This window comes from Cervus elaphus, chromosome 26, assembly GCF_910594005.1.
Source record: "Cervus elaphus chromosome 26, mCerEla1.1, whole genome shotgun sequence".
NCBI classification, from domain to species: Eukaryota; Metazoa; Chordata; class Mammalia; order Artiodactyla; family Cervidae; genus Cervus; species Cervus elaphus.
In genome coordinates, this window is record NC_057840.1 from 25,666,460 (window position 1) to 25,738,548 (window position 72,089).

Here is a 72,089-nt window from a genome sequence, read left to right on the forward strand (position 1 = left end):
GATAATCACTTAAAAACAATTTATTATTTTCCATTGGATTAAAAAAAACAAGATCTTTGTGCTGCTACAAGCGACTCACTTTAGAACTAAAGATAGACACAGAAAATGAAGAAATGGTAAAAGATATTCAAATGAAAATAAAAAGCTATAGGTAGCAATAGTTATATCAGGCAAAGTAGGGTTTAAAATAAAGTTTATAATAAAAGAGAATAAATGGTATTATATAATGATAAAGAGATAAATACAAGAAGAGGATCTGACATTCATAAACACATATGGCCCTAATACTGGATATCTAAATACATAAAGTGAATATTAACAGACATAAAGAGGAAAAAATGACAACAATATAATAATAAAATGGAATTTTAAGACACATTTTTAACCCCATTTATATCAACAGACAGATCACCCAGACAGAAATCAATAAGGAAACAATAACCCTAAATGACACATTAGACTAGCTGGACTTAAATATCTACAAGATATTCCATCCATAAAGAGAAGAAAACACATTATTTTCAAGTACACATGGAACATTCCCAAGGATAGACCACATACTAGGCAACAAAACAAGTCTCACCAAAGTTAATAGAATAGAAATTATATCAAGATCTTTTTTGACCACTGAACTATGACACTAGAAATCTATTATAAGAACAAGATGGGAAAAACACAAAAATGTGGACTCTACAACAACGTGCTCCTAAAAGCCCAATGGGTCAAGGAGAAACCAAAGAAAAATTTGAAAATACCTTGAGATAAATGAAAACAAACATAAAACTTTTCAAAATCTCTGGGACATTACAAAAGCAGTTCTAAGAAGAAAGTTTATTGCAATAAGATCTATCTCAAGAAACAAGAAAAATTTCATGGAAACAACCTATTATCTAAAAGAATTAGAAAAATAAGAAAAAATGAAATCCAAAGTCAGCAGAGAGAAGAAAACAACAAAGATCAGAGCTAAAATAAATAAAATAGAGGCCCCCAAACAATAGAAATGATCAATGAAACCAAGAAATATATCTTTCCCCACAAAGAGAAACAAAATTGATAAGATTTTACTCAGACTCATTAAGAAAAAAAGAGAAGGGACCCAAATAAAGAAAACAAGTAATGAAAGAGGAGAAGTCACAATCCAATAAAGAAAGACACACAAACACAAAAATAAGAGAATAAGATGAACATTTATAATTTCACAACACAGAATAGATGAATTTCCAGAAATAAGCAATCTTCAACAATCAAATCAGGAAGAAATTGAACAGACCCACTACTAGCATTGAAATTGAATCAGTAAAATAAAAAAGAGTTATTGCCAGTTCTTCTCAAATTATTCCAAAAAACTGAAGAGGAGGGAACACTACCAAATTCATTCAATGACATCACCATTATTATGATATCTGAACAAGACAAAAGCACTTTAACATAAGTATAAGCAATATTTTTTTTCTTTTAGATCTGACTCCTCAGGCATAGGAAACAAAAGCTAAAATAAAGAAATAGTATCTAATTAAACTTAAAAGCTTTTGCACACCAAAGGGAACCAATGATAAAAACAAAAGACAACCTACTGAATGAGCTAAAATATTTGCAAATCATATGTCTGATAAGGGATTAATATCCAAAATATATAAACAGCTCACACAATTCAAAATCAAAATTATAAACAACCCAAATAAAAATGGGCAGAAAACCTGGATACACATGTTTCAAAAGAAGACATATAGATGGTCAACAAGCACATGAAAAGATGCTCAACATTATTAATCATGAGGGAAATGCAAACCAAACCACAATGAGATGTCACTCACAACTATCAGAATGGCTAATGTTAAGCAGACAAAAAATAATAAATGTTCACAAGGATATTCAGAAAAGGGAACCCTAGTACATTGTTTTTGAGAATGTAAATTGGTACAGCCACTTTGGAAAACAGTATGGGTATTTATCAAAAAACTAAAAATAAAACTACCATGACATAACTTTTGAGTACCTTTAGTCAGACACGACTGAAGTGACTTAGTGTGTATGCACACATGAGCATTAAGTCACACTTAATTTGTACATAGATTTTATACACACACACACACACACACACACACACATGAATAAATACACTCATAGATTTCCTTGTTCTGTCACTTTAGATGTCCTAAAAGAAACAACGTGGTAACAAGCACACCTACTACCCAGATCTTGGTTTCTAATACCATTCTCTGACAAAGAATTGTGGACTCCTTGGAAAACTAGATGATTCTGAAGCTTGGCAGGGCTACCCAGAATGAGGCTGTTATATGACACAGTGCCAGAAAGTAAGAAAAGGTTAAACACACACGTAGACACACACAGTAGGGATGGGAGTTTGTCAAAGGCAATCAGGATCAACTAAAGAACTGCCAGTGGCCACATCTGTAATAATTTGAGCAACACAATAAATCAACTAGTATTGATCATATCCCCTAATATAAAATAAATAATATTGATTTCATATATAAGTACATGATGGAATAAACATATCGTTGGGGAGAACAAGCAAACTTCCCGTGTAGAAGAATTCCATATCATTTATGTAGATCCTCCCACCTGGACAAGGTGAAACACAATTCTTCCTTCTTTGTGTATTGTACATAGTGACTTTCTTTCAAAGAATATGGAATGGAATAGTGGATAGAGAGTAACTTTACAACAGAGAAAACCAACAAATATTACCTTAGCCGGATAAGCTTAACATTGTAATTGATAAATCATATTGGTAGCAAGAATCACTGACTTGTGGTGAGAGTTATACTGTCTTCCCCCAAATCCTTAAGTCCTGTTCAGAAATGAGAAAAACATCGGGGGGAAAAAAAGAAATTAAGGGACATTCTGCAAAACACTTTACTAGTATTCTTCAAAACTACAAGATTATAAAATAAGAAAAGTCTAAGAAATTGTCACAACAGAGAAGCATAAGGAACCATAATGACTTAATATAATATAGCATGCTAGATGATATCAGAGAAACTACATTAAGAAGAAACTTAGGAAATATAAGGAAAGGATGCACTTAGATAATAATAGATTGGTTCACCAGCTATGGGAAATGCACAAAGGGACTATAAGATGTTAACAGCAGGGGAAATGGATGTGGAACATTTATGAAACGTCTGAAATCTCTGTTCTTTGTAATTTCTATAAATCTAAACTACTCTAAAAAAGTTTATAAAAAATAAAACTACTTTCTTTTCATTTAACTTATTTTAGAGTATTCAGTATATCACTATATATGGTTGTGGTTTAGTTGCTAAGTTGTATCTGACTCTTTGCGACCCTGGACTGTAGCCTGCCAGGCTTCTCTGTCCATGGAATTCTCTAGGCAAGAATATTGGCATGGGTTGCCATCTCCTTCTCCAGGGGATCTTTCCAACACAGGAATTGTACCTGGATCTCCTGCACTGCAGGCAGATTCTTTACCAACCAAGCCACCAGGGAAGTCCTATCACTATATATATATAAATATATACATATATTTATTTATTTATTATATGTTTACCTGTCCTTATTCATGTACATAGGACATTTTTAATTATTTCCTTTTTAGTTCAATGCTGTCATATCCTTGTCTCAGTATGTATTTGGGTAACCTTGTGTGTGTGTTAGATTTTTTAAAAGTGCTCTGGTTTTGTACCTTAGCTAAAAAATCATCCCCATTTCAAACATGGAAAATAGATATCCAATACTGGAATTCTAGTAATTTAGTGATTTCATTGTTTTTACATTGAACTCATCCTGCCTAGAACTTACTTTTAATAGTAAAACAGGGGGAAAAGTCATTTTTTTTCCTGGTTGACTATCCAGAGCTTGAAAAACCATCTGTTGAGTAAAAATTCTTTTCATTCTTGATTGAAAGGTCTTACTTATAATATACCAGATTGTGATGTATGTATGTGTCTGTCTCTCAGTCATGTCCAAATCTTTGTAACCTCCTTGGGACCATAGCCCACCACGCTCCTCTGTCCATAGGTTTTCCAGGTAAGAACGCTAGAGTGGATACCCACTCCCTTCTCCAGGGAATCTTTCCAACCCAGGGATTGAAACTATGCCTCCTGTATTGTAAGAAGATTCTTTACCATCTGAGCCACCAGGGAAGCCCACTAAATTGTGATATTCTTTACTAACTCTGAATTTCATTTGTCTTTAAACTGCACCTGCTCTGCTTCTAGCAAGGAGCCAAGTATGTAATTAACTTTATGAAACAGATGAGGCATTTTTTTTAAAGAGTGAATGGAGTTGCTATCTGCAGAGACATTAAAACTTAAAAAAAAAAATCCAAAAAAGATTGAAAAAAGTCTTAGGGAAAACAACTTTTAAAGGGACGCACTTGCAGGCTGAGTAACAGACACTTAAGCTTCTGAATTTTGATAGTATTGGCCTTTTCTTTGCTCCCTCCTACAAATCGGTACTTTCATAATTGCAGCTTATCTCCCATGCCAACACATGATCTTTACGTTAAATAATACAAAGTCCCAAACGCTAGGAAAGGGGGTAAACATTTGATTGCTATTGTTGCTCAGTTGCTCAGTCACCTCCAACTCTGTAATCACATGGACTGCACCATGCCAGGCTTCCCTGTTGTTCACTATCCCCCAGAGTTTGCTCAAACTCAGGTCCATTGAGTTGATTTGATATATATACACAGAGATAGACAGATAGATAGATGTATCTGTATGTGTATACATATGTTGTGCTTAGTCGATCAGTTGTGTCCGACTCCCGACCCTTTGGTACCCCGTGGACTGTACCCTTCCAGGCTCCTCTGTCCTGAGGGATTCTCCAGGCAAGAATACTGGAGTGGGTTGCAACACCCTCCTCATGTGTATACATGTATGTGTGTATACATATATATATATGTATATATATATGAAGTAGCTATGAGTTTGTGTGTGTGTATATATATATATATATGTATAAATTGAACCTGAAAGATATGCTCTGAGAACATATTTTAAGCCACCTTCATGCATTAATATTGACTTGGCCTAGTGAATAATCACAGTAATTAGCTTCTTTTCATCTATCATAATTTTAGTTTTATTTTTTAAATTTTTAACATGCATAATTTGAGCCTAAAACTTAACAGACTTGTGACTGTGATTAATAGCATTTTCATTTAGGTGTTAACAAACCTCTGCCACTACTTCTTAAAGAATTTCAAAGGTAACACCTGTTCAATTTCTTAAGCCAGAATTTATCTGTCCTTTTGTTCTAACATAATTCTTTCAAATTTATTTTAACAAAATACAGGATGACAGTACTAATACATACAAATATTCTTAAAGTACTACATTAATTATGCTTACCTATTTCATCCATCAATGCTGGGAAGTAATATACAAGAAAATATTTCTAAATATTTTTTCTTGTGAAACATAGCAGATTAGCCACATAGCTGGTAAACATGTCTTATAGATATGACAATATTACACAGGAATATGCAGCACTATGTATTTATCATCATAACAACTGCATCATTCAGGGCACTCCATGATTTTTATAAAATTTAAAGGTAGAACTAATAAGTATTTTCATATTTATTATTATACTGGATATGGCTTTTTAATGGACCAAGTCTTTCTATATTTATATACAAAACAGTTCTTCCTAAGGCAGGGAATAAAAGTAAACACATACATCATAAAAATATACCATATACTCAATTTCCTTTTAAGTTGGTTTCTTCACAGAACATCATTTTGAATAGCACTAAATTGAAAAAAAAAGATGAAGGAATGCATTTTCTCATGTATCACTAGGATCATATAAGATAGAAAAATAGTATAAAATTACTACATTCAGAAAAAAGTAGCAAATATGAAGTCCATAAAAATTAGCATCTCTCTTTACAAAATCTCTAATAGTGAATAAGAAGAGAAAAAAAAAATTTCTCAACTCTTTGTGAAATCAACTTCACCTTGATATCAAAACTTGACAAGTTCATGATAATAAAAGTACAAAACAATCCTATTCATGAACTTAGAAGCAAAAATCCTAAACAAATAGCCAATAAAACTCCTGATTTAAAGAGGCACTTACATCAAGAACAAAGGAAGCATAATTTTAGGAATTCCAGAATAACTTACTATTTGAAAATTTATCAATGCACTTCAGTAATGTTGACATAATAATAAAAAATAATAATAAAATGATATAATTCTTCAAAATATTCAGGAAAACAATCTTACAAAATCTAGTACCCATTCATGGGCAATTTTTGGAAACTAGGAGTAGAGAATAACTTTATTAAGATGATAACAAGACTTATAAAAGAGCCTCAAACTATATTACATATATATGTGAATTTTAAAATTCTGATTTATTCACATGCTATTACATCTCCTTCAAAGTTGATATATTTTTGTTGTTGGTAACCACATTACACAATTAATTTTGTATTTGTCTTTGGCACTCTACTGGGAAACATATATATATATATGTATGGTGGTAGTTTAATCACTAAATTGTGCCCAATCTTCAAGCCCATGGTTGTAGCCCACCAGGCTCCTCTATCCACAGGATTTTCCAGGCAAGAATACTGGAAAGAGTTGCCATTTTCTTCTCCATGTGATCTTCCCGACCAAGGATCGAACTCACATCTCCTGCATTGACAAGTGGACTCTTTACCAACTGAACCACCAGGGAAGCCCAGTATATATTTATATATATATGAAAATAAATACATTTTTTTTTCACTCAAAAATCAGCTTCTTAAACTCAGGTATATTTTCTAGAACCATTGCATTAAAATTTAATTGCATTAAAATTAAGACTGAATCTTCCGACTGATAATATATAAGTATCAACAATGTGGTATTTTTTAATATTAACTTGCTTGTCACAGGTTTCCCCCTCAATCCTCGCTCTTTATGAGAAACAGCAATATTTATTAAAAAAAAAAATAGATGCACTAAGAGAATAAATATTGAAAAAAAAATCAGTGAATCTTCCATCTTAATTAATTGGTAATGTTTGATCATGATGGGCTAAGTTATACTGCAGTAAGAAACAATCCACAAATCTCAATGGTTTAACAGAACAAAATTTTTCGTTTGTTCTACATGTCATGTGTGAGCTAAAAATGCATTCTGCTTACTCCAGTTACTCTGGAAAGAATGCTGAGGGAGGCTCCATACTGACACATGCATCTAGTGTGACTGGTCAAGATACAGGGAATATGCTGAATTGCACACTAGCTTTAAAAGGTCCAGCCAGAAGTGAGATAAATCACTTTTGCTCACTTTACATGGATCAAAAGACGATAAGTGATCGCAAAAAGTTTTAAGAAGACATGGAAGTGTAATCCCACCATACGCTTGAAAGTGGGAGAGCAAGAAATAGCCATAATGACCAGGGTCTGTATTTCTGCAACCAAGTATTTATTCTTTTTTTCCATGCTATACAAATCTCAAGCTCTGTCCAAACTCAGAAATAAGTTAAAGTCCATTAATCTTGAGTGATCTGTGATAATCAAAAAAGCAATATAAACATTCTCTTGATAAATTAAAACAAAGTGAGCATTCTCTTGATCACCTAAAATTAATTAACTAGGTAACAGGTAAATAAACACCTGCTTTCTCACAAAAGTCTTGCATCTTTAAGAGGAATAAGCACAGCAGACATTGATATGTAGCAATTCTGAAATCTACTAGGAAAATGCTTAGAATTCCTCTACCCAAAGTACAGGAGAAAATTCCTTGGCAATGGTCCAGCATTTTTTCCTTGGGATGAAATCTCTATTTCAGTTTTCCCTGAGGCTATTGTTTTAGTCACTGGAAGATTCCTTTTTCTATTATTTGTTACACTGAACATATTTAAGCCAGGTACTGGAGAACAAACTTTTATTGAGGAATGACCAATTTTTTAAGTCTTTTTCTACATAGAAGCTTAGGATTCCAGGGATCTTTGTATCAAAGAGTTAAAGGCTTCTTTATATCAGGGATACACTTTGTTTGACAGCACAACTTTCCTAAAAATCCACTGGATTCTTATTCATGGGATTCCAGCAATATCATAAGATAATAACTATAATCTCTTTCTAGACTTAATTCTCACATTCACCACATTTCTTGGGTTTTTTTCCCCCATGCCTGTTTTTCTCAATTTAATTGTGGGAATATTTCATGGGAGACTAACGCCTGAGGCTCTGTTTCTAAAACCAGGAGTCAAAATGAAAAAAAAAAAAAAAAAAAGACTGGAAACAATTTAAATCCATTCAGTAGTTTTAACTTGTCTTTGACACTGAGAATATTTTTATCTTTCAGTGTTCAGGATTGAAAAGCAGTTGCCTCGTCTAATCCTAAATCCTGGAATTCTGTATCTCTCTATGACTCTTTATAAATGCTAGCAAACTAGTCAGTTCTTTCTTGAATTTTTCTCTCATGTGTAATACTTTGTTTTGTGTAGCAAACACCAACAAATTCTCGCTAATTATTTTTTTTTCTTTTTTCTTTTTTTTATTATTATTTTTTTCCAGTGGGTTTTGTCATACATTGATATTTTATTTTACTTTTAATTAAGGAATTCAAGTTCATAATATACAAGAACAGCCTTCCAAGTGATCTTAAGCTACAGTTTTAGCAAATGTTTTGCCCACTGCAGAATAGTGATCACTGTTTATTCAGACTTAAATAATAGATGCTTCACCACTCACTACTCATTGTGTAAGCCAATGCTTCTACATCTTTCAGGGTTTGCTTCTGTTTTTGTTTTCTGTTTTCTGTGTCTGTTATAGAAGCAACTCACTCTTGGTACCAAATTCTAAATTAATCATATTAGCCAAAGTTGTGTTGTATTAATTAACAACTCCAAATCATAGTGGCATCACAAAATACAGTTTATTTTTCATCCTTGCCACATTCAGAAGGGGTGTCTGCTTATTATATCTACTTAGTTCAACCCTGTACACAACTGATAGAATTTCTAAGATGGCAAAAATATTAAATGGCCAGTCACCACCTGAGATCTCTTCTAAGCTCCAACATAGCCCGGGCACACATCCCTTTCAATTAAAATCCTGTGGCCAAAATAAGTCACATTTTAACCTAAATTAAAAATATGAAGAATGTATCATCTTATCACATGCACTGAGTGGAAAAAAACAGGAAATTTTTGAGGATAGTACTCCAGCTAAAAAATTTAATGCTCTCTATTTTCTTTCTCTAGTGAGTTTATGTATTTATATGTGCATATTCAAGTTATTTTGATTTTTAGTTCTGTAAGAAAAACAATTTTAGGAAGAGCATAGTAGCTACGGATCTATGGCCACTGGAAAATGTTCTCCCATCAATTTCAAAATGAGTCCAATCACAATAATCATGTGTAGGCACCTAATAAAATTATAGACCTCTAGTCCTCTCAAAATAGATTCTGACTTGGCAACCGATACCTTATCTTCATCAAATATACCAGGTGATATTCATGATCAGATAACTCTGAGAACATTTGTCTGCATACAACATGTGTAAAAATACTTAGCCTTCCAGAAAAGATTCTGTATTTTCACCTTGTGATTTATCTTACTGTTATTTTTGAAATTACTTTTATAATCTTATTTTCAATTATTAGACTTTATATGTTAAACAGGTTTAGATGTACAGAAAAAATGAGCAGAAAGTACAGAGTTCCCATGTACCTCTTATGCCCCATCATTTCCCCCTCATTATTAATATCTCACATTAGTGAAAAAATTTGTTACAATGAAAAAGCCAATACTGGTAAACAATTAACCCAATGTGTAGATTACAATACAGTTCAGTTTCTGTATTGTACCTTCTATGGGTTTGACACATATTTAATGACATGTATACAACGTTAGGATATCATACAGAATTGTTCCAGTGCTCGCAAATTTCCTTGTGCTCCACCTATTCATTTCCCTCTTTCCCCTTCCTAAACCCCTGGAAACTACTCATCTGTATACTGTCCCCATGGTTCTACCCTTTCTTGAATGACATGTAGTTGAAATAACACAGTTTGTAGCCATTTAAGATGGGCTTTCTTCCACTTGACAGTGTGCATTTAATGTTCCTCTATGACTTTTGTGGCTTGATGATGTACACCTTTTTATTGTTGAATAATATTCCATCACAGTTTTATCATAGTTTCTTTATTCACCCACCAATTGAAAGACCTCTTGGTTGCTTCCAAGGTTGGGCACTTTTGGACAAGGCTGCTATAAACATTCATTGCTGACCTTTTAAAAGCTAAGTTTTCAGCACATTTGTGCAAATTCTAAGGAATGTGATAGCTAGATCATAAGAGTATATTTAGCATTGTTCGAAAACTGCCAAGCTGTCTTAAAAAGTAGCTGCACCATTTGTATCTCTTATGATTATACATTGGAAGTGACAAATAGATTCAAGGTTTTAGATCTGATAGAGTGTCTGAAGAACTATAGACAGGGATTTGGAACATTGTACAGGAGGCCGTGACCAAAACCATCCCCCAAGAAAAAAGAAGTGCAATAAGACAAAATGGTTGTCTGAGGAGCCCTTAAAAATAGCTAAGAAAAGAAGAGAAGCAAAAGGCAAAGGAGAAAGGGAAAGATATACGATATGAATGCAGGGTTCCATGGAATAGCAAAGAGAGATAAGAAAGCCTTCTTAACAGTTTAAAGAAAAAGAGGAAAACACTATAAAGGGAAAGACTAAAGATTGCGCCAAGAAAATTAGAGATACCAAGGGAATATTTCATGAAAAGATGGGTACAATAAAGGACAGAAATGGTAGGAACCAACAGAAGCAGAAGAGATTAAGAAGAGGTGATAAGAATACATAGAAGAACTGTACAAAAAGTCTTAATTACCTAGATAACCATGATGGTGTGGTCACTCTCCTCGAGCCAGATATCCTTAAGTGTGAAGTCAAGTGGGCTTTAGGAAACATTATTATAAACAAAGCTAGTGTAGGCGATAGCATTCCAGTTGAGCTATTTCAAATCCTTAAAGATGATGCTGTTAAAGTGCTGTACTCAATATGCCAGCAAATTTGGAAAACCCATCCGTGGCCAAAAGACTGGAAAAGGTCAGTTTTCATTCCAATCCCAAAGAAAGACAATGCCAAAGAATACTGAAACTACCACACAATTGTGCTTACTTCACATCCTAGTAAGGTAATGCTTAAAATCCTTCAAACTAGGCTTCAAGAGTACATTAACCAAGAACTTCCAGATGTACAAGCTGGATTTAGAAAGGGTTGAGGAATCAGAGATCAAATTGCCAATGTCTGTTGGATCATAGAAAAAACAAAGAGAATTCCAGAAAAACATATACTTCTGCTTCAGTGACTATGCTAAAGCCTTTGTGTGGATCACAACAGATTGCAGAAAATTTTTAAAGAGATGGGAATGCCAGACCACCTTACTTGCCTCCTGAGAAACCTGTATGAAGGTCAAGTAGCAACAGTTATAACCAGACATGGAATAACTGGCTGTTTCAAAACTGAGAAAAGAGTACATCAAGGCTGTATCTTCTCACCCTGCTTATTTAACTTACATGCAGAGTACCTCAAGCAAAATGCGTAGCTGGCTGAATCACAAGCTGGGCTGAAGATTTCCAGGAGAAAAATTAAAAACTTTGATAATAAATGACACAACAGTAATGACAGAAAGTGAAGAGGAATTAAAGAGCTTCTTGATGAAGGCAAAAGAAAAGAGTGAAAAAGCTGGTTTAAATCTCAACATTCAAAAAATTAAAAGATTAAAATAAAAAGATCATGGCATCCAGTCCCATTACTTCATGGCAGGCAAACAGATGGGAAGAGAATGGAAACAGCGGCAGATTTTATTTTCTTCAGCTCCAAAATCACTGCAGACAAGGACTGCAGTCATGAAATTAAAAGACACTTGCTCCTTGGAAGGAAAGCTATGACAAGCCGAGACAGCATGTTAAAAACAGAGATGTCACTTTGCTGACAAATGTCCATATAGTCAAAACTATCACCTTTCCAATAGTCATGTATGGATGTGAGAGTTGGACCATAGAGAAGACTGAGAGCCAAGGAACTCATGCTTTCCACCTGTGGTGCTGGAGAAGACTCTTGAGAGTCTTTTGGACAGCAAGGAGATCGAACCAGTCAAGTCTAAAGAATCAACCTCAAATATTCATTGGAAGGACTGACACTGAAGCTGAAACTGGAACACTTTGACCACCTGATATGAAGAGCCAACTCATTGAAAAAGACCCTGATACTGGGAAAGATTGAAGGCAGGAGGAGAATCGGGTGACAGAAGATGAGATGGCTGGATGGCATCACTGAAACAATGGACATGAGTTTGAGCAAACTCCAGGAGACGGCGAAGGACCGGGAAGACTGTTGTGCTGCAGTCCATGGGGTAGCAAAGAGTCGGACAGGAATGAGCAACTGAACAACACTTCTAGAACAATGGAAAATATTAGTTTCAATATGGTACACTAATTTCTAAAAGAATAATGGTAATACTACAGCACTGAGCTTCTATTTTGTACTTAAGAGTTTCATCTCAATAATTATAATAATGTGGTTGTTGTCATCATTATCATTGTCGCTGCTCCTGTTGCTATTTTGATATGGGTGGGTTGCTCCTCTAGACTTCAATCACAATCATCTATCCTAAGGGCATTGTTCAAATACCAAATATTCTTCCATGAAACTGATGTGAATGAGGGCACACTTACTCTATCCAAACTTAATAGAAGCTATTTCAGTCTATGGTTGGGAACTGTTGAAGGTGATGCCTTACTGGATATAAACAACGATGCATCTTGTTCCAGTAGTTGTCAGGAATTGCACCATCATGAAAGACAGCCTACAACAAGGATGGCAAGTCATGAAAAACTCAGAGAAATGAAGCTTGAATATTAACTGAATCATGCAATTAACCTGCAACATCTGAGCTTCCAGTAATATAAAAAATTTCCATAATTTGTGCTGGCTTTTCTACTTGCATATGAAAGCAAGTTAGTTGATAAATATATGAAAGTAATATCCTTCTATTCTAAAACTACACAGATGTCATTCAGTAGAGTAATTAAATAAGTTTTGAAAAATAATGAGTCATTATTAAGGATAAGCAAAAATAATTAAGGTAGGGTCATATACTATTGCGGAAAAACTATGGACAGAAGAAAAAGACCTTTACTATTAAAATCTAAAAGATACTAATTCTTTTAGTAAATAATTGAATTTAGTTTTCAAATTTTATTTATGCTTTTCTTATTTGGTTAATAAAGTAAAATTGGTCTGTAAATATTTCTAGATATTTTTATTACTCAATCTGTCTTGTTTTGTTAATAGCTGTTTTGTTTACATAAAGTGAACAGACAATTGTATATCACTTTACCATATTTTGGAGGATGCTTAATTCTCACTTGAAACCAAATTGTAGTACACGTTCCTTTAGAATTTGAAAGAACTTTGACTAAAACCACAGTGCCCTGAAAGTTTTACCTGGAGGAAGAAATGGATAAAATTTGTTAATAAAATTTTCCCAAGTAATACTCCTCTAAAGCCTTATCCTTTGTGGTTGGTTGATTAAAATGTTTATTGAGCCTCATTTCACAGCATTGTAGATCTCAACAAAAACTGGCAATAACCTAAGAACCTATCAGCTTGATTTATTTCAATGTCTGACTTCTATAGGTTTATTATTTTAATTTTTTAATTGAATAAATTCAAGATATTTAATAATAAGAGTCATAAGTACTTACGTACAATTTTGGTGTCAAAATGCTTTCTTTTTTCCCATTTTAAAACATGCTAAAGTTTTTCATTGTGAATTCTCTGTGGGGAAAAAAAGTTCTTTGAGAGTTTTAAATGCTAATTTTATAAATATCTTAAGGAAATTATATGTTTCTTCTCTTATTTTAATTTTATTTAACATCATATGGGCAGTTAAGTTTAAATATAGATTGTGCATTTCCTCAATCGAATGGAAACATATTATTTACTGTTGTTTAATTAGAAAAAGCAATTAACGCCTGCCTAATGATGTTACACTGTTTATTTTATATTTAAACTTTTCAAAATAGAGGATGTTTATAAGGAATTCTACCTACTAAGGAACACAATCATTTTGAAAATTCTGTTAAGAATTGATTGAAATGCTATTGACCTAAGGAACCAGTCATCTATAAATAAATCAAAGAAAGGAAGACTTGCTATTTTCATGTCTGAAAATTAAGCTTTGGTCTACAACTAAATTAATATCCTCTGAGAACACCTTCTTTTAACTTTCTAAAAATTATTTCTGAGGAATAGATTGTAGCACCAAGGTTCATTATTTTTATAATGACAGAAAAAAAGAGTACTTTTTATTACTCTCATTGGATAATATTTTATCAAATATCATGTATGCCTGGATTCTAGAGATAATGTAAATTTTGTGCATATTTGTAGTTCAGGACTACAGCATAATATTTAAAATGTTCATCATTTTACTCAATTGAATTTGAATACAATAAAGTCAGAATAATGGAAGTAGCATGAGAACAGGAAGAGGAAAGGAAGGAACACTGGCACTTTGTACACAAAAGGTGGTCTTGGTAAGATGGAAGAGTCAAGACAGCAGATTAACAGGATGCTACCAAATATGCAATCTTCACTCATCTCCTTTCATTTATCTATTGATGCAACGCTTAATGAGCATGTACTATGTGGTGGTCATTGTAATGACTATCACGTATGTGATGATAAGCCAAAAAAAAAAGACAAAAAGACACAGTGCTTTCACGGAGATTATAATATTGGAAGTGTCCGAAAGTTAACAAAATTCTCCATATAAATGTGAGTAATGCAAGTGTTATATGTGTTACCAAGGAGCAATATTATGCTTTAAGAGCTTCTTTAATCTTGTTGGAAAAACAGAGAAGAATTCCTGAGGAATTAAATTATTAATTCCTAACATTATATGCAATGTTTATTATAGATCATAAATTCATCTAGCCATTAGGATGAATTATCAGTATCTTATGTTGCCCTTACAACAACTATAAGAGCTATATACTTTTTTATGTTTAATTTTTGATATACAATTTTAAATGCTGTCTTTGCCCTGAAGATAAATGGTTCATAAAGAAATTATATGTGGCCTTAAAGGGAGTGAAGGAGGCTAATACACACCGACACACAAAAAAGATCTTGCCCTACCACAAAATTTTCTGACTTAAAGCAATTGAGCTATATACTTTTACCATCTTTCTTTTATTAGTACCTGTGAAGACCTAAGGCTCAGGCAGATTAAATAACTTGCTGAAGGTTGCACAACTGGTGAATGATACAGCCGGGGGTAAGATCCATGAATACTAGAGCTAGAGCCTGCAACTGTAACCCCTGTAATGCCCTCCAGTGAGAACCTAAGCATAATATCAAGAGGTGGGGGTTATTAGCAAGCCTCATCATGCAGATCAAGCAGCAGTCATCATGAGAAGAGTAAAAATAATTCAGGAAAGAATAATAATTATAATAATTATAACTCAAATATGCAGCAACCTCATGAATTAGGAAAGGCAGCATATAAAGGATATATACATACATATAATTATCTAAAAAACTAGTCTTGAATCTACCTGATGAAAACAATCAATAGTTTTCTTATATCAGTTTGCATAGGAGTCAACATAAACTCAATTCACAGACTGAAGATCAATTGTATAATAGAAAGACACTACTCTATTACAGAACACTCTGTGTCTACTCCTAATGTTACCACATAAAACTGAAGGGCCTTAAGAAGTTCATTTTTCTTCATACTTTACCTTTTTTTAACGACTGTAACAGAAATTGAACCACCTTTTTTCAATTCATAGATACACAGTCTTTCCCCCCGCATAATTCTCAAATTGAATTTTTGAAGTTAACACACGCACTTATATTTGCTTCTGTTTTGTAAATATCTATTGTTAAATCTCAATCTTAAAAAGTAATTTTCCACTTATTTATTCAAAATAATTTGTAAACCCTTACTAAAGATGGTAGACAGAAGCAGTGAAAACATAGACAAGGGCACAATTTTGGAGTTTATTTTCTAGAGCAGGTGACAAAATTAGCAATTAAACAAATTGTGAAGTGAAAGTTGCTTAGTCGTGTCTGACTCTCTGCAACCCCATGAACTATACAATCTATGGGATTCTCTAGGCCAGAATACTGGAGTGGGTAACCTTTCCCTTCTCCAGGGGATCTTCCCAAGCCAGGTATTGAACCCAGGCATTGTAGGCAGATATTTTACTGCTGGGCCACAAGGGAAGCCCAAGATACTGTAGTGGGTAGCCTACCCGTTATCCAGCAGATCTTCCCACCAGGAATGCAACCAGGGTCTCCTGCATTTCAGGCGGATTCTTTACCAACTGAGCTATCAGGTAAGCCAAACAAAATTGTACACAAATATAATTTAACTTAATAATTGAATATGAAACTTACAGAAGCCATTATCAAATAACTCTGGTGCAGGTAAAAATCACTGTTGTTGTTGAATTGCTGTCGTGTCTGACTCTTTTGTGACTTCATGGATTCCTCTGTCCATGGGATTTTCCAGGCAAGAATACCAGAGTGGGTTGCCATTTCCTTCTCCAAGGGATCTTCCTGATTCACCCAGGGATCAAGCCTGAACCCATGTCTCCTGCATGTGTCTCCAACATTGCAGGCAGATTGTTTACCGCTAAGCCACCAGGGCATCCATCATGTCAGCTGCCTTCATCCAATTCCCCAACAGCTCTTTTAAATATATCGATGGGATGTCTGCATTTATAAAGGAATATATAAATATTCTTAATAGCAATATAAATTATGGGATAAAACTCTGCTAACAGGTTTCCTTTCTTTTTATTTTTTAATTTAACAGGTTTCACTTTCTGAAAGCCACACACTGAAGAAAAATTACATTTAAAAAATAAATTCCTATATTTTACACAATCTTCTGCTGTATATTTACCATATTTATATAATAAACATTCAATAAGCTACTCTGCTGTATTGGAGCTTCTACAGAAGGAAAGCTAATTGATATTATAAATCCTATTTAAAAGTTTGCTTTTCCTTAAGCAAAACAATTTCAATATCTTTTGTGCAAACTCATTTTTTTCAGTAAATATATTTGAGACAAATTTGTACTTCTAGTATTTTCTATTTCTTTTCTTCACTGAAAATGTATCACTTCATTCTATCAACAGGATCAAAATTAATTATTAAGTGAATTATTAAGTGAATGAAACATCCAGATACAGTATCTCAGTAATCTCGAGTAAATGCAACATTTTCTAGGGCTTATACATTATTTCTAGTAACCACTCATTACAAAATGATGTTTTACAAATTCTCTTTACTTCTCAAATTTTCCCTTTATTCATTTTTAGAAGTCCTTGCCCTGTTTTTCGCTGGAAAAGTCAACTATTTTTCAGGTGTTAAATATTAACTCTCAAGAATCCATGCAGATTTTTCTCTTTTATGGTATACCAATGCTTTCCTTTATCCATGAAACACAGTTTAAAGTATTGCTTGAGTTTTCAACTCTTCAGTATGCACTTTCTCTGCCAACTACATGCTTGTGATCTCAATGACCATGTGTGCCTTGTCCACCTTTATCTACCAAGGGCCTATTGCAGCGCCTTGTATGGATATAAAAGACGTTTTCTATAAATGGATGAGCACTGGGGGTCGAGATAATGGGAGAAGACCTACCCTTCACTTGTTGCTTTCTTTTGCATAGGAAATGCTCAGAACTATTTATCACTTACCTAGGTTCCAATTTACACCTATTTGTGCCAGTGCTCAGTTCTCCCACTTGGAAAAGACAAAGATGCCTGTGTTTGACAGAACAGTTTGTTATGACTCTGTTTCCTCCAGCAGTCTCATGGTGCAAATACAAAACACAGCAGAGATTGAAGACCAATTTTTATCTTCTTAATCTACAGTTTTTCCTGTCCTTGTGGATTAATTTTAGTGCCCAAAATTTAGATAAATATGTCTACTGAGATTTTCCTTCCTCCAATTTTATTTTATCTAATTTTATGAGCTCAAGAGACTTCACTGTGCTTAATTAATTTCAATGGTCAAATTTCTAATCTTTCCAGTTTCCCTAAGTAGGTCTTTAAGGGAATAATTTTAATAAGCAGCAGATAATTTTTTCTTAGCACCAGTATATCCTTCTATGCCTACAAAAAAGATGCAGTAAATGTTTGAAAAAAATAACATGATACTAATCAAGAATATTACTCATGTCTGATGAGTTCACATGCAATTTAATAATTATTCTATTTTACTGGGTCTAAGTTTGTATTACTGCCTCCATCACCCAGAAAACAAAAGCAAACAAACAAAAAGGCCTATAACAAGGGAACTGGAGTCAGAGAACTAAAAAGAGTGAGGTACATAGAAAAAAAGCCAATCCAAGAGTAATTTTTGAACTGGTTACCACTCTGATATACAAGGGGTTGATCCTTCTATAGACACATCATAGAATATACACTGTGATAGTATAGAATATGATAGAACAGAACAGAATAGAATACAGCGGATAGAATACACTTGAGAAATTTCTGCCTGAAACATGGAAGACAGGCGTTTCATGTCCATCATACCCTGACCCTTTATCAGTTAGGTGTGGGTTAGGCTGTGCACTGTGTCAGCACAGCCAAGCAAGCTTGGCAGGCTCCCCATCACAGTATAGAAGCCTTGAGAAAGAAAGTAAGGTCAAGTTGAGGTGCTGAGGGTACTGCTTATCCTTGCATGTCGCTGGATGCCATAGGAATAGCCAAAGATCAAAGAGGATCTCAGATATTGTGATATGTGATGTAAAACTCCAGTCCACATTATGACTACAAGAGTAACATATCTGTTCTTTAAATTTTCTTTCTTTCTTTATTGGCTGCGCTGGGTCTTCATTGCCGTGCAGGCTTCTGTCTAGTTGTGGCCAGCAGGGACCACTCTCTAGTTGCGGTGTGCAGTTTTTTCATTGTGGCGGCTTCTCTTGTTCCTGAGCACCGGCTCAGGGGCCTGCGTGCTTGAGTAGGTGCAGTGCAAGGTTCTCTATAGTTGTTTTCCTAGACTCTAGAGCACAGGCGCAATAGTTGTGGGGCAAGGGCTTAGTTGCTCCACAGCATGTGGGATTTTCCCAGACCAGGTATTGAACCCATGTTTCCTGAACTGGCAGGTGGATTGTTTACCACTTGGCCACCAAGGAAGACTGTAATATATTTTAATTGTAGTTCATTATTAAGCTATAAAAATAATTAAACGAGATAAGAAGGAAAATAAAAAGCACTGATGATACCACCAGTCAGATAAATAACATCTGTAACTGGAACATTCCACAGAATATCTAATCAATATTCTTCAAAACCACTAAAGTTGTGGGGGAAAAAAACAAACAAACAAACAAAAAAAGCAAAAACAACAACAACAACAACAAAAACCTTAGAAACTGCCATGGATCAAAGAAGACAAAGGAAAAACAATGACTAGATGCAATGTGATTTCCTGGATTGGATCTTGGAAAAGAAAAAGACATTAGTAAAAAAAACTGGTAAATTTAAAATAAAACCTGTAGTCTAGTTAACAATGATATACTAATATTACTTTCTTGCGTGTGTGTTCAGTCACTAAGTTGTGTCCAACTCTGCGACCCCATGGACTACAGCATGCCAGGCTTCCCTGTCCTCCGCTATCTCCCTGAATTTGCTCAAATTCATGTTCATTGAGTCAGTGATGCTATCTAATCATCTCATCCTCTGTTGCCTTCTTCTCCTTTTGCCTTCAGTCTTTCCCAGCTTCAGGGTTACTTTCTTAGTTTGAACAAATATATCACTGTTATGAAAGAAGTTAATATTAGGGAAACTTGGTGAAGAGGATATGGAAACTCTTTGACCATTTTTGCAAGGTTCCTCTAAATATAAAATCGTTGCTGTCTCAGTCCATTTGGGTTGCTATGACAAAATATCAAAGACTTGGTGAGCTTATAACAACAGAAATTTATTCCTCATAGCTCTGGAGGCTAAGAAATCCAAGATCAGAGTGCAAACATGGTCATGTTCTATGTCTGGTGAATACTAGCTTCCTGGCTCATAATTAGCTGTCTTCTAGCTATAATCTCACATGACCAAAGGAACAAGGGAGCTTTTATTGTTCTCTTTCGTAAGGGCACTAATTCTATTCATAAAGGTTCTACCTTCCTGACCTACCATCTCCCCAGAGGTGCCACTCCTAATACTATCACTTTGAGCACTAGATTTCAACATATAAATTTTGGAGGACTACAAGCATCCAGTCTGAATACAAGTCTGAAGGACTTCCCTGGTGGCTCAGATAGTAAAGCGTCTGCCTACAATGCAGGAGACCCGAGTTCAATCCCTGGATCGAGAAGATCTCCTGGAGAAAGAAATAGCAACCCACTCTAGTATCTTGCCGGAAAATCCCATGGAAGGAGGAATCTGGTAGGGTTCAGTCCATGGGGTAGCAAAGAATCAGACACAACTGAGCGACTTCACTTTCCTTTCTTTTTACAAGCATTCAGGTCATAGCAATTCTGAATAAAAATTTATCTAAAGAATCAGATATAAACATGGCATGTTTCTTTTGCATCACTTTTACAAATATATACTCATACAGAAAGTATTTTGCATAGGGTTTCCCTGGTGGCTCAGTGGTAAAGAATCTGCCTATCAATGCAAGAAACATGGGTTTGATTCCTGGTCCAGGAAGATACTACATTACTCGAAGCACCTAGGCCCACGTGGGGAAATGAACAAAATGGTACCAGCCAGGCTATCTCGCCCTCTAGCACCATGTCCTATACACAGTGACTTTGCTCGGTTATGAAGTAGCTGAAATCACGCATAGCGCTGTGCATGCATCTCACGAGGTACTCACTTGGTCGCTGGCTACTGTGTGGTGTGCCCGTATGAGCTTCCCCACTGAAGTTCCGGCTGCCGCTGCTGCGTTGGGACTACACTGGAACAACATCACGGTTACGTTATGTGAGGTTTGTTATGGATGGTCATGTTATGTTATGACTGCTGCCGCAGCTGCTGCATTAACCCGGAGAGAGGCTGTGTATGGCTGCCATGCCAGCCAGGAGAGAACAAATGTGTCTGCAGTTCCCACAGCTCCTCAAGCTTCCTTCCACCTCGTAGCTCGCACCTTGCCTACCCTGGGTTCAGCAAACAGCGTGCACAGTGAGATACAGTGAGACAACTGGCTCTGTGAGCAGGATCCGCAAGACAGCCCGTGTGCCACAACGATAGAACCTATCATCTAGAGTTTGGAAACCTCAACTACTGAGCCTACATTCTGCAACTACTGAAGCCCACACGCCCTAGAACCTGTGCTCTGCAACAAGGGAAGCCACTCCAATGAGAAGCCCAAGCACTGCAATGAAGAGTAGTCTCCACTCGATGCGACTAGAGGAGAGAAGGTACAACAATGAAAACCCAGCAGGGTTAAAAATAAAACTAAATAAATTTACTAATTAATTTTAAAATTTGCATATGTGTTTACTAATAATTAACCTGGTATAAATATAGATATATGAGTGTAAGCATACACAATTGTAAACATACACTCATATATGTGTGTGTCTATATGTCTTGCTGACCTGTTTAGAAGTTTACAGTGATAAAAATTGATATAAATTAACAGCAGATTTTTAGACAAATTAAAAGAGGAAAAACTAAATTTAAAATGGTTTCTTTGGCATGATTAAAATGTATTCATCTATTTTAGACCTAGATTAGCCATCTCTTTCAATAAAATAAATATTTGGCATTTAGACCACAGGGTTCTGATTTCATTTCATTAAGCTTCATATGTTTATCCTAAAAATCTCAAGTGCTTTTGAAAAGAATGCCTAGAGCTTGAGTAGGTCATCAACTCAGTCAACCAGATCATCACAGCTGACACCCAGCTAGTGCTGGCTGTGTCAAACACTCCTTCTAGGAGGTTCATATGTACTAATTCATTTAAGCCTCACGAGAACCATGTGAAGCAGTTGCCAATGAGAAAATTGAAGAATAAAAATGTGCTCAATGTCATGCAGCTAGTAAGTGGTGGGTCTAGGATATGAAACAAGCTAACCTGGCTCCCAAATTCAGTTAACAATGACTCACCCGCAAAAGTAGGTTTCTATGTCAATTGTAAACAAAGTCACTACTTTATCGGGAACAACTAAAATAGTCCCTAGAAAATTCTGAATTTTTGCTCAAGAATATAGCTAGGCAATTTGATAGTTGTTGTTGTTCACACTCAGTTGTGTCCAACACCATGTGACCCCAAGGACTACAGCATGCCAGGCTTCCCTGTTCTTCACTATCTCCTGGAGTTTGCACAAATCTATGTTAATTGAGTCAGTGATGCCACTCAACCGTCTCATCCTCTGTTGCCCCATTCTCTTCCTGCCTTCAATCTTTCCCAACATCAAATTTGATAGTAGTTAAAACCTAATAAAAAGTTAAACTCAAGTGTATGAACAATTATAGGAGCCACTGATATTTTAACACATTTGAAACACTGAAAGACACAATTTTTTCCTTTACTTGTTGCTTATCATTACATATTTTGCATATTGGAACATAGTCCTAAGGAGATGACTCTTTTTGAAGATAAATTTAGCTGAGATTAATTAAACAATTAGTTTGGTAATAAACCCCTCATCAATATATTAAAAATATCAAATGGATCATAGACTTATAATGGGTTAATCAGAAAGGCTTCAAATTAGAGTTTTCATGTTTTCTGGGTATACGCCAGGTGTGGGATTGCCATATCGTACGTTAGCTCTACTTTTAGTATTTTAAGAAACCTCCATACTGTTTTCCATAGCAGTTATACCAATTAAATTCCCCCAACAGTATAGGAAGTTTCCCTTTTCTTCACATCCTGTTCAGCATTTATTACTTGTAGACATTTTGATGATAGCCATTCTGACTGGTGTGAAGTCATATTTCATTGTCGTTTTGATTTGCATTTCTCTAATAATTAGTTATGTTAAGTATCCTTTCATGTGCCTCTTGGCCATCTGCATGTCTTCTCTGAAGAAATGTCAGTTTAGATTTTCTGTCAATTTTTAAATTTTTTTTTATATTGAGCTATATGAGCTGCTTGGATATTTTGGAAATTAACCACTTGTCAGTCACATCCCTTGCAAATATTTTCTCTCAGCCTTTGATTGGCTTTTTATTTTGTATATTGTTTCCTTTCTGTGCAAAAGTTTTTAAGTTTGATTAGATCTCATTTGTTTATTTTTTTATTTTATTCCTTTTGCTTTGGGAGACTGACCTAAGTAAAGATTGCTATGATTTATGTCAGAGAATGTTTTGCCTGTGTTCTCTTTTAGGAGTTTTATGGTGTCATTTTGACTTTATTTTTGTGCACAGTGTGAGGGAATGCTATAACTTCATTGACTTACATGAGGTTGTCCTGTTTTGCAAATACCATTTGCTGAAGATCCCGTCTTTTCTCCATTGTATATTCTTGCCTCATCTGTCAAAAATTAAATGATCTTAGGTGTGCAGGTTTATTTTCAGGCTCTCGATTCTGTTCCATTGATCTGTGTGTCTGTTTCTTGTGCCAATACCAAGCTGTTTTGATTACTGTAGCTTTGTGGTATTGTCTCCAGCTTTGTTCTTTTTCTTCAGTATTTCTTTGGCAATTTGGAGTCATTTGTGGGTCCATATAAATTGTAGGATTGTTCTAGTTCTATGAAAAAATGTCACAGGCAATTTGATAGGGATTGGATTAAATCTCCAGATTGCTTTGGGTAGTATGGCCATTTTAATAAAATTAATTCTTCCAAACCAAGAGGATGGGACATGTTTCCATTTCTTTGAATCATCTTCAATTTCCTTTATCAATGTTTTTTTCCTCTCAGCATATAGGTCTTCCACTCCTTGGCTAGGTTTATTCCTGATTATTTTTTATGTGCTTTTAAAATGGATTTTTAAAAACATTTTCTGTTATTTCACTGTTACTATATAGAAATGCAATATATTTATTTATATTAATCTCCTATCTTGCCACCTTGCTGAGTTCATTTATTAGCTCTGATAGTTTTTATGTGGAGTCTGACTCTTTTTGACCCCATAGACTAAACAGTCCATGGAATTCTCCAGGCCAGAACGAGTCCAGAAAGAGTCCACCTGCAATGCAGGAAACCCAACTGAGCCACAAGGGAAGCCCAAGAATACTGGAGTGGGCAGCCTATCCTTTCTCCAGTGGATCTTCCCAACCCAGGAATTGAACCAGGGTCTCCTGCATTGCTGGTGGATTTTTCACCAACTGAGCTACCAAGGAAGCCCCAATTTGAAAAGATACATGCCCCCTAATGTTCACAGCAGCACCATCTGCAATAGTCAGGACATGGAAGCAACCAAAGTGTCCATTAACAGATGAATGGATAAAGATGTGGTATGTATATACAATACACTACTACTTGGCCAAAATAAAAGAATGAAATGTTGCCACTTGCAGCAATACAAGTGAACCCAGAGATTATTATGGGCTTCTTGGGGGACTCAGAGTGAAGAGAATCTGATTGCAATGTGGGAGACCTGGGTTCAATCCCTGGGTAGGAAAGATACCCTGGAGATGGGAATGGCTACCCAATCCAGTATTTCTTCCTAGAGAATTTCATGGGGAGAGAAGTCTGGTAGGCTATAGTCCATGAGGTCACAAAGAGTCAGACACTGAGCAACTAATACTTTCACTTTCTTCAGAGATTATCATACTGAGTGACATAAACCACAGAGCAAAAGACAAATATCACATGCTATCACTTATATCTGGGATCTATAAAATAATAGAAACAAACTTATTTATAAAACTGTAGAAACAGACTCACAGATATAGAAAACAAACATGGGTACCAGAGAGGAAAGGGGGAATAAATTAGGAGTGAGATTAACAGATACACATCATCATATATAAAATAGATAAACTATAAGGATTTGCTGTATAGAACAAGGAACTATATTCAATATTTTGCAATAATAACCCATAATTGAAACTTAAAAAGAATATATATATAACATATACACGCATATAGAAAGATAAACGGAATCATTTTGCTGTATTCCTGAAACTAACACAGTACTGTAAATCAACTATACTTCAGTCAAAAACAACAAGAAAGAAAGGATTTGAGCCAGATTTCCTTAGGTGACTTAAAAAATAGAGATTCTGCCTATGTGAGAAACAGAAAATCAGAAGTTGCAAATGCCCTTTAAATTTACATAAGCTAACAGGATTGTTACCTTTGAAAATAGTAACACAGAACAAAAGTGATTCTTCTGAAACACCTGCACAATTAGGGCAGGATAATATTCCAATATTTTTCAAAACAGTTCAAAAGGAATGCATTATCATTATTATATTATTGTTTCTTCAAAGTGAGTTTAAAATTAGTATATAAATGTTGAATTTTTCCTTTACAATATGATAGGAATAAGCAGCAATAGAATAAACAGCTTACTTAAATTTTGCCAAGCCAGCCTGTCTTACTATCTAAATTTAACTCCCCTGACAACTTCAACAAATAGCTTAAAATATAATTAAGGGTTCAGTGAGTTTTTCAATAATTTGAGAATTATGTTCATCAAATAACTTTTCTGATAGTTTGCACTTCTTTTGATAAAAAGTCAAACCAAAATTCCCTTGATACAGGTTAAAGCAGAGTCATTATACATACCATGTCCTTTCTGCAGAATTATCTTGGCAGTTTGTGATCATTCACACTCTGTATGCTTTAGGAATGTCAGCTTTTTCCAGGAAAAATCCTATTGAGAGGCTAACTGGAATCTATTTAATTTATAGCTATTTTTTTAGAATAGGTATACTTCTAGTACTGATTCTGACTTTATATAAAATCATACTTTCTGTTTATTTATAACCTTTTAAAGGTCTTCAATAATGTTTCATCATTTTCTTTACACAAGATTTGAAATTTATTTATCTATTATTGTGCTTTATCACTGAAATGTATTTTCACACAGTATACTTCACTTCCTAATTTTTTAAATTTTATGAATGTTAAACAGTAATAGCTCACATAGGAACTTTGCTGAAATGATCAGTTCTACTCCATTTTTAGTGGATTTTTATGGGGATAATATAGGCCATGTTCATAGGCAGTGAGTTTTACTTTCTTTTTGGTGAGAAGAGTCCCACTGCATGATCTGATTTCAAACACCTATCTAAAATAGAAGAATTATTTTTTGCCATTGCTCTGCTCAATCCAAACTTCCTACCACTCTACCTGCTTCCAAACTTAGGAATCAGAAAACTAGAGAGCAGCATCAATCACTGCTTTGTGTCTCCTCTCAATTTAGTTCCAATGGGTTCTCTTGTGTTTGAACAAGATATGCTTTTCTTAATATTCTTCATTTATACATATTTGTTTTCATGAGTTTTATGAAGACAAAGATCTGATGCATGAGTTCACAAAACTAAAATGAGTAAAAGTTCCCATGAAATGTATTGTCACTTAAATATTATTCAGTAACTATCAAATCTTCCCAAGGTTCTAAAATCTGTAGTATAAGAGGCTAAATTTAGCACCCTAGTACACTGGAAAAAGCACTAGTTCAAATTTCAGTTTTAATCACTAATTAGATCTATTACCTTATAAATTTCAGTCTGTCCTTTGTTAAAATTAATACCTTACAGGCATTTGGTTTACTATCTGTGAAATAAGAGTAAAAATGATCTTGCAATCATTAAATGTTTTATTTATATTCTTTAAAAACATAATCTCTTAACATTTATTCCTTTTTTAAGGTTACATCAAGTGAATATCTGGAAAAACAAGTAGACTAGAAAGACAAGAAAAGCTTGATTTAGGTGACATTGTTGGAAAAGTGCCCTCTTCACTCTGACCAAGATCAAGGTTTATACTGACAGCCTAGGTCATCAAGTATGGCATCCTACAGAGCTATCTGAAAGGAAGAACTGAGGCATTGTTTACTGCCTTGATCAATATAAGGGACTAAGTCCATGAGAAATAGATAACAGGAGTATGTTTATATTATTTAAAATATTTAAACAAGATCCAAGAATTATTCAAGAGTGATCCCTATCAACCTAAAATAAACAACAATGAGATGATCAGCCTTTTCAAAATAACATTAATAAATCAGAGACCTGAAAGATCCATGCACAACAATTACATAGCACATTTTATTGATTCATGTTAAATGGATACTTAGAATCTAGATTCCATGAGAACTCAGTTATTTAGAAAATGGAATCTTTTCTAAAAGACTTTAGAAATGTATTCATCTATTTTGAAATGATTTTAGAAATATAAATATAATATCAAGTAATCAACTAAAATATCAACAATTTACTGAACCAATGTTTTTGGGAAATTGCAAGAACAATAAAAAATCAAGAAATAGATCTGTTATCAAAGTCCGAGAGAATGAAAGACCAGGTTTTTTTTTCCTTTTGTAATTTACACCTCCAACATTAAATTGAAAAGCAGCATTACAGACACCTGCTTCAGTAGAGTCATTGTTTCCATGGCGCCACTTTCCATCACCTATTTTTAATAGTTTACACAACAAGATCAAGGGTGTCCCAGCTGTTACTGCCACTGTTGCTAAGCAACGTTTAAATCGGAGTTCAAGAAGACAAAGAATCATGCTTGAAAAATTTCTCAAGTGTCTGTTTTATGCACCCCCACCCCTGCTTTCTTCATTTTGCACCATTTTCAATGTTTATACTCAGATGATTAGGGGCTTTTCTTTAACTATATATATATAATGAATCCACCATTCCAAGTGCTACTACAATCAACTAAGTGTTTTTGTTCATTTTCAAAAACGTAATATATATGTTAAACTGCAGGCTATCTCTAACATAAAATAAGCAGATTCAAAGTATTAACTTCATCATCAGAACCCGAAGTCATTTTAGGTCTTTGTAATCTATTGCTAGACTATAGCATTGCTGTACCTCAGAGTCTTGCAAAATAACACACACATCAGTGGCTAGAGATTTGCTGCCTGCAGAGAATTACAATACCCTCTTGTGTATTCTGAAATATAAATATCATCATCTGCAGAAGACAGAGAAGTCAAAATTCTATAAGACACAGAAACAAAACAGAAGTGAATAAGTTAGGCAACTTAGAACTTGGAATTTCTAGCTGATACAAATTGCTAGTAATTAAGAAGGCAGATAGTATTTTTCAAACATTTCTGTAAACAATGAAGTTTTCCTACAAAAGTAATTATTCAAAAACCAATGGCACATCTGCCTAGTTTAATAGATTAGTAAATATAAATCAGCAGTGTGGAAAGTAAATATTAAGGGGCGAAAACATCTTAATTTTTGAATATACAATTTATAATAAGATAGGGATTTTAAGAGCTCTGAAGTCATAATCAAATATTCCTGAATAATCCATATGACAAAAGGAATATTATGGTATGATTTACAACTAGACATCTAATGAGTCTGCATGTGTGTGTAATGATGTCCAGCTTTCAAATCAGTTGATGCAGATGGCATTTAATCCATGGCTAAGACTGAAGGTTCTGGTCCACACAGTACTAACCCGTGCAGAAATGGTTCAGATTGACCCAAATACTCAGATTCTCAGATTTTCTTTTTACCCTCTTTTAAGAAAACACAAAGCCATAGCATTTTCTTTCTTAAATATTTCATATTCTTTGCTTCTATTTGGCTATTATTTTCTGGCTCTCTTCTAAATTCTGCTAACAACTAGAAATCTGTTTGTTGTTGTGACAGTGGTGTTAGTTTAAGAACTGCTAAAGTTCACTGAATTTATTTCAATTATCCACTTTTTGTTTTTCCTTCTGCTTTCTTACTACTTCATACTCCTATTGTTAACTTTAGATTTTTGAAAATCTTCTCCTGCAAAAATATATAACTGTTAAAAATGTCAGTTCAGTATTATTGATCATATTTCCTACTTAAAGATACACATGTAATAATGTACTTGAGTTGGAAGTAACCGAGGGGTCTTCAGTGACAAAAGAAATTCCCCTGTGGATACATCCATATACGTGTTAGAGAGTTTAGAGTCCAAAGTTGTTAAGTGTTGGAAATAAACCTGAGACGTACAACTGAGGTTTAGTCTGTGTATTGACATGGTTGTTAACTACCCTTGCTAAAAAATCATTATGATAAGGATGAATAAACAAGTTCTCCAGTTTCTATTAATACCTCACTAATCTACCTCGTGACACATTCCTCTACTTCCTTTCTGTCTTTGCTACAAAAATTGCCTCCATTTCTACACTGCTTTATTCATCTTGCTTCTTCTAGGTTTTCCTCACACCCTGAAAACGTGATATATTAGTTTGCTAAGGCTGAAAACCAAAGTACCCAAGACCGAGTGACTTAACCAGCAGGAATTTATTTCCTCTCACTCTGGAGGCTGAAAGTTCAAGAGCAAGGTGTTAGGAGTGCTGATCTCTCCCGAGGGCCCCCCTCCTTGGCATGGACATGGCCTCTTCTCCCTATGTTTCATGTGACCTTCCCTCTGTTCATGTGTTGTATCCTAATCTCTTCATCTTAAAAGGATACCAGTCATATTGCTTTAGGGCCCTCTCTAATGACCTCCTTTAACTTTAATTATCACTTTGAAGAGTCTATCTCCCAATACAGTCACATGCTGAATCACATATTGTAGGTTAAGAATTCATTATATGAATTTTAGAGGGACACAATCCAGCCTATAACACATGCCTATACATCATCCTAATAAATTTTTTCCATGGAAATTACTTCTACCCCTCCCCTAGCAAAATGATTTCACCATTCTCTTTCTTGAACTTAAGAGAGCACTCTGTATTCAATCCTTGTGCATATGCACCATCTATTTCACTCTTAACTCACTGGCTTTTACTGTCTATGCTGAGAAAATTCATTCTGAACATTACCTAAAGATGTCTTCAGTTTTACAAATAATTCTGATGACTATTTTTTCTATAACTATATACAATAGTATCTATTTTCTGTAGAGTTGTGCTTCATGCCTCAAATCATATAACTTTTAAATGTCTTTCCCTTCCAGTTTTATTGAGATATAACTGACATACAGCACTGTATAAGTTTAAGTTGTAGCAAAATGATTTGTGTTTCCCAGGTGGCTCTAGTGGTAAAGAACCTGCCTGCCAATGCAGAACATGTAAGAGATGTGGGTTCAATCCCTGGGTTGAGACGATCCCCTGGAAGGGGGCATGGCAACCCATTCCAGTATTCTTGCTTGGAGAATCCATGAACAAAGGAGCCTGGTGGTTACAGTCCATAAGGTCTCAAAGAGTTGGATATGACTGACGTGACAGCATGCACGCACATAATGCTTTGAGTTACACATATCATGCAATCATCGCAATTAATGTGGTGAACATCCACCATCTCCTAAGGATACAACATTAAAGAAATAGAAAAAATAAAGGTTTTTTATGATGAAAATTCTTAGGATTTACTCTCTTAGCAACTTTCATCTATAATGCACAGCAATATTAATTAATTTATTATGCAGTACATTACACTGCTAGTATTCATTTATCTTATAACTGGACATGTGTATCTCCTGACTACTTCATCCAATATCCCCTCCTCCCACCCTCCTCATGAGTCATCTTTTCTCATAAATTTATTTATTTGTTTTTCAAGTATAACTGGCCTACAACAATATGTTAGCTCCTGGTACATAATGGGGCAGTTTAGTCACTAAATTGCATGCAACTCTTGCATCACCATGGACTGTGACCCACCAGGCTCCTCTGTCCATGGGATTTCCCAGAAAAGAATATTGGGGTGGGTGGCCATTTTCTTCTCCAGGAGATCTTCCTGATCCAGCGATCAAACCACATCTCTTGCATTGCAGATGGATTCTTTACTGCTGAGCCACCAAGGATTGCTCTGTTTCAAAATGATCACCAAAGTAAGTCCAGTTGTCATCTGTCACTATAAAAAGCATTACATAATTATCAACTATATTCTCCACACTGTATATTTCATAGCTATAACTGATTTATTTTGTAACTGAAAGTTTGTACCTCTTAATCTCCCTCATTCACTCTCTCTTCTCCCTATCTTCTTCCCCTCTAGCAGTGACCTGTTCTATTATCCATATCCATGACTCAGTTTCTTTTTAGCTATGTTTATTCATTCCATCGGAGAAGGCAATGGCACCCCACTCCAGTACTCTTGCCTGGAAAATCCCGTGGATGGAGGAGCCTGGTAGGCTGCAGTCCATGGGGTCGCTAAGAGTCAGACACGACTAAGCGACTTCACTATCACTTTTCACTTTCATGCATTGGAGAAGGAAACGGCAGCCCACTCCAGTGTTCTTGCCTGGAGAATCCCAGGGACGGGGGAGCCTGGTGGGCTGACGTCTATGGGGTTGCACAGAGTCGGACATGACTGAAGCAACTTAGCAGCAGCAGCATCCATTTCATTTTTAGATTAAAAAATACATGCACCATGTCCACTGCAGCTTATTTACAATAGCCAAGATATGGATGCAACCTAAATGCCCATCAACAGACAAATGGATAAAAAAGATATGGCATATGTATCCAATGCAACATTATTCAGCCTTTAAAAAGAATGAAACCTTGCCATTTGTGATAACATGGATGTACCCAGAGGGATCATGCTAAGTGAAATAAGTCAGAGAAAGAAAAATAATGTATGATTTCACTTAAATGTATTTTTTTCTACAAAATTCAAACTATTACATATATGACTGGTAGAATCTAGCACATGTCCTGACACTATTTTTTTTTCAGGAACTCCAAATTTAATTGAAATATCTATAGACCAGAATTTCTATTATATCTTAAGTAAAGATCGTTTGTCTGTTTATTAGTTTGGGGGTTGTTGTTTTTGTTCTTGGGGGTTTTGTGTTTGTTTCCTTTCCTTATTTTTAATAAAGATTGTAGGATTTCCTCCTTGATCTATTCTTACATACCCAGAGAGAAAGTAAAATTTTCTGGATAAGCAAAACAGGATATAAGCATGAACTGACATAATACACAAATACTTATTAAATACTTGTATATACTATCAGGAATACTGCAACTGCTGGATACTGAGCAGTGATCAAAGCAGACAAGGTCCCTGTTTTCATGGAATACATAATCTACTGGAGAGAGAAAAAGACAAACCCCAGATAAATCCAAATATATATTATTATGATGGGGAAGATAGGAGTTATCAAGACAAAAAAAGAAAAAACAGAATCAGGAGGACATGGACTGATGCAGTACACCTTGGATAAAATGGCTTTAGAGTGGAGAACTAAATATAGAGAAGGGAAAAGCAATGCTAATATTTGGGAAAGAATATTCCAGGAAGTACAAGTAGCATGTGCTAATCTTGGAGTATCAAAAATAGTAGCAAAAGGTCAAAATAGTTGAAACTCAATGAAGAGTGAAATGGAGATGAATTCTAGAATATTAGATCTGAGCAGTTAAGATCATATAGGGAACTCATGCTTTGATAATAACTTGACTTTAAGTGTGATGTGAATGTTTTGAACAGAGGGCTGATGGAATACATATATTTTTAAAAGATTACTCTAACACTTCTTCTGACCATAATGGAATTGCTTGCACCAGACCAATATTCTAAGCAAGAACCATAAGAAAAGCTGGAAAAAAAAGGAAAAAAAAAGAGAGAGAGAGACATAAAGGAACTGATGAGTTTCACAGAACTGGAGGAATCGGGATTCCAGATACAGAGGAAAATCACAGAGAGATGAACTGACATTTTACATCTGCTTCTTCTCTAAGCAGATTTGCTGATTCTTCAACAAATCTGCTGCAAAAAGCAAATGCTAAGAGTCACAGAGTCAGAATAATTGTTGGATATTTCAGACGACTAAATAGGCAATACTGGAGGTAATAACTGCCAATAAAGATACAGGACATAGAAATAAAATCTCAGGAATCAGGAGGCAAAGAGAAGTAAGCTTAAACTCTGGACACCACAGATTTTCCACTTGAGTTCCAAAAGTCTGAAGGTAAGATGACAGTACAAGTACTAATCTAGCAAAATCTATATTAATATCAAACACAGTAACTTTAGTGAAGAAGTATTATAGAAGGATACTTCAATAATAGTTATAGTTAATTCACCAGGAATATTAACAATTCTAAATTTCTATGCACATGAGAACATAGTTTCGCAGTTGCTAAATAGACAGATCTATAATCATACTGGGAAACTTATGACATACTTACTTCTCAATGAGTATCTTAGGCTGTTTGATCAAGAAGTATAATAGTGTGAGTTATAAACAACATAAATTTATTTCTCACAATTCTTCATGTTGAGAAGTCTAAGGTCAAGTCACTGGCATATTGAGGGTCTGCTAAGGATCTGCTACTGGTTCAGAGACATCTATCTTCTCACTGTGTACTCATGTGGCAGAAGGGATATGGGAGCTCTCTGAGGTCGCTTTTATAAAGGCATGAATTCCATTTATGAGGGCTCTACTCTCATGACCTAATCATTTGGCTTTACTGGAGAATGATTTCATATTTAAAGGTAGAAGTAACAGCAATCTTAAGTAAACTTCAGAAATCAGAGAAGAAAGACTTTCAAAATCATTGTTTGAAATAATCTGTTGCTCAAATATCATTAAAGATGTTAAGAAGAGGAATTTGAAACAAATATCCCTATAAATGCAAACATCTTAAATATTAGTACATCAAATTCAGTAACCCAAATTCAATACCAAAAAAAAAAGAAAAGAAAATACCATTCACTTGTATTTCAAAATATAAGATTTGCATAAAAAACTGGAATTCACTCAATGCTGCAACTGTTCTTACTCAAAAAATAAGTTTTTAAGTCATTTTACCATATGAATTGCTACAAAAAAGTTGTTTGATGAAAGTTAATATGAATTATTCTTAAAACTATTAGAAATCAATCAATAGAATTTTTAAAACACCATTTAAATATAAAAAGAGAAAATCAATTTTAAATATTATACTTAATAATGAAAACTTTAAGCATTACCCTGAGCTCAGAAATGGAATCCTAAAAATGCTGCTGCTGAAGAGCTGCACTCAATATGCCAGTAAATTTGGAAAACTTAGCGGTGGATGCAGGACTAGAAAAGGTCAGTTTTCATTCCAATCCCAAAGAAAGGCAATGCCAAAGAATGTTCAAATTATCATATAGTTGAACTCATTTCACATACTAGCAAGAATGTGCACAAAATCCTTCAAGCCAGGCTTCAGCAGTGTGTGAACCAAAAACTTCCAGATATACAAACCAGATTTAGAACAGGGAGAGGAATTCAGAGATCAAATTGCCAACATCTGTTGTGTCATCGAAAAAGCAAGAGAGTTCCAGAAAAACATCTACTTCTGCTACATTGACTATGCTAAAACCTTTGATTGTGTGGATCACAGCAAACTGTGGAAAGCTCTTCAAGAGATGGAAATACCAGACCACCTTATCTGCCTCTTGAGAAATCTGTGTGCAGCTCAAGAAGCAACAGTTAGAACCAGACATGGAACAATGGACTGGTTCCAAATTGGGAAAGGAGTATATCAAGACTGTATTGTCACCCTGTTTATTTAACTTATATGCAGAGTACATGATGCAAAATGCCGGGCTGGATGAAGCACAAGATGGAATCAAGATTGCTGGAAGAAATATCAACAACCTTAGATATGGTGATGATACCACCCTAATGGCAGAAAGCAAAGAACTAAAGAGGTTCCTGATGAAGGTGAAAGAGGAGAGTGAAAATGCTGGCTTAAAACTCAACATTCAAATAATGAAGATCATGGCATTTGGTTCCATCACTTCACAACAAATAGATGGGGAAAAAGTGGAAACTGTGACAAATTTTATTTCTCGGGCTCCAAAATCACTGCAGATGGTGACTGAAGCCGTGAAATCAAGAGATTTTGCTCCTTAGAAGAAGAGCTATTACAAACCTAGACAGCATATTAAAAAGCAAAGACATCACTTTGCTGACCAAGGTCCAGATGGTCAAAGCTATGGTTCTTCCAGTAGTCTTGTACAGATGTGAGACTTGTGCCATAAAGATGGCTGAGCACCAAAGAATTGATGCTTTTGAACTGTGGTGCTGGAGAAGACTCCTGAGAGTCCCTTGGACTGCAAGGAGATCAAGCCAGTCAATCTTGGAGGAAATCAACACCGAATATTCGTTGGACAGACTGATGCTGAAGCTCCAATACTTTGGCCACCCAATGAGAAGAGCCAACTCATTGGAAAAGAACCTGATGCTGGGAAAGATTTAGGGCAAGAGGAGAAGCAGACAACAGAGGATAGGATGATTGGGTGGGATCACTGACTCAGGGACAGGAATTTGAGCACACTCTGGGAGATGGTGAGCCTGGCATACTGAAGTTCATGGGGTCGCAAAGAGGCGGACACGACTTAGTGACTGCACAGCAACTCCCTATAACCATTTCCAGGTTCCATTGTACAAGTCCTTGTTGGTACAATAAGTCAATAAAAATATATTCATGTATAAAATTTGAGGATGAACAATTTTTTTATAAAGGATATGGTCATAAATATAGATGTTACTAAAAATTTACCAATTATTAGTATTTTTCAATTTGTTAGTTATCTAGCAAGCTGTTAGATAGAAGGCTTATTTAAATGAATTATCCATATCAACAAAAAGAAACTAAATGTGCAAATGAATTAATTTATAAAAAGCCTGCCAGTCATTAAATATCTAGTAATAAATTTAATGAAAGATGAACTAATATATATGTACAGAGATCACAAAATACTGAGCTAAATTAAAGACCCAAATAAAAGGAATAGCATATGTTCATGGATTTGAAAACAATATATTTTGCTAATATTTCCACTGTTCTTAAATTGATATATATAATCAGTATAACCCTAATCAAAAGAAATTAGTATTAACCCCTATTCTCAATCTCTACACAAAAAAATTACTTCTAACTAAATGGATTATAAATCTAAATATAAAAGTTAAAACAGCAAAACTGACAGACAAAAATATAGGCAAATCATATTTTGACTTTATATTACAAAATACTGACAGTTTCAAAACTGTCAATCCTATAGAACTTGGAAAAATACAGTCATTTAAAATAAAGTGTACCAAATAGCCAATGGACACATGTAAAGATACCCAAATTCAATAGTGATGAAAGCAATGTCCATAAAATGACAACTAAACACTTCTAATCACCATCCCTAAGAGCAAAAGAAAGAAGACAAAGTACCAAGTATTGGCTATAAAATACTTTAGGTGAATACCTCATGCTATGCTGATGTGTGTGTATATTTGCACACCACTTTCAGAAACCTTTTCGTTCTTATCTACTAAAGTTGATCTCACATATTCTCTTCAATTCTACTTTTAGATCTATACCTAGGATAAAAATATATATATTTTCCAAATATGTGAAAATTTGTTCATATTAGCATTATTTACATGAGCCCCAAACCTGGAACAATGCCAAATAGCTGGATATAAAAATATCATACAATTATACATTATAATACTATAGGACAATGAGAACATTTAACTCTTCAGAAGATAGAGATTTAGGAAAAGAAAGTTTAATTTTGGACATGGCAACATTAACAAGACTATTAGACATCTAAGTAAACATTATTTGACTATAAGAAGCTGAATTACAAGGGAAAAACTGGTAATTGAGGTATAAATTTTGAAGACATCACTTTTTGTATGACAGTAAAATCTTGGGACCGGACAAAATCAGCTAGAAGAGAAAAGTAGAGAGAGAAAATGGCCAAGAATTGTGCTTGGGCTTTCCTAAATTTATATTCAATAAGATAAAAAACAGCAAAGAAGGTTTAGAAGGCATGATAAATCAAGAAAAAGTGATGTCAGACACATCACATGAATAAAGCATTTCAAGAAGGGGTGAGCTTATCTCCTGTTTCAGGTGTATCTTTTAAGGCTCTAGTACGGGTATTAAGAACTGAGTTTCCAATTTGGCAATACAGATATCACCGGTAATTTTAACAAGTGTTGTTCATATTGAGTAGTGAAAATAAAATCTGAACTATAGACAGCACTAGAAAAAGTGGAACAAGAGGAAGTTGAAAAAATGAGTAAGACAATTTTGACATACATAAAAGCTAAGAATCAGGGTTGAATGTGGGAGAGGGAGATATAATGAGGCTTATTTTTAATTTTTTAAGATCATAAAAGTTTATAGACTACAAAAGAGGTATTTAGTAGACAGGAGAACTTGATGATGGAGTGAGAAAGATGAAGTGCAGGAACAATAATCTTGAGTATATTCTTAGAGGAAATCCAGAGTGCTGGTAGAGGTTTTAGCCTTAGATGTGATCAGAAACATGTTAACTTATGTAATAGAAAAGAGTAATTATGGATGCAGAAACTGGATATAGACCAGATGAGTTATGTAGAAGATAGAATTAATTCAACATCCTTATTTTTCATTGTCATTACCTTACATTCTCTATATTACATGGAGAGTTTAAATTTTAAAATTGGAACATAGTATATATCACTATTCATTTCAAATTTGTTTTAGCCACATAGTTTCCCAAACAAATAATAGATAATTATCTGCTGAATGCATATGTAGAAAAAAAATCCAACCTGTTTGTAAATTATATTCACCGTTACTGAGAAAATTCCCATAAGGTCTTTGATGACATTCTGTACCAAATTCCTGTAATTACTTATATATGTAATTCTTCTTTCCAAGTCAGTTACATATGCTATTTTTATGACCTTGTTGAAAACAGATTTTATTAATCCAGCAAAGAAGCTTCAAAGAGAGATGTGGCCTTGAATATGGAATTTCAGAGAATAATTATCTCCTTCCAGCATAAAATCACATCTTCAGTTAGCAAAGAATATAAAGTAGAAACGTCTTCAGATAGAGAAGAAAGATATTCGGAGGTTAGGGGGAGTCTTTCCAAATTGTTTGCATATTCTAAGATATTCCCAAAATAATGGACTCAGTGTATTCTAACCAACACCCAAGCTTTTATATAACAAACCTGACTGAATTGTGTACTAGTACAATTCTGAAAAATTTCAGGAACATTTAAAATCAATCTCTGAATGTGGATTTTATCCCTCTTCTTATTTTTATTGGCAAAATACTCAGCTTTCTGCTTTGTTTTAGTTTCGTTTGGGGGAGTTTTTACCCTGCTTAGAATCCAACTTAAGTTTCATATCATTATTTGAAGGAAGAATTTGGGATTCTTATACTTTATGTTAAATATTCCATTGTATCTGAAACAACTAGCCCTTTCCACAGATTTGCCATTTCTTCAGCTCAATTCAGCCTCTCAGTCATATCCAACTCCTTGTGACTCCATGGACTGTAGAATGCCAGGCCTCCCTGTCCATCACCAACTCCCGGACCTTGTTCAAACTCATGTCCATCTAGTCCATGATGCCATCCAACCATCTCATCCTCTGTCATCCCCCTTCTCCTTCCTTCAATCTTTCCCAACATCAGGGTCTTTTCAAATGAGTCAGTTCTTTGCATCAGTTGGCCAAAGTATCAGAGGTTCAGCTTTAACATCAGTCCTTCTAATGAATTTTCAGGACTGATTTCCATTAGGATTGGATGGTTTGCTCTCCTTGCAGTCCAAGGGACTCTAAATAGTCTTCTCCAAAAGCATCAATTTTTCGGCACTCAGCTTTCTTTATAGCCCAACTCTCACATCCATACATGACCACTGGAAAAACCGTAGCTTTGACTATACGGACCTTTGTCAGCAATGTCTGCTTTTTAATATGTTGTCTAGGTTGGCCATAGCTTTTCTTCCAGGGAACAAGCATCTTTTAATTTCATGTCTTCAGTCACCATCTGCAGTGATTTTGGAGCCCCCCAAAATAAAGTCTCTCACTGTTTCCAATGTTTCCCTATCTATTTGCCATGAAGTGATGGAATTAGATGCCATGATCTTAGTTTTTTGAATGTTGAGTTTTAAGCCAACTTTTTCACTCTCCTCTTTCATTTTCATCAAGAGGCTCTTTAGTTCCTCCTCAGTTTATGCCATAAGGGTGGTGTCATCTGCATATCTGAGGTTATTGATATTTTCTCATGGCAATCTTGATTCCAGCTTGTGCCTCATCCAACCTGGCATTTCACATGATATACTCTGCATGTAATTTAAATAAACAGGGTAGAAGTACTTTACATACTCCTCTCTCAATTTGGAACCATTCCATTCTATGTCTGGTTCTATCTGTTGCTTCTTGACCTGCATACAGATTTCTCAAGAGGCAAGTAAGATGGTCTGTTATTCCCATCTCTTTAAGAATTTTCCACAGTTTGTTGTGATCCACACAGTCAAAGGCTTTGGTGCAGTCGATAAAGCAGTAGATTTTTTTTCTGGAACTCTCTTGCTTTTTCAATGACCCAACAGCTGTTGGCAGTTTGATCTCTGGTTCCTCTGCCTTTTCTTTTTTCTATTTTTTAAAAATTTTATTTATTTTTTTATTTAAGGATAATTGCTTTACAGAATTTTGTTGTTTTCTGTCAAACCTCAACATGCCATAGGTATACATATATCCCCACCCTTTTTAACCTCCCTCCCAGCTCCCTCCCCTTCCCACCCCACTAGGTTGATACAGATCTCCTGTTTGAGTTTCCTGAGCCATACAGCAAATTCTTCTGCCTTTTCTAAATCCAGTTTGAATATCAGGAAGATCTTAGTTAATGTACAGTTGAAACCTTGCTTGGAGTATTTTGAGCATTATCATTGCTTATACCCTATAAAAACTAGTCTATGCAAGCACTTACCTTTTCACAGCACTTCTGTCAGTGGGAAGATAGTCTCAGACGATTAGGAATCAAGATCTGATTAGGTATTTTACCATTGCCAGATATGACTACTGCATTACCATCCGGGGGGTATTACTTTCCTTGTGGCCCTCTTTCAGTCTGAGGAATTCCAAAACCACATTTATTATTCAAGAACAGTTGCCTGTGACCTACTCTCAGGTACTAACTTTTGTATTGCTTTAATTTATTGATTGATTGATTTAATGTACTTGAGTATCATGTACCACAAACCAACTAAATAAAATCAGGGAGATAGCTGAGTGATAAGAAATTCCTAGACAGGTTTTTCAGTTAATCATGAAATGAGAAAAAGCTGAAGAAATAGTTCCTGGGAAGAGCAAGGAAAGGGGAAGATTTGGGAATTTCAGCAGCAGGAGTTTGATGTTATGAAACGTTTAAGGTTGTCGTAAGTTAATGCCAACTTAATTCTAACAGCCTTCACTCTCTGTATGTTACTCCATAATTTTCAAAATTTCTAACAGATAAACTATAACTGACACAGCCTCTGTCGTATGCCTGCATTTGTGACCAGATGAAAAGATATTTTTATCACATATATGACCAGGGTGGTGGGTGACAGGCTTCTGGTAACATGCAGAAAGTATGTGATATGTATTAATACATACTATATGATAATTTAGTAGCTACCATCCTGGAAAATGTAGAGAAGTCGTCATACTGTTGTCTGTTGTCTTTCTTCTTCACTTATATTGGTTGTCTGTTTTCCTCGAATGTATATATAATTACATCACCTAAGTAACTTTCAATTACATCACCTCCTCCTAAAGTCCTGGGATGACAAGTGTCATCTTCCTTCTCTTAGTTCATTTTTCTATTCAGTTTCCATTGGCTTTCTTGCACAAAGTCTAAAACTATAAAACTATATGTGTGAAATTCTACTCTCAAAACTTAAAATCAATCAACCATCTCTTGACATTGCCTGTGCTGCTTTTCAAAAAAATAAATAACAATATGAAGTTCATTGGGATGAGTCAGCATTTTAATTAACCATATTGTATCCCAAACTGTGAAGCATTATATAAAAGGTGGATAGAAAATCATACAGGACAGTGCATTCTAAAATTTTATTTAAAAATCATACTTTAATCATTTGAAAAACAGATTTCAGTTTAAAACTTATAATATTTATTACCCATAGCATCTTAATTATGCAAGTGGTTTCCAAATTTTAGTTCCCAGTCAATAATTTAGACTACTTCATAAAAATAGAGTTCCTTTTCTTATAATTTGTTACTTTGGCCCATAATATCTTTTGGGGGCCCAGAAAATAGTATGTAACAAACACCACACAGAATCTGGAGCAGGCTCACTGAAGATTAAAAAGCTGAGAAAAATTTAACTATAATTTCAGCCCTATGTGTCAATCATAAGCATAAACAGACATTATGAAATCAGTTATCACTACTGGCTATTGGTTGCTAATCATGCAGGGTTTTTTTTCCATTTATTTTTATTAGCTGGAGGCTAATTACTTTACAATATTGTGGTGGTTTTTGCCATACATTGACATGAATCAGCCATGGATTTACATGTGTTCCCCATCCCGATCCCCCCTCCCGCCTCCCTTTCCACCTGATTCCTCTGGGTCTTCCCAGTGCACCAGCCCCGAGCACTTGTCTCATGCATCCAACCTGGGCTGGTGATCCGTTTCACCCTTGATAATATACATGTTTCGATGCTGTTCTTTCGAAACATCCCACCCTCGCCTTCTCCCACAGAGTCCAAAAGTCTGTTCTATACATCTGTGTCTCTTTTTCTGTTTTGCATATAGGGTTATCATTACAATCATTCTAAATTCAGTATATATGCATTAGTATACTGTAATGTTCTTTATCTTTCTGGCTTACTTCACTCTGTATAATGGGCTCCAGTTTCATCCATCTCATTAGAACTGATTCAAATGAATTCTTTTTAATGGCTGAGTAATATTCCATGGTGCATATGTACCACAGCTTCCTTATCCATTCGTCTGCTGATGGGCATCTAGGTTGCTTCCATGTCCTGGCTATTATAAACAGTGCTGCGATGAACATTGGGGTGCACGTGTCTCTTTCAGATCTGGTTTCCTCAGTGTGTATGCCCAGAAGTGGGATTGCTGGGTCATATGGCAGTTCTATTTCCAGTTTTTTAAGGAATCTCCACACTGCTCTCCATAGCGGCTGTACTAGTTTGCATTCCCACCAACAGTGTAAGAGGGTTCCCTTTTCTCCACACTCTCTCCAGCATTTATCGCTTGTAGACTTTTGGATAGCAGCCATCCTGACTGGCATGTAATGGTACCTCACTGTGGTTTTGATTTGCATTTCTCTGATAATGAGTGATGTTGAGCATCTTTTCATGTGTTTGTTAGCCATCTGTATGTCTTCTTTGGAGAAATGTCTGTTTAGTTCTTTGGCCCATTTTTTGATTGGGTCATTTATTTTTCTGGAATTGAGCTGCAGGAGTTGCTTGTATATTTTTGAGATTAATCCTTTGTCTGTTGCTTCATTTGCTATTATTTTCTCCCAATCTGAGGGCTGTCTTTTAACCTTACTTATAGTTTCCTTTGTAGTGCAAAAGCTTTTAAGTTTCATTAGGTCCCATTTGTTTATTTTTGTTTTCATTTCCAATATTCTGGGAGGTGGATCCTAGAGGATCCTGCTGTGATTTATGTCAGAGAGTGTTTTGCCTGTGTTCTCCTCTAGGAGTTTTATAGTTTCTGGTCTTACATTTAGATCATGAAGTTTTGAAAAACTGAGGAATCCTTTTCCTCTAGAACTTTGCTAAGTCACTTCTGTCGTGTCTGACTCTGTGTGACCCCATAGATGGCAGCCTACTAGGTTCCCCCGTCCCTGGGATTCTCCAGGCAGGAATACTGGAGTGGGTTGCCATTTCCTTCTCCAATGCATGAAAATGAAAAGTGAAAGTGAAGTCGCTCAGTCATGTCCGACTCTTAGCAACCCCATGGACTGTAGCCTACCAGGCTCCTCCGTTCATGGGATTTTCCAGGCAAGAGTGCTGGAGTGGGGTGCCATTGCCTTCTCTGTCTAGAACTTTAGACTTTTGCAAATATTAATTACTGTACTAGTGTATTTTGTATCATAATTATTTGGAAAAGAAAGAGCACATATTCATTTATGTATTATCATCTTTCTCTTAAAAAGAAATGTAGGGGAAACTAAAATTAAGGCATGGTCCCAAGATTACACAGCAACTGAGACTCAATTCTTTTTTACTATTCATTTCACTTTCTTCCACTGTCACTACATTAGCTTTCGAAGAATGTTCTACAAAAAATATAAGTGTTAAAAAATAAGTAATAGGTTAATTTCACCAAATAATGTAAGTACTTTTTTTTTTTTTTATCAGCTGGAAGCAGCAGAGGAGTGTTATTCTTCCTGGTATTTCTCAACCAGACTTTTTTGCATGATAAAACAATTTTACTCTCGTTGGCCTATTGTAGCATTTAAGTTCATTTCCCATCCATCTACAATCCAGTTGGGCACTATAGAGGTTTACTTTTCCATCCATCTGTTGTAGCAATCAATCCCTTCCTGTCTATGCTAATGATAGAAGGATATATATATATATATATATATATATATATATATATATATATATATATTTTGTTTTTTTTAAAAAGGGGGGGCCCTGTGATTGTTCTAGTTTAGTTTTATTTTGCAATGCAGAGGCATTTGGACCAGCAGGTCAATGAATCCTGGGAACTGCATCTTTTTGACACATGAGACCTTTGAGGAAAGAATCAAAGTTAAATCCCATGAATAAATGCTAGTGTTTAATAACCATTCCATTTATGGAAGCTTTATTGTGAATTCATAAAAGCAAGGACAACATTTCCTTGCTAGTCTACAAATCATCATCATAAGTAAGGCAATCTTGAATAAATTGAGCTGGACTATGTAGCCTGCTTGGCAGTTGAGAGTTTTTAAATATGGATGGGAGAAGCAGACACTGGAGAAGCTGTCCTGAAGCAAGCAAATGACAGCTCTCACAAATAAAGGGAAAAATGTTAAAACAATAAACGAAAGAGAAACAATTACTTGCTCATTACAAACATGTCATATTGCATTCTTTATTCTGATTGTGGAAAATTAGCCATTGACTACCAGGAACAATTGATTTTCCTTCACAGCTGTTTTCTAATTACATCTGAACACTGAAAATTCTAGTGCAGCCATTCAGCTGTACAAAGAGAATTTTCTTTTCTTATTGTTGCTTTCGCTGCAAGCTATACCCAGCAGCATGACTGGGGTGAGATGTTCTGTACTGTATGTCTGTGGTGTTTGGATTGAATGCCATGCTTTTCAGGGGTGTTATAAGAACTCAAATATTTTAAATTACACAGGGCTAGACTTAGTGAACAAGCTGTTTGGCCAGATGCTATTACATAGCTTTCTCTTTCTTTTTAACACCATTATCAAAACAAGGAAAAAAGAGTAAGATAGCTTAAATCCCAACATCCACTTCTTAGTCACTGTATAATTGTCAATGGATCTATTTTTGTCTTTGTGGTTTCTGATGAGTGCTTTGGCACAGTCTTTCAGGGGAGGGGGGTCGGAGAGGGTGTGTGGGTGATAGGCAGTTTCCTGTCAGTTGATTCTGTGTGTAAATTCTAAGCAAAGAGCATGGAGATTATTAACAGGCAGGATTCCAAGGTTTCAGAGAAGCAATTGAAATTTTGGATGCTTTCTCTAAGCTCTTCAGAATTTCTCCCAAAAATGATTTCAGTCTTAAACAAGGCCAGAAATGTGAAACTTGCCCTTGGGAGTTTTCTAGGACTTGCGGTTAGTAAATTCTGGAAAAAGAGTTAAGCTACTTCCTCCAGAGCTTCAGGTTTCTAACTAACCTTTGCCATAATTTAGGTAAAATCAGTGATGTTAACAACTCTAATAAAGCGAAACCTTGAAATAAGCTTATTTCTTCTCAATGACATAGTTTTTTTTTTAAAAATCTTCTAGCTTTCTATTGTACCAAGATCGGGTTTCTTTGTTGTCATTTATTAAATATTTGCCCTCCAACTAAGAAGTAATCTTAACTGCAAGCCTGTTCACTAGACTGAGATTTTTTTTCTAGTCTTGAACGTGATAGCTAACCTCTGTAGTTCCTGAAGCAATGCAATATAACTTGACATTTGCTATTTTACTTGGAAGCCTCAAAGAGTCTTCCATAGTACAGTCTATTTTAGTATCTCTTTTGCCAAGATTAAGAAGATTGGGTTGATACTTTATCTCATATTTTTCAATGTTTTTTATTCCAATTTTGGATAAACTTCATTTACAACATATACAATATAAATAAATCTTAACAAGAAATAAAACAATATAAAAGTAAATAAGAAAAATCAGAGCCAGGTTGTAGATGAAGCAGAAACAAGCAGATTTTACAAAGGAATTATTACAATAGTGGAAAAGAGAACCTCAGTATATATTGATCTCATTTCCAAATACAACATGGACAAGTTGAGATTTATATCAAAGGGGCAGTTTGAGAGGGTCAGTGGATGGGAACCTCAGGGGTAAGTGGTGATTATAGCTTAGCAGATTCAACACAATTCTTACTAAATCAGACCAGGGTTATCACCTAACCCTTGTGAGTAGTGGAAGATGAAAAACTTGATCAGATATCCAGAGTGGTAAATTCTCACTTAACAGGATTCTTATATTTAAGCAAGAATCTTGATGACATGCCTCAGAGAACCAGGCTCAAGGAGTCAGTCAATAGTCTGGTCAAGGAGAGAGTCTTTGTCATAATGTACTGATACTAATTTTATTTTATTACATATTTTCTCAGTTTTTGATATGGAAAATGTGAAAACCATTAGCATCGAGTATTTTACTCTCTCAAGAAGAATTTTTGAAACAATTAGGGAAAACAGAGCTTTGGGTATGATGAAGACACATAATTAATCTAATAAAATCAATTTTAAAAGATTCTGGGATTTTCCTCACATCTAACCATAAAACTATTAGTAAAACAAAAAGAATTTGCTATCAGTATCCAAGAATGTCAAATGTACACTACCCAATAGTCAGGATTTGGTTATCAAAATCGAAGGCATTGCAAATATTTCACATCTAAAAGAGTTTAATATATAGAATTAGAGGCCAATACAATTATTGGCAGGTGAGGGATGAAGGTCAAAAGGGCTGATTTCAATGAATTCTTAAGTAAAGGAATCTTAGGAAGTCATTCATGATTTCAGTTGCCTACCATCCCTCCGAGAGTAACCATCAACAAGATAGCCCAAGATCTCTGGGAAAAAAACCCACATCTGCCATCTGCCAAAATCTGCCCATTTACCCTCCACTATCACATGAGAACACTGGCTTCTAATCCTACACAACCTCATGAGGTAGCCTCTCACCAGGTCAGTATAATCGAACCCCAAAGGCAAGGATGGTAAGGACTTATAGTTTCCAGTCTTTATGCCCCTAAGGAATAGGAAGTGTCTTAGAAAGTCAGAGATGATCATATAACAAAAATATCTAGAAGAACTACATTTGAATACAACAGAAATCCAATCCCTGAAAGTACTAAAGTAATAGCAACAATAACGATACCTCAGGTACAGCTCTTCAATGAGATAGTCATTGATTTTTTTTTTTTTTTTTTAACCAATGGGCTTCCCAGGTAGTGCTAGTGGTAGGAAAAACAAACAAACCAACAAACCTGCTTGCCAATGCAAGAGACATGGGTTAGATCTTTGAGTCGGGAAGATCCCCTGGAGGAGGGCATGCAACCCACTCCAGTATTTTTGCTTGGAGAATCCCATGGACAGAGGAGCCTGATGGGTTACAGTCCATGGGATCGCAAAGACACAATTAAGGCAACTTAGCATGTACATACCATATAAATTTTTCTCCAGACTTAACTCTATGTCAACTGTTCAATGATAGCAGCAGCAATATATACCAAAGGAGAGAAGTGGAGAATATAATCATGTAATTGATTTTTCTTTTCCTCCCCTTTTTCTTTTAGCAAAAGAACCACCACCACAACATAACTTTCATTTTGAAACAGCAGTATGTCTGATATGACATAAAATGAGAAAAAGTGTCTACACTACATTAACTCTCTTTATGAGAAAATCATAGAAAAAATACACATTAATTGACAGCCAATATACATATCACAGTATTCTGTTTGAGCACCTGATTTGTTCTAGGGTTAGGTTACCATGAAGATGAATCATATGAAATGTGAAAGCAGAGAACATGTATGTTCAGCATTTTCCAGAGGGCAGGTCTAGGTCTAATGTGTGAATAATATAAGAATACTTATTACAGGCCAATATTAAGAATATTGTTTTAAATATTCAAGTAAACATAATTCATTGCTTCCTGTGTCTAAGAGTATGTTTTTGGTAAGAACACATAGAAATAAATTATGTTGGATATTTACTGTAGATAATTTCAAAGTTTTATCCCAAATTTTATATCCTATATGATTACAGTTTGTAATAAGTTCTTAGAAGCCAAAAATCAACATTGAAAAATAATTTATTTGTGTATAATTTCAAAAGCCTCTCAGTAATTAATGAGAGACCATTTCATTATAACTTATTTTAAGAAATCTTGAGAACAGGATGTATATTATGGACTAAATGTCTGTATCCCCTAAAATGTGTATGTTGAAGCCCCAACCCCCATTGTGACCAAGGATGGAACCTCTAAGGAGGTAATTAAGGTTAAAGGAGATCTTAAGACTGGAAGTGTTGGTCACTCCGTTGTGTATGCCTCTTTGAGACCCTGCGGACTAGAGCCCACAAGGTTCCTCTGCCCATGGAATTCTCCAGGCAAGAACACTGGAGTGGCTGTTACCATTCTCTTCTTCAGGGATCTTTCCAACTCAGGGATCAAACCAGGGTCTCCTGCATTGCAGGCAGAGGCTTTACCATCTGAGCCACAAGGGAGGCCCCGATAAGGGTAGAACTCTGATCTGATAGCACTGGTGTCCTTGTAAGAAGAATCAGTAGGGAGCTCCTCTCACCACACTCTTGCTCTCTTCCCCTCTCAGAGCACGCACCAAGAAGAGATCAGGTAAACACAAAGCAAAAGGTCGCTGTCTGAAACCACAGGGGAGGGCTCGCACCAAGGATCTGTCAGCTGGAACCTTGATCTTGGACTTCTAGTCACCACAGTTGTGATAAAATAAACCTCTGTTGCTTAATAAGATACCCAGTCTGTAATACTTTATTATGGCATCCTGAGCATACTAATATAAGGTATAATAAAATTAAATTGTTGATTCTCCAAAGAAAATACAAAGTTTACTTTCTATTTGGTTTGTTGAAATTGTCTGAGAATCAGCATCCCCATGGTCACTCATCAGAACTTGATAACCATATTTATTCCCAAGTACACATTTAATCCCATTACTTGGTAGTTCACTTGAATGTGAGCTCTACAATTATACCAAATTGTGACACTCCTTGTATTGACACCATATAAGGTGGCATTATAAATTTATTTTAAGAATTAATGTTTCCAATTCAGGAACAATTAAATTGATACAAACTCTTAATTCTTCTAGAAGGAAAAATAAATTCTTCATTTATTTTGCTACCATAGTATGAAATGACAAGACAGAATAACCTCATTTTTTTCTAATTTTTCATTATTATAAACCATACTGCATAAACACTCTTATATCATTTTAGTTTGAATGCCTCTCTCTCCAAGCCAACTGAGCCAAGAATTTTGGATACAGACAATTTATTTCAGAGGATATCCCAGGCACCACAAATGAGGAAATAGAAAAGGGAAAACAGGAAAGAGAAAATGGGCAATAAAGTATGCTTTAACAAGATGAATACCACTGGGAGCAACCGGGATGTGATTCCACTGGGGATTATGTGGCCCATGCCTCAAAATTACTCTACCAGCATACAAGGAGGCTGAAGCATTTAGCTCCTGCCTCTCCACTCCCTACACTGACAGCTGCCCTCGGCAGTTTTTCACACAGGCATTTCCTAATTGCTCCCATGTCCATCATTTAGGTCCCATTTGTTTCTGGAGAAAGGGAGTTCAACCAGAGAAGGAAGACCCAGACACACAAGTCAGGGTCTGGCAGCAGGTCAGGACCCGTTTACAGAAGCAGTAGGTGAACTCAGGCAGGCAAAGGGACATGGGCCAAGTGTCAACAGCATCTACTAAATCTTGATGCATATATGTAAGAGTTTCTCTAGGATACATACATGTCTAGGGATGCTTTCACTGAGTTATGTTAAACTGCATCTTTGACTTCACCAGATAGTACCAAACTATTCCTCAAAGTGGCAATGGCCAAAGACAATTCTGCAAAGAAAATATGAAAAGTTTCAATGGTTTACCTTTTCACCAATATTTGCTATTATGAGAATTAAATTTCTTGTCAATTTGATATTGAAGTAACGGTTTCCTGTATGTTAACTTGTAATTAATTCCTTGACTGTTGGTGAACTGACCATCTTTTCACATGTTTAACTGCCATTTGTATTTTTTTTTCCCTTTCCTGACTTGCCATTTATACGTTTTTCACTTTGCAGTTGTTTTCCTTTTTTCTTATCAATTTGTTAATGGTTTATATACATTCAATCTTTAGTGTCTTTCCAATTTTTTGTCCTTATTTATGGCTGGTGGGAATGTAAAATGGTAGGGCCCCTCTGAATGAAAACCTGCACATTAAAATTTTACAATTTTACTCAGGAATCACACTTCTGGGCATTTATCCTAGAGATATAAAAACTTGCATCCACACAAAAAGCTGTATGTGATTTTTCATAGTAGCTTTATTCATCATGCTGCTGCTGCTGCTTCTAAGTCACTTCAGTCGTGTCCGACTCTGTGTGACCCCATAGATGGAAGCCCACCAGGCTCCCCCATCCCTGGGATTCTCCAGGCAAGAACACTGGAGTGGGTTGCCATTTCCTTGTCAAATGTAAATAACCCAAATACCCTACAATGTACGTATGGCTTAACAAATGGGTAAATCTATATGGTGTGTACATGCATGCTAAGTCGCTTCAGTCATGTCTGACTCTTTATGACTCTATGGACCATACCCTGACAGCTTCCGCTGTCCATGGGATTCTCCAGGCAAGAATACTGGAGTGGGTTGCCATGCCCTCCTCCAGGGCATCTCCCTGACCCAGGGATCAAACCCACATCTCTCATGTCTCCTACAGTGGCAGGTGGGTTCTTTACGACTAGCACCACCTGGGAAGCCCAAATCCATACCATGAAATAGTAAACAGTAATAAAAAAGAACAAATTATTTATACATGCAATAATTTGGATTGATCTCAAGGCCATTATGCTGAGTGAAAAAATATCTTGCATCACAAAAATATAGAGCTGAGTGACACAAATGTGGAAATTGAGAACAAAATGGTTTTCAAGAGTTAGAGTTATTGGAGAGAAAGTTGTGAAATCCTTGTGGATGAAATAGTTTTCTATCATGGTTCTGGGTGATAGTTACATGGCTCTACACATTAAAAAGTGACATAGATCTATATACACATCTTGTACCAAAGTTAATTTCCTGGTTTGGATATGATACTACAAGCAGGTAAGACATGACCACTTAAGGTAACAGTGAAAGACACACACAGAACTTCCCAGACTATCCTTTATCTTTGCACCTTCTTATTAAAATATATTATTTCAAAACAGAACACTTTTTTTTTAATCAAGTCAGTCAGTTCTAAAGGAAATCAACCCTGAATATTCATTGGAAGGACTGATACTGAAGCTGAAGCCTGATACTTTGGCCACCTGATGTGAAGAGCTGACTCATTGGAAAAGACCCTGATGTTTGGAAAGACTGAAGGCAAAAGGAGAAGCGGGTAGCAGAGAATGAGATGGTTAGATAGCATCACATACTCAATGGACGTGAATCTGAGCAAACTTAAGAAAATAGTGTAGGACAGAGAAGCCAGGCATGTTGCAGTCTTTAGGGTCACAAAGAGTCGGACACAACTGAGCAACTGAACAACATCAAGAAAACAGAAAAGGAACCTGCCAGACTAACTGAAAATGTGGTTGAGTCATTTTATACTCTTGCCAAAAATAAATGAGTTTTTATTTCAGCACATTAAAAATATCACTTCATTATATTTTTTTCCTGAAGCTCTTAGGAGAGAGGTCTGTTATATTCTTAACTTGCTTCCCTTTAATCAGTATGTCCCTTTTATCTACTTGCCTTTTTTTTCTCTTTGTTGTATTTGCAGTTTGAATGTAATATACATGGGTTTTTGCTGTTTGTTTAGTGTGAACTGCTAAATACTTCCTGATCTCTGAGAATACTGGGTATTTTGGTTGATATATGTCACTAATTTGGGCTTCCCTGGTGGCTCAGCTGGTAAAGAATCTGCCTGTAATGTGGGAGACCCGGGTTCAGTCCTTGGGTTGGGAAGATCCCCCGAAGAAGGGAAAGGCTACCCACTCCAGTATTCTGGCCTGGAGAATGGACTATATAGTCCACAGGGTCGCAAAGAGTCTGACATGACTGAGCAACTTTCACACTCACTAACAATTACTCCATGAAGTATATTTTGATCTTAGTTGCATCTTTCTTCTCCTTCTTCTCCTGAGGTTTCAGCTAGATTTACGTTAGATTACATGACAATAGTATTGTTCCTCAAGTCACAGATCTCCTTTGTTCCCAGTCTTTTCCCCTTTAAATTTAGTTTTACTCCTCTCTCTGGAAATTCTATTGACCTGTCTTCAAACTGTCCGAATCTTTCCTAGGCTGTTTTCCTAGTCTATTCAAAGTCTACTGATGAGCCCATCTAACATATTCTTAATCTTTATTTATGTGTTTTTTAATTTCTATCATTTCAATTTAATTATTTCTTACATTTTCCATTTCTCTGCTAAAACCACCAATCTTAGCTTTCATATTGCCTACCTATTCCCATTAGAACCTTTAACATACTAATCATAGTTATTTCAAAATGCCTTTCTGAGAGGTCTAGAATGTTTACACATCTAACTATGGCTCTGATCACTGTTTTGCCTCTTCAGAGGGAGAAAGAGGGGGAGGGAGCGAATGCCTTCTTTTCAGGCTTTAGGTTTTTTCTTGTGTACTGTGTTTCACCAGACAACAGTTCATCATGCTTTACAATGTGCTGGATTTTGACTGTCCTTTTCTGACCAGTTCTTCTCTTTGTGCTGCTTCTCAGAGACTCTCTTACCACTATCCGAGCTGCATTATAATATTATGTGTTCCCAACACTTGTAGTGGTAGTTGTCCCTTTCAGGATAGAGGGAGAGGAGAAGAGAGTTCTCTAAAGTTCTGAATGTGGGTCTCAGGGATACAGCCTTTAGAAATGTTCCTGCCTCTCCTCCAGATATACGTTGGCTCTGATATGTATGCTGTTCCCTCCCCCAGCTTTTGAGTTTTGTTTTGTTTTGTTTTTTAACCCCTGTTCTTCAATTCCCAGCTGCAGTTGGTTACCACCAGTGCCCTCACTCTACAATTTTGTTGTTTTTCACCCTGAAGATTAAATATTTTGTTCCATAGGGAAGTTAGGGACATAGTTTCCTGGCCAAATTTGATAGTGGCTGCTATTCTCATTCCCTAGGTAGCTCCATGAGGCAAGCTTTCTTGTGGTTTTCCCAAATAGTCCTTTGAGCTTGTAAAAATGAAGTATACTCTCCTCCATCTGTGGGTTCCCGCTAGCCTTTAGCAATATACGGACATCGAGCTTAGATGGCCATGGATGGTGTCTTTGTCAAACAGGCACATATTTGGGTTCTGTCTCTCCCTGCAGAGCTCTCTTTAGATTTCAGGTTAGCTGTTTATTATCTAATCTCAGTATCTTATGGATTCAAAAAAGTAATTAATTTTCAGTTCTTTCACTTTCATGAATGTGAGAATTACCGCCTTTTTATCTCTCTACAAGGCTGAGGTGAAACTGGAGTACTAATCATTATTTGAAAAAAACAAATTATTAAAATATTATATTGGGTCCAATTTTTATCATTTACCAGTGAGAAAACTAAGGCTCTGGAATTCATATACAAAACATAATTAGCTAGTTATTGGGAAAACAAGGCCAGAATCCAAGGTATCTGAATCCCAATATAATATAATTCATAGCAAACAAGATTGTATGTCATTTTCCCTTTACTCTTTCTATTAATTATGGCTTTTTGTAAGACAAATAAATATGGAAATCACTGAAGCAGGTCTTTAATTTTGTACTTATATTAAACAGAGATGTGACTTTTAGGAAATATGTAGAATTTTAGTGGAATATCTGAGACTACTAAAATTCACTGTTAATGATGTTGTGACATCATATTTCCTTGGTAAGAAAAAAAAAATAGCCCTCATATATTTTAAAGACTTTTATGACAGATTATTTTGAAGAAATATGACTTAAATTCTGAAGAGCCTATAAAATAAAAATGATCTTTACATTTAATGTAAATCTTTCACAATGAACCACTAGTCATTATATTTATATTTTTGCATTTTGTAACTCGATAAAAATACAAATAAACCAAACATTTGTTATCACTTTACTGTATATTTTCAGTTATTAAAATGTGCTAAATGATTATTCATTCCCCCCCACACATTTAAGGGAAAAAGTCCCTAGTTTATGTAGACACTTCCAAATAAGCACTGCAGATCTTTACTGCAAATATAAATTGCTTCTTTCTTTCTTTTTAGTTTGGTTTGCTTTAAGAAGAAAGCACTACTGCAGTAATATTAATATCTAGGGAGTATTTTATATTTTTAAAGTAATCTCCAGTGTGGTTTTAGAGTATAAAGAGACTCAAATGGATCAGTGGGAACAGATTATAGAGTCCAAATGAGGCATATATGGTCAATTTATTTTCCAAAACAAGTAATGTGAGGTCTTTACAAAAAATGAACAAAGAGAAAAGGATAATCTTTACCAAAAAAAGGAAAAGAAAATGTTCTAAAAAATTAATTATTTCTGTCTAGAAGAATGAACTGCATCCTATAGCTCACTCTTTGACAAAAATTAGCTCAAAATGAACTATGGCAGTGAAGTAAGAGGTCAAATTATAAAGTTTCTAGAAGAGCAAAGAAAAAAAAAATATCCCTGGTCCTTGGCATATAGCAACGGACGATAGGATATAAAATTTAGATTTCATAAACATTTAACTTCCATTCTTCAAAACAAACTAAGAAAATACAAAATCACTTCTGAAACTGGGATAAAATACTTGCAAACCATATATCTGGTAAAGGCTTTCTATTCAAAATATATATAGAAATCTCAATAACAATATTAATAGTTCTCATTAACTGAATAAACAGTAAAAACAGACAAAATATTCTATTGTATATTTTATTGGAAAAGAATTAATTGCATTAAAAAGGTACCCAGCAGCATTAGTCATTAGGTACATACAAATTAAAGCCACAGTAAGTAAGATACTTCTACCTATCTAGTGGAATAGCTAAAACTAAAGGATCTGAAGGTACCAAGAGTAGGTGAGACTGGGGAGCCACTGGAACTCTCATATACTGTTAGTGAGAATGTAAAAATGCAATAACCATTTTTCTCAGTTATGTATTCATCATGTGAAGTATATGTTCACAGAAAGATGTTAAGTGTTTATAGTAGACATATACAGTAAAGCCCCAAGCTATAATCAATTCACCCAACTCAAATGAATATTGAAAGAATTACTCTAACTGAAAAGACATACAAGGAAGATAATATGTAATTCCTTTTATATGGAATTTACAAAAAGTCAAATCTATACTGATAGAAAATCAAATCACTGCTTGCCATAGACTGGTACTTGGGTATGAAATTAACAAGAAGAAAGCTCCAGGGAACTGGTTCAAGTGATGAAGATAATTTCCATTATAATTGTGGTGGTAGGTCCACACTGTAATCATCTGTCAAAGGGCATCAAAATCTTACACTTAAAACTGATCAAATTCATTACATAAAAATCATGCCTAAACAAAACTGATTTTTAAAAAGTATACTACACAGAGTCAGTAAATGGAGAAAATACAGTCTTTTAAATAACAGTACTACAGTAACTGGACATCCACATGCAAACAGCAGATTCTTGACACAGACATTTTGCTCTTCATACAAAATTGAATTATAATGGAATATATATCCAAATGTAAAACACAAGAAGATAACAGAAGAAATTCAAGACAAACTTGGATACAGAGAAGACATTTTTGATGGATCATGGATTTCTTCCATTGACCATGCCTTACAACATGTAAGTGGCAGTGCCTTTTATGGACTGGTCCATAAAGACATACATTGTTTCTTCCAATTAATTATATTTTTTTAGAAGCAAGTCCTTAAATTCAACCCACAAAAAAAAAAAAAAAAAAAAAAAAAGGTGTGTTGGATTAGGCTCTCTAGTTTTAGTTTCTTTTTTCTGCACTTTGCTCTTGAAATCTAAAGAGAAAAATAATGCAATTTTCTACTTAATGGTCTGGGTGAGATAAGTAGAAAATACATTTTATTGGTACTTAGTATTACTTAATATAAATTGACTCAAATGTAGAGAAGATGGTAGAGAATATGGTGATCATTTTTTAATATACACAAATATCAAACCATGTGTTATACACCTGAAAGTAATATAATGTTATGTCAATTCTCTATATATATTTATATAAAATTGGCACTTAGTATTGCTTAGTATAAATTGACCATAATGCAGAGAAGCAACAAGATTCTGCCAGAACTTGACTCAAGAGAGAAGCATAAAGCCAAATCAAGATGGACCTCTTGATGACTTAGTCCCTGTTGTCTCCCCCTTTCTTGCATTTCTCAAGGGCTAGAGGATTAATTAATCAGGGGAAACATTCACTTCAAAAGAGCAGATAAATAGAACTGATGAGCAGTTCACATTTTTTGGAGTGAAATGTCAGTGCACCAGCTGTCTGTCCTTGATGACTTTCAACTTAGCTATTAAATTCAAAATTTGGGGCTTCTGACCCTATTTCTGTATTCCATTTTCTATATGTTAATCCTTTAAAGCATAAAAGGTTACGATATACAGAAGAATCAAATATTCAGAAAAAGGGAAGCAAAACTACTATAAAAACTGTTAACATGAAAATGAGAAAATTATAAAGCAAAACCAAATGGAAATCATTTTCATAACAATAAAATACTTGTATTAGAAAAAGAATTCAGTAGCAGGATTTTAAAATGGAATAATACAGCCAAAAATGCTATCTTATTGAACTAGAATATTAAGCTTAAAAAGCCTTTCAGAAATCATCAGAAAATAATAAAAAAAAAAATGGAAGAGATAAGAACTTAAAGTATCTATTGGATAGAAACAGACACAAAGTTCCCTAAAATAAGAGTCTTAGAAGGAGTTAAAATATATATGGAGCAGAGAAGATATTGAAGCAGGAAGGTTTGAACAGATCCAAATATTAGAGGAAGATGAAATATCTCATGTTAAAATATCTCATAGTATAAAGAAAAAAATCTCTTAAAAAGCTAAAACCAGACACATAATAGTGAAACTAAGATTTCATAGAACAATGAAAAATCTAATTAACTCTTTATTAGATTAGCAAACAACACCAAAGGCACACAATGGAAAACTGTTTTCAAAATGTAAAAGATAAAGAATTGTACCATACTATTATTTTTATGGCAAACTAAATTGATACATTAAATAAATATGTAATTTAAGATACCTCAGGAATTTTATCATACAAAAATATGTATTGGAGGATAGCCTATTGAATGAATATTAACAAATTAGGGAAAATGCTTAATTAAAAATGTAAAACAAGGGTGAGTAAAAATTTAATAAAAGTTATTATCATATAAAAACAGCAAGAATAAAAATGGAAAAGAAATGAAAATCTTATCCCTATTATGGTACACTAAAACATAGAAGATATTAATATTATGAGAGGGAGAGGTGTCAGGGACTAGAGAGATTTTTAATGTCTATTCTAGCCCAAAAGAAAAATAAAAAAATCAATGATTTAAAAACTGCAAGGGGAAAAAAAAAAGAAAAAACTGCAAGGGAATCTGAACCAAATAGAGTTTTAATAAATTACAACGAACCACTAGATTTTTGAAATACATAGTATTTTCAAATCAAAAGAAAAATTGATCTCTTCTTAAAATGAGAAAAAATAAATGCATTGAATATAAAATATGACATAAATCTAAATATAGCCATGATTATAAAAATGTAAGTCAATTAAATTTAATGATGCAAAAGGTGAGGGCTTTACCTACACAGAGCCTCTCCACATGGCCTTGATTTTTTATAACACCATATATTTCATTGTTGCTCAGGTCTATAAAAGCAAGTGTTCCAATAATCAGATGGAGACCATATTACCTTTTATGGTCTATCCTTGGATGTACCATCATCTTATTATTGCTACACACTAACAAGCCTGCAGGTATTAAAAGGAAGAGAACATAGACCTCAGTTCTCAGTGGAAGGAAAAGATGTCAAAACACATCGTAAGAAAAGCATATGGCAGAGGAGATATTATTGTACAATCTGTCTGCCTTCTAACTAAAAGAGTCCATTTTTCTCTCACACAGAAAATATAACAACGTCTGCCCTCAAAAGCCCCTAAGCCTTCTACCATAGCAACATCCATCAAAGTTCAAGATCTCAGGTAAATAGGGTTCCGCTCCAGCTGAAGTTCTTCAGCTCCTGCACCTTGTGCAGATCACTTTGAATACAATTTCTCTCAAACTGATGACATGTGAATGAAAGGCATATTATATGTTCCCCACATAGGCAGCATACAATGATAGGATAGGCATAGAATAGCCAATACAGACACCCCCCTCCAAAAACAGGAGATACAACAGTTAACTGGTCCCTAAAATGTTCAGAATCCAGCCAGATACAAGTAGCCAATTAATTATTTAGGAATAAATCCTCAGACTGATTTTTCAGTGGCCCTAGGCTCTGTACTCTGAGATCTTGGTTTTGCCCTCTGAAGGATCCTCCCTTCCATGAGAAATTATTTGTGACTGTAAATGAGTAGTTTTCTCAGCCTGCTTTTTGCCTGTATTACTTAAAGGAGTGTGAAAACCTTATTTTATTTTATAAAGTCTCTCTTCTCTTCAACTCAATATGATATCATTAAAAAAAAAAAAAACTCTAGGTTTTGGGGGTATTCATTTATTTTGTTTTGTTTTTGTGTATCAACATTCCCATTTTATTTCATTTTTCTTATTTATTTATTTTAATTGGAGGCTAATTACTTTGCAATATTGTAGTGGTTTTTTGGCATACATTGACATGAATCAGCCATGGGTATACAGGTGTTCCCATCCAGAACCTACCTCCCTCCTCCCTCCCAATCCCATCCCCCAGGGTCATCCCAGTGCACCAGCCCTGAGCACCCTGTCTCATGCATTGAACCTGGACTGGTTATCCACTTCACATATGATAATATACAGATTTCAATGCCACCCTGTCAAATCATCCCACCCTCGCCTTCTCCCACTGAGTCCAAAAGACTGTTTTTTACATCTGTGTCTCTTTTGCTGTCTCACATATAGGGTCATCATTACCATCTTTGCAAATTCCATATATATATGTTAGTATACTGTATTGGTGTTTTTCTTTCTGACTTACTTCACTCTGTATAATAGGCTCCAATTTCATCCACCTCATTAGAACTGATTCGAATGCATTCTTTTTAATGGCTAACATTCCATTGTGTGTATATACCATGGCTTTCTTATCCATTTGTCTGGCGATGGGCATCTAGGTTGCTTCCATGTCCTGGCTATTGTAAACAGTGCTGCGATGAACATTGGGGTTAATGTGTCTCTTTCAGATCTGGTTTCCTTGGTGTGGATGCCCAGGAGTGGGATTGCTGAATCGTATGGCAGTTCTATTTCCAGTTTTTTTTTTTTTTTTTTTTTTTTAAATTTTTTTATTAGTTGGAGGCTAATTACTTCACAACATTTCAGTGGGTTTTGTCATACATTGATATGAATCAGCCATAGATTTACACTTATTCCCCATCCCGATCCCCCCTCCCACCTCCCTCTTCACCCGACTCCTCTGGGTCTTCCCAGTGCACCAGGCCCGAGCACTTGTCTCATGCATCCCACCTGGGCTGGTGATCTGTTTCACCATAGATAGTATACATGCTGTTCTTTTGAAACATCCCACCCTCACATTCTCTGTTCTCCATAGTGGCTGTACTAGTTTGCATTCCCACCAACAGTGTAAGAGGGTTCCCTTTTCTCTGCACCCTCTCCAGCATTTATTGCTTATAGACTTTTTGATAGCAGCCATTCTGACCGGCATGAGATGGTACCTCATTGTGGTTTTGATTTACATTTCTCTGATAATGAGTGATGTTGAACATCTTTTCATGTGTTTTTTAGAAATCTGTATGTCTTCTTTGGAGAAATGTCTGTTTAGTTCTTTGGCCCATTTTTTGATTGGGTCATTTATTTTTCTGAAATTGAGCTGCAGGAGCTGCTTATATATTTTTGAGATTAATTCTTTGTCAGTTGCTTCACTTCCTATTATTTTCTCTGACTCCGAAGGCTGTCTTTTCACCTTGCTTATAGTTTCCTTCATTGTGAAAAAGCTTTTAAGTTTCATTAGGTCCCATTTGTTTATTTCTGCTTTTATTTCCAATATTCTGGGAGGTGGGTCATAGAGGATCCTGCTGTGATTTATCTCGGTATGCATTTTGCCTATGTTTTCCTCTAGGAATTTTATAGTTTCTGGTCTTACATTTAGATCTTTAATCCATTTTGAGTTTATTTTTGTGTATGGTGTTAGAAAGTGTTCTAGTTTCATTCTTTTACAAGTGGTTGACCAGTTTTCCCAGCACCACTTGTTAAAGAGACTGTCTTTTATCTATTGTATATTCTTGCCTCCTTTGTCAAAGACAAGGTGTCCATAGGAGCGTGGATTTATCTCTGGGCTTTCTATTATGTTCCATTGATCTATATTTCTGTCTTTGTGCCAGTACCATACTGTCTTGATGACTGTAGCTTTGTAGTATAGTCTAAAGTCAGGCAGGTTGATTTCTTCGGTTCCATTCTTCTTTCTCAAGATGGCTTTGGCTATTCAAAGTTTTTTGTATTTCCATACAAACTGTGAAATTATTTTTTCTAGTTCTCTGAAAAATACCATTGGTAGCTTGATAGGGATTGCGTTGAATCTATAGATTGCTTTGGGTAAAATACTCGTTTTCACTATATTGATTCTTCCAATCCATGAACACAGTATATTTCTCCATCTGTTTGTGTCATCTTTGATTTCTTTTATCAGTGTTTTATAGTTTTATATATATAGATCTTTTGTTTCTTTAGGTAGATTTATTCCTAAGTATTTTATTCTATAGACACCTCAAAACTCACTACTAGACACTTCATTGCACTCCAGAGAGGAGAGATCCAGCTCCACCCACCAGAACACCAATGCAAGCTTCCCTAACCAGGAAACCTTGGCAAGCCACTTGTCCAACCCCACCCACAGGGAGGAACTTCCATGATAAAGATGATCTACAAACTTCCAGCATACAGAAAGGCCACCCCAAACACAGCAATCTAAACAAGATGAAAAGGCAGAGAAATATTCAGCAGGTAAAGGAACATGAAAAATGCCCACCAAGCCAAACAAAAGAGGAGGAGATAGGGAGTCTACCTGAAAAAGAATTCAGAACAATGATAGTAAAAATGATCCAAAATCTTGAAAACAAAATGGAGTTACAGATAAATAGTTTGAAGACAAAGATAGATAAGATGCAAGAAATGTTTAACAAGGACCTAGAAGAAATAAAAAAGAGTCAATCAATAATGAATAATGCAATAACTGAGATCAAAAACACTCTGGAGGGAACCAACAGTAGAATAACTGAGGCAGAAGATAGGATAAGTGAGGTGGAAGATACATGGTGGAAATAAATGAAGCAGAGAGGAAAAAAGAATTAAAAGAAATGAGGACAACCTCAGCGACCTCTTGGATAATGTCAAACACCCCAACATTTGAATCATAGAAGTCCCAGAAGAAGACAAAAAGAAAGGCCATAAGAAAATACTTGAGGAGATAATAGTTGAAAACTTCCCTAAAATGGGGAAGGAAACAGTCACCCAAGTCCAAGAAGTCCAGAGAGTCCCAAACAGGATAAACCAAAGGTGAAACACCCAAGACACACGTTAATCAAATTAACGAAAACCAAACACAAAGAACAAATATTAAAAGCAGCAAGGGAAAAACAACAAATAACACACAAGGGGATTCCCATAAGGATAACAGCTGATCTTTCAATAGAAACTCTTAGGGACAGAAGGGAATGGCAGGAAATACTTAAAAGTGATGAAAGAGAAAACCCTGCAACCCAGATTACTGTACTCAGCAAGGATCTCATTCAAATATGAAGGGGGTATTCATTTATAATAGACTTCATTAGACAATGGTCACATCCACAAAAACTTTTCTCCAGGGGCTCCCTTGAATCTAGCATGTGATAAGCCTTTCGAAGTTCTTAGAAACTCTATTTTTTAACAGAGATGGCCACAGAGCAATCTATTAAGATATTCTGAAGGCATTTTGTGTGTGTTAAAGGATTTATAGAGGCCCATTTGAGGTCTCAACAAATACTTCTACAGTTGCACCCTTAGTTTCATCTTTACCATGAGACATTTTTCTGATGGTGCCTGAGAGCTGATCTATGAACTATGGCTATTTCTTACAGTATGACTGTTCTTCTAAAGGAGGCTAAGAATAAGAAACAGTTTCATTTACAAACTCAGCAAGTCTAGGACCATTTATATTTACACTAAATTTTCCCCTTTCTCATTTTGTATTTGGCAGCTCTTTGCTTGGAAATCCCCTTACCTTAGATCATCATGTTCTTAGTATATCCTCTACTTTATACATTACTCTGGTTGTCAGTTTTATACTATCAGCCTCTGCATAAAAGGGTCTCCTTTCCTCCAGCTCCTGACATTTTCCTCTCTTTCCTGTAAATCCCCAATTAACAGCCTCCTCATAGTGCTTTATACTTTTAGTAACACTGTCTTTGATGACTTTTAGGTTTTCACTAATAGTTTCTCTAGTGCCCTTTCAGCTGCTTCCCAACCACTCATACCAATAGCACTGCATCATATTTTTGATTATTTAAAGGCAACATTCCATTACTGGTAGTCATCTATTATAAAATAGATTAGTTAGTAATCTACTATAAAACATATAACTAGTTAGTTATCTACTATAAAGCAAATATTATAAAATAGATAACTAGTTATCTAACTAGATGAAATATTTAGCTATTTATTATAAAAATTACTCCAAAAGCTAATGGCTTAAAACAATCATTTCATTATGCTCACATACTCTGTGAAACACCAGTTCAGAAAGGGCATAGTGAGGTGGCTTCCTCTCTCTTAACTTGCTATGTAATAACTCAGTGGGAAGAAGTCTTAGATTGGTAATGACTAGCTGAAGCGGGGCAAGACTCATCTAGAGGCTTCATCATTTACATGCCATTACATGCCACTAGTGATGGTGGCAGCACCAGTGATGGTGATGGCCACTGTGATTGCCATCTGAGACTGTCAAGTAGATGATACTCTGTCAATTCACCTACAAATAGTAATTATGTGACTTGAGCATCTTAACAACATGGTAGATAGACATGGTAGCCTTGATTTCTAATGCGGCACTCAGAACTTGAAAGGCACGCTTTTTTCAAGTTAACTGATGGAGACTCAGTTGCCTTATAAGATCTAATTTCATGACATAAATCAAAAACAATTATATATTTTTTGAAATATCTGAGTATGTGCAGGGCTTAGTGAGGCTGGTTCATGTCTTTCTATATTCAGAGGACAGCTTAGCAGAGGACAAGGTTATGCACTTTCAGGAAAACTCAGTTCCCTCTCGGTAAATTGATGCTGGCTGCAGCCTGGAAGCTCAAGTAGGATCACTATATGTGCACATCCTGGGTGAGGGGTGATGTCTTATTTTCTCTCCATGAGGACCTTTCCACAGTCTACTTGGTCTTCTACACAGCACAAGAAAGGTATCAAAATAGAATCAAAAAGAAACTATTTTGATTCCAAGAAAGGTATCACAATAGAATCAAAAGGAAACTATTTTGATTTTGATAACCCAGCTTTAGAAATCACAGAGCATTATTTTTGTCATGTTCATAAACATTACTGGATCCAATACTACTTCACAATGAGACAACTGTCAAAACTACATTACAGAAAAGAGAATGTATAATGGGAAATATTGTTTTAGCCATCTTTGAAACTAGTAATCTACATGATGATTATGGTTAATATTGCTGTACAGTATACTTGAAAGTTCCTAAGAGAATAAATCCTAAAAGTTTTCATCATAAGGAAAAAAATATTATTTTATTTTGTTTTTGTTAGCTATACAAGAAATGATGAATATTAACTAAAAATAGTGCTAATCATTTTGCAATATCTGTGAGTCAGGTTATTTTGCTGCAAAAATTAAATGTATACAGGGCTGCTCATCAATTAGATCTCAATAAAGCTGAAAAAAAAAAAGAAAAGTGCAATCTTCCAAACCACTCCACTATTACAGCTTTCTTGGAGAAAAAAAAAAAGTATGGTATATATGATGCATGCAAACATATATGTATATATGGGCTTCCCTGATAGCTCAGTTGGTGAAGAATATACAAATATATGCATGAATAATCATTGGCTATGAAATTGAGATTTATATAGTTATTTATATAAAGAATTTATCTGAATTTTTATAGCATTTTTTTAAATTAAGAAAAAGTTTAGATCTTTGGCCCATTTTTTGATTGGGTCATTTATTTTTCTGGAATTGAGCTGCAGGAGTTGCTTGTATATTTTTGAGATTAATCCTTTGTCTGTTGCTTCGTTTGCTATTATTTTCTCCCATTCTGAAGGCTGTCTTTTCACCTTGCTTATAGTTTCCTTTGTTGTGCAAAAGCTTTTAAGTTTCATTGGGTCCCATTTGTTTATTTTTTATTTTATTTCCAATATTCTGGGAGGTGGGTCATAGAGGGTCCTGCTGTGATTTATGTCGGAGAGTGTTTTGGCTATGTTCTCCTCTAGGAGTTTTATAGTTTCTGGTCTTACATTTAGATCTTTAATCCATTTTGAGTTTATTTTTGTGTATGGTGTTACAAAGTGTTTTGGTTTCATTCTTTTACAAGTGGTTGACCAGTTTTCCCAGTACCACTTGTTAAAGAGGTTGTCCTTTTTCCACTGTATATTCTTGCCAGACATTTCTCCAAAGAAGACATACAAATGGCTAACAAACACATGAAAAGATGCTCAACATCACTCATTATCGGAGAAATGCAAATCAAAACCTCAATGAGGTACCACTACACGCCAGTCAGGATGGCTGCTATCCAAAAGTCTACAAGCGATAAATGCTGGAGAGGGTGTGGAGAAAAGGGAACCCTCTTACACTCTTGGTGGGAATGCAAACTAGTACAGCCACCATGGAGAACAGTGTGGAGATTTCTTATAAAACTGGAAATAGAACTGCCATATGACCCAGCAATCCCACTCCTGGGCATACACACCAAGGAAACCAGATCTGAAAGAGACACGTGCACCCCAATGTTCATTGAAGCACTGTTTATAATAGCCAGGACATGGAAGCAACCTAGATGCCCATCAGCAGATGAATGGATAAGGAAGCTGTGGTACATATACACTATGGAATGTTACTCAGCCATTAAAAAGAATTCATTTGAATCAGTTCTAGTGGGATGGATGAAACTGGAGCCCATTATACAGAGTGAAGTAAGCCAGAAAGATAAAGACCAATACAGTATACTAACGCATATATATGGAATTTAGAAAGATGGTAACGATAACCCTATATGCAAAACAGAAAAAGAGACACAGATGTACAGAACAGACTCTTAGACTCTGTGGGAGAATGCGAGGGTGGGATGTTCAGAGAGAACAGCACTGAAACAAGTATACTATCAAGGGTGAAACAGATCATCAGCCCAGGTTGGATGCATGAGACTGGTGCTCAGGACTGGTGCACTGGGAAGACCCAGAGGGATGGGGTGGGGAGGGAGGTGGGAGGGGGGATCAGGATGGGGAACACATGTAAATCCATGGCTGATTCATGTCAATGTATGGCAAAAACCACTACAATATTGTAAAGTAATTAGCCTCCAACGAATAAAAATAAATGGAAAAAAAATAAAAATTAAATTAAATTAAGAAAAAGTTTGAGTGTGTTTATTTTGTGTTCATTCAAGTTCTGTACCAAGGAAGCTTAGGGAAAGACACATTATTTAGCACACAATAAAATGTAATTTATATTTTGAGATAACTGGTACATGACACACTCCCACAAAATGTGTTCTTTCAAAAATAAGAATTATCTTAATTATTATATCAAAGTATAAATAAATATGCCAATTAACTGATTATAGAGTTGTTAGTAAAATACTATTGAGAGATATTTAATTTTAAAACAAAGTCAATCTTAAACAGTTAAGCTTAGTAATTCACTTAAAATAATAACAAAATAAAGCATTCTCAGAATGAGAACAAAAGACAGCACAGCTGGATATTTTTTTCACACAAAATTATGTTTTAGATCATCAATTTGAAGAAAAAAATCATTATCAGATTATACTCAGCTTGTCCTACTCTTAAATAACACAGCAACTTTATTAAAAATATATATAATTCTCCTTTTTGGTCACATAAATACACATGGTGCTTTTGCCTGACTTGCATTAGAAAACACAAAGAATTTATGCCACGATATGGCACTGCTGCTGCTGCTGCTAAGTCACTTCAGCCGTGTCTGACTCTGTGAGACCCCAAAGACGTCAGCCCACCAGGCTCCCCGTCCCTGGGATTCTCCAGGCAAGAACACTGGAGTAGGTTGCCATTTCCTTCTCTAATGCATGAAAGTGAAAAGTGAAAGTAAAGTTGCTCAGTCGAGTCCGACTCAGCGACCCCATGGACTGCAGCCCACCAGGCTCCTCCGTCCATGGGATTTTCCAGGCAAGAGTGCTGGAGTGGGGTGCCATTGCCGTCTCCTGATATGGAACTAAACACTGATTATTCTCTGGAAATATTTGAACCTATTACAAAATTTGGTCAGGTACTTATTTTTATAAAGTTAAACTGCTCAGCAAACCTCAACTTTGAACTTCCCTGATGGCTCAGTGCCAATGCTGGAGAAAGGAGTTCCACCCTTGTCCAGATCCCACATGCCATGGAGCTTTGAACTCTAGGCTTGAGGGCTGAAACTACTGACTCTGAGCTTGGAGGCCAAGGGATTCTCAACTACTGAAGCCTGGCACTCTAGAGCCTGTGCTTTGCAGCAAGAGAAGCCATCGCAATGAGAAGCTCCCACACGACAACTGAAGAGTAGGCCCCAATCGCTGCAATTAGAGAAAGCCCACGTGCAGCAACGAAGACCCAGCACAGCCAAAAATAAAATTAATTAATTAAAAAAAAACTATATTTTTATAAGGTTCCCAACAAGCAAAGAAATTTCTGTGAGAAAAATACTGGAACCCTGATATGGGGGAAAAAAATACTTAATTTTAAGCTTATTGATATATTGATAAGATGATTAATAGAGTACTTATAACGCAAAGACAAATTAAGTATCTGTTTAAAAAAAAAAAGTTCTATTTGTTTTGAAATATTTGCTGAACAATTCAAATGAAAGAAACCACAAGAAATGCCACATATAATAAGCTGATTTTGTCTTAACTAATTTCTAGACAAAGGAACAGTTGAGATGATTTTATTCTGACAGTTAGCTATGCCCAAACTACTTTCCCCCCAATTCTCTTTCCCTGTGATTCTAGGTTAGAGTGAACTAAAATGGACGGCCGCTGCTTCTGCTAAGTTGCGTCAGTCGTGTCCGACTCTGTGCGACCCAATAGACAGCAGCCCAACAGGCTCCTCTGTCCCTGGGATTCCCCAGGCAAGAATACTAAAGTGGGTTGCCATTTCCTTCTCCAGTGCGTGAAAGTGAAAAGTGAAAGTGAAGTCAGTCAGTCCTGTCCGACTCTTTGAGACCCCGTGGCCAGTAGCTTACCAGGCTCCTCCATCGGTGGGATTTCCCAGGCAAGAGTACTGGAGTGGGTTGCCATTGCCTTCTCCGAAAATGGACTGGAATGGGTGAATTTAACTCAGATGACCATTATATCTACTATAGTGGGCAAGAATCCCTTAGACGAAATGGAGTAACCATCATAGTCAACGAGAGTCCAAAATGCAGTACTTGGATGCAATCTCAAAAATGACAGAATGATCTCTGTTCATTTCAAAGGCAAACCAATCACACTAATCCAAATCTATGCCCTGGCCAGGAATGCTGAAGAAGCTAAAGTTGAATGGTTCTATGAAGACCTACAAGACCTTCTAGAACTAACACCCAAAAAAGACGTCCTTTTCATTATAGGGGACTGGAAGGCAAAAGTAGGATGTCAAGGCAAAAGTAGGATGTCAAGAAATACCTGGAGTAACAGGCAAATTTGGCCTTGGAGTACAGAATGAAGCAGGGCAAAGGCTCAGAGAGTTTTGCCGAGAAAATAAATAAACTCTACACAGGCACATCACCAGATGGTCAATACCAAAATCAGATTGATTATATTCTTTGCAGCCAAAGATGGAGAAGCTCTGTAAAGTCAGCAAAAACAAGGCCAGGAGATGACTGTGGCTCAGATCATGAGCTCCTTATTGCAAACTTCAGACTTAAATAGAAAAAAGTAGGGAAAACCACTAGACAATTCAGGGGTGACCTAAATCAAATTCCTTATGATTATACAGTTGAAGTGACAAATAGATTCAAGGGATCAGATCTTATAGACAGAGGGCCTGAAGATTTATGGATGGAGGTTCCTAATATTGTACAGGATGCAGGGATCAAGACCATTCCCAAGAAAAAGAAATACAAAAAAGAAAAAAAAAAAAGGTGTCTGAGGACACCTTACAAATAGCTGTGAAAAGAAGAGAAGTGAAAGGCAAAGGAGAAAAGGAAAGATATTCCCATTTGAATGCAGAGTTCCAGTGATTAGCAAGGAGAGATGATAAAGCCTTCTTCAGTGATCAATGCAAAGAAATAGAGGGAAACAACAGAATGGGAAAGAGCAGAGATCTCTTCAAGAAAATTAGAGATACCAAGGGAACATTTCATGCAAAGATGGGCTCAATAAAGGACAGAAATGGTATGGACCTAACAGAAGCAGAAGATATTAAGAAGAGGTGGCAATAATACACAGAAGAACTATACGAAAAAGATCTTCATGACCCAGATAACCATGATGGTGTGATCACTCACCTAGAGCCAGACATCCTGGAATGCAAAGTCAAGTGGGCCTTAGGAAACATTACTATGAACAAAGCTAGTGAATGTGATGGAATTCCAGTTGAGCTCTTTCAAATCCTAAAACATGATGCTGTGAAAATGCTGCACTCAATATGCCAGCAAATTTGGAAAACTCAGCAGTGGCCACAGGACTGGAAAAGTTCAGTTTTCATTCCAATCCCAAAGAAAAGCAATGCCAAAGAATGCTCAAACTACTGCGCAAACTACCTCATCTCACACGCTAGCAAAGTGATGCTTAAAAATTCTCCAAGCCATGCTTCAACAGTATATGAACTGTGAACTTTCAGGTGTTCAAGCTGGATTTAGAAAAGGCAGAAGAACCAGAGATTAATTGCAACATAATTGCAACTGCATCACTGAAAATGTAAGAGAGTTCAGAAAAACATCTACTTCTGCTTTATTGACTATGCAAAAGCCTTTGATTGTGGGATCACAAAAAACTGTGGAAAATTCTGAAAGAGATGGGAATACCAGACCACCTGACCTGCCTCCTGAGAAATCTGTATACAGGTCAGGAAGCAACAGCTAGAACTGGACACAGAACAACAGACTGGTTCTAAATCAGGAAAGGAGTACGTCAAGGCTGTATATTGTCACCCTGTTTATTTAACTTATTTGCAGAGTACATCATGAGAAACGCTGGGCTGGATGAAGCCCAAGGTGGAATCAAGATTGCTGGGAGAAATATCAATGACCTCAGATATGCAGATGACACCACCCTTACGGCTGAAAGTGAAAAAGAACTATAGAGCCTCTTGATAAAAGTGAAAGAGGAGAGTGAAAATGTTGTCTTAAAACTCAATATTCAGAAAACTAACATCATGGCATCTGGCCCCATCACTTCATGGCAAATAGATGGGGAAAAATGGAAATACTTATAGACTTTATTTTGGGGAGCTTCAAAATCACTGTAGATGCTGGCTGCAGCCACAAAATTAAAAGACATTTGCTCCTGGAAGAAAAGTTATGATCAAGCTAAATGGCATATTAAACAGAAGAGACATTACTTTGCCAGCAAAGGGCCATCTAATCAAAAGCTATGGTTTTTCCACTAGTCATGTTTGGATGTGAGAGTTGGACTATAAAGAAAGTTGAGCACCAAAGAATTGATGCTTTTGAACTTGGTATTAGAGAAGATTCTTGAGAGTCCCTTGGACTGCAAGGAGATCCAACCAGTCTATCCTAAAGGAAATCAGTCCTGAACATTAATTGAAAGGACTGATGCTGAAGCTGAAACTCCAATACTTTCGCCACCTGATGCAAAAAACTGACTCATTTGGAAAGACCCTGATGCTGGGTAAGATTGAGGGCAGGAGGATAAGGGGACAACAGAGGATGAGATGGTTTGATGGCATCACCAACTCAATGGACATGAGTTTGAGTAAAGTCCAGGAGTTGGTGATGGACAGGGAAGCCTGGCGTGCTCCAGTCCATGGGGTCACAAAGAGTGGACACAACTGAGCAACCAAACTGAACTGAACTAAACAACAGAAATGCTTACAAACTTGAAGCTGAAAGATCCTTATGATGTCCTGAGCTCCACTTGAGCTCATTCACGTTGCCAATATACTGACTCACCCTGACGGGTGGGCCGCCACCCTACAGTCCATCAACTCTTCTCCTTCAGTTGCTCCAAGTCATGGCACACGTGCAGCCCCACTGTAAGTGATGCCAGTAACTTCTGGACATTTTGAGGTTGAAGACAGCTAAAAATACACATAATCTTCAGTTTGTTCCTATCAGTTCCAATTTGCTTTTGATTTCCATCTTTTCAGGGCAAGCTTTATCCAGTCTGACAGCTGTTCTGACCTACAGCAATTTTAGGCTCACCAGCAGACAATGATGTAAGTCTTCCTTAGAATTCTTCACCAAGCTCCACAATTATGTAATTCCATGCATATAGTAAACTTCATTATTTCATATTACATATTCTGGTATACTTCCCTGGTCAAACCCTATCTAATACATCAGTCAAGTCAGTTAAATCAGGTTCAGGACACTTATTGTACATAAGTTCAGGGCTCAGTTACTGTGTTTTGATAGTCTTTGCACATGTCATTTTCATATTTCCCTCCTTGAACATCTTTCTCCAACTTTAAGCAGAAATTGAAGAGTTACTGAATGAAGATACACATGTGTTGGAGAATTAATGAACTATGAGCATTCTATCCCTCAAGCATCTTGAAGTATACATTAATTAAGAATGAAGTATTGTATTCTAATTTATTTGGTCATATAAACTACCCTGGGTTTATCTAGAGCAGCTGCTGCTTGCTGCTAAATCACTTCAATTGTGTCTGACTCTGTGTGACCCCATAGACAGCAGCCCACCAGGCTCCCCCATCCCTGGGATTCTCCAGGCAAGAACACTGGAGGGGCTTGCCATTTCCTTCTCCAATGCATGAAAGTGAAAAGCGAAAGTGAAGTCGCTCAGTTGTATCTGACTCAGCAACCCCATGGACTGCAGCCTACCAGGCTCCTCCATCCATGGGATTTTCCAGGCAAGAGTACTGGAGTGGGGTACCATTGCCTTTTCTGTATCTAGAGCAGGATTTATAGAAATTGATACATAAGAAAACACGAAAATGTTCTATGATTATAATAAGGCCAAAAATTCCATTCATTAACCATATACCTCTTTGTGGAAGCACTAAGATTTAGGGTGACTGAACAGATAAATAAATAATGCCCCCAAACCCTTCAGGTAAGTTTACCATAAACTAACAATCTTGATAGTAACATGAGAATGTTTCTTCCTTGAAAACTTAAAGAGCATAAACAATACAGTATCTCAGATGAGGTGACATGTGAACTGGGTCTTGAATAACAGAAGATGTCTTTCTGGTATACAAAGGATAAAGAAGGGATGTAGAGGTAGAAATAGTAACAAAACAGGGAGACATAAAAGGGCACTCAATGTTGCAAGGAATGGTGACCACCCTGATGTTACTACTCAGATATGTGCTGTAGATGGATAATTAGAGGTCAATGAGGAAAATACATTGGAAGTGGGAACTGGATACTGGGTCATTGGTTTGCAAGCTTAGCCATTAATAGTTTAGGAAGGCATTAACAGTATCACACACTTGAGATTCCTAGTACAGAGATCTCAAGTAAACTGATTTACATCTAGGTTTGAAGATCAGTTGAGAGGTGGGCATCATTGTTTAAAACTGATCAGTCACTAGCATTTGGGGAAGACAAAATTAGAACACAAAATACGGATTGCTTGTTTAAATGGATTTGGGAGACATCTTATTTTCAATTAATTTATAAGCTTGGAATGAATTATAAAGTGTTTAAATAAATCTCCAAATAAGGTTAATATTATCTCCAAATAATTCTAAAATATAAAGCTATCTGAATAACTAAGTCTTTTAATAGTAGAAGCATAATATTTTCCCTGAGATTATATCTTTAGATAACCCAGATTGCTTTTAGTTCTCTAAGATTAACTTCTTAATGTCTCATAGATTTCTACTGAGATTAAAACTATTCTGCTTTCCACACTGGTAAAAGAAAAATATAGTCAAATTCCTTGGGGATGTGATCTAATCACAGCCGAAACATGGCATCTGAGAAACCATTTCTCATAGACTAATATTGACTCAATACACACAAGTTATTATTCCACTGGAATTATCCTTTCATGGGAGAACCAAGGTTAGTTTTAATTTTAGTATTAGTACTGTGTCCTTCTTCTTGAAACATAGTTTCAATTATCCTAGCAATTCATAACTTTTAAAAAACACATTGATAGAAGGATATTTGAGATTTTCGATCATTTTGTTTCCAAAAAACATTTTAGGGAAACAACTCCTTATCAGGATAAACCAAGATTACTTTGCAATATAGAAAACTTAATTCAAAGATAGAAACCAACTAAACAAAGGTACTTATGGCAGAAGAAAGTAAAT